Source organism: Epinephelus moara, chromosome 8 (genome assembly GCF_006386435.1).
Source record: "Epinephelus moara isolate mb chromosome 8, YSFRI_EMoa_1.0, whole genome shotgun sequence".
Taxonomy (NCBI): Eukaryota; Metazoa; Chordata; class Actinopteri; order Perciformes; family Serranidae; genus Epinephelus; species Epinephelus moara.
The window spans coordinates 12,649,966-12,721,657 of record NC_065513.1 but is presented as its reverse complement, the minus strand read 5'-3'; the positions used below and the strand labels follow the sequence as shown (position 1 = coordinate 12,721,657).

The window sequence follows — 71,692 nt, the reverse complement described above, 5'->3', positions numbered from 1 at the left end:
TTACTTTTGTTCATCCATATTACCAAACATTAATTTTATAAACCATGGATAGTGACTTGTTATTAAAGGTGTGTGTGTGTGTGTGTGTGTGTGTGTGTGTGTGTGTGTGTGTGTGTGTGTGTGTGTGTGTGTGTGTTAAAGCCTCTAAGATGACCTGAATCCATACACTGCAAAAATTCCTCTCTAGGTTTAATGTGCAAATTTAACTGTATTACTATATCAGGACACTCAGGTTTCATGTTTGCCATTGTATTCAAAAGCATAACTGCCTACAGTCTGTGCCTCTGGTACATCGATGTGAGTCTCCTTGGCAGGTTGAAAATTACATAAGACTACAAGTCTCCCTGACTTTGCCCCAAACCACACGAGGTGTGGTGTCACCCCTGGAATAAACAAAGAGTAACACTGCCTTCATTTCAGGGCTGCTTCGAACACAGTGTCTGACACTGACATTTATATACCACTACAGACAAGTGATTAAAATAAATTTTATTTTGAGAAACATATTTGGTTGAACTCACTTAGGGTAGGCTTCTGAGTCATCACAGGTATGTTGCAGTGAGACTAAATATACTTATTGATTAAATCATTTGGCATAATATTCTCTTTACTTTCAGTTTCACATTTACAGTTGAAAAGGCCACTTAATACACTTTACAGGACTGTTCATCAATTAACACACACTACAAACAACAAATATACTTGTTTACACTCTTGTCAAAAAATACCAAAAAAATTAAGAGCTTTCCTGGCAGCATACCAAAGAGCATATTTAACTGTGAAAATGTTCACTTTGACTTGAGATCCTTCAGATCCTCATGGCAGGGCAGATCTAAAAGCTTTCAAGTTAAAAATCAAAATAATTTACAAAAGAAAAAGAAATATTTTAAAATCCTTTTTGGCATGCCTCCATGGAAAAGGCATTTTTATTTTTTTTTTATTAATGAAAGTGCCTTGTTTTTATCCTGATATTGATTTTACAACTTTTACAATTATGATTTAGCGATTGCTAATATAGTTGTTCTGTACTTTAATTTACTTGTATGAACTCTGGCTCAAAGAAATGTTGAAGAGATAGTTTGATATGTTGATGCAGAGCTTCAAACTTGCCATGTTTTCCCATTATTGTGCAGGCTCTAATCTCTTGGCTGGCGAAGTCATTTTCTTCTGTTGAAAGCCTGAACAGAGAGGTGACCATATGTTACTTCAATACATTTATATTACAATCCAATGGAGAAAAAAAAAGACATCAAAAAGTGCAAACCTGAATCTGTAAGGGTTAACTGATTTAACTCGTCCTCCAGCTGCTCAGTGCTAATATCCAAGTGGCGGTAAGGTACTGCAGGCAGAGTACTGAGCAGGTCAGTACCTGGACGGCTCGGCTCCTCGGAGGGGCGCAGACGGTTTGTTGGAACTTGAGGTAAACCTGAGGGGAAATCTGGCTTTGACTCGTCCAACAAACATTTCAGTTCCTCCTCCAGCTCATTGATGTCTTCATCTACAAAAAAAAAGCACGACAAAGTTAGATCTCCTCGATATTCATATACGCAATGTATTAAAGATGTGGCACTAACAGTACAGCATACCTGCGCCAGTCACACCACTGGATATAGTTTGGTTCACCTCATCTTGAGTGTCACATAACTGGTTAAAACATAGAAAAGATATATCAAGATGCTTACATGTAAGATTCAGTTAAAATAATACAATATACAATTTGTTGTCTGACAATGAACAGTCACTGTACCTCCTGGATTTGATCCACAAGGCTCTCAGCACGTTCCACAGTCACATCCTTCAGAGAGAGCCTCAGGGCTGAAACTCCGGCCTGATATGCTTGCACAACCTACAAACATGTTCAGCACACATGTATAAGACTGGCAACAAAATTCGTTACAGACACCTGCACGGAAAGAGTGTTGAGGATCATTCTGCCACTTACCATCTTATCAGTCTGTGACTGGGCTATTCTGTCCAGGATTGCTCTGATGGACTCCAGTTTGGCAAACAAGCTGTCTACTCTCTTTTCGACCCTTTTGCGGCCTCTTAAACACCTCAGAGCCTGCGGGACAGACAGTGAAAATGACCACTGAGCACAGCACTGAGACATTTGGTTGTGCAAGGCAGAATAAAATGTTTTTTATTCCCTTCAGTTAAAGGTCCAGTGTGTGGGATTTAGGAGGATATACTGGCAGAAATGGAATATATAATATAATATGTATGTTTTATTTAGTGTATAATCACCTGAGGCCATTGGCTGCTGTAGTAAGCAGGCCCTCAGTGACGAAAGTGTTGGAAAAACACTGATTTTTTTTAATGTGTAACTGCTTTATTCAGTGTTTTTAAATGGTTTAAATTACCTGGTCTGTTTGTTTTGAAGAGAAAGAGACCTCTATGTTTGATTTTGAGGTAAAAACCTCTTTAACAATGAATACTGAAGGAATCCTGACCAGGAGAAGTTTCAGATGGTTGCAATCTGCAATTCTCATCACCACATGCCACTACCCTACCCCTAAATCTTACAAACTGTTCCTTTAAATATTATTAGTACCTGTGATTTCTTGCCTTCCCGGAGCAACACCCTTGCTTCCTCTTTGCACCTGCAGTTAGATTATGCAAAGTTATACCAATAATCACAACAAAGTCTGACTTTCAGAACCATTTAAGTGCAGTGCAGATAATCTGACTATTAGTCCAATCCCTGGAGAAAAAGATGGCTAAAGCATCAAGCTCCACACATAGTACTGGTTATTTCACGACTGGAACGAAAGTCACATACCAGTACACTTCTTTGTCAGCAATCAATCAAAAATAATACTACTTCTACTTTAAAATCATATTTGAGTTACTGTACATGTCAGCCTCAAGACTTAGTTTCTCCATCCGCTCTCCCAGCAGCTTCTCACTGCGCTGCAGCTGATAGATGCCCATATCCACATCGCTGACTGGTGAAACGTGATCTTGCCCATCTTGACAAAACTTGACAATCTGTGAACAAGACACATGAAGACAAATGAAAGATAGAAAGACAGGTGAAAGGTAATTTGCAAAAGATGCCTCTCAGGATTGTGAATGAGCTCTTTGTTTACCTTCTCGCCCTCGTGCAATGAAACCGTTACTTGCTTGTCCCTCTGCAGCTGCAGGAGAGCCATGCACAGGGTGCTCTCATCAGCACAGACATCAGAAGAAAGAGTAAGGAGTTCTTGAAATGACATTATGGAGCGGCTTGCAAATTCACTGCTCCGGTACACCCTGAGTAATTCTGCTGCTTTCTCCTGGAAACGAAAAGATAACCAACTTTATATCTAGCATCTGCCATGGTAACCTTCATGGCACAATTTTACAACCACAGATAGGGAAAGTGAAACCATCCAGCATGGTTGCAATTTGACCTGTGTCTAAAGTAACCATGGCAGTACAGAATGTTCCAGTTCTTATTCAGATGCATACTATGCTCAATTTAGGTCATTATATCAAAGAGTTGTACTGGACGTATGTAACAAACCTGCATGGAGATTACATACAGAAAAATTCAGATAAATGTGATGCACAGCATATTACTGAAATAAGTATAACAAAAAAAATGCAAAATCATGGTGTCTCACGCATTGTAACAATATTGTGTTGCAGTGTCTCTGAATCACATCGGAAGCAAACCTTCACTAGTTCAATGACAACAAAGGACTCCTCCAAAGGCACCCGGCTGCTTCCCAGAAGAGTGGAAAAGGTCCATTTCAGAGGTTTAACCAGCAGCAGGCCAACACCCCAGGACAGCCAGCCACAGTCCACATTGGCTGCAAACTCTGACTCCCTCTGGATCTTCCCACATCTGGCAGAAGTCAAAATAAAGACAATAACTATACTGAGCCAGAGAGACAATGACAGTCAGCGGTGACTGACACAGTAATAAGAGTTACCTGGCCATGGACTGGATGACAGTCGCCAAACCCAGCGGTGATTTTTCTTTCCTCCTAAAGGCTTTATTCAGCTCCTGCAGACTGACACACACGGTGCCTCGGTCCCTGCAGACTTTTAAAATCAGAGCCGTCCAGAAGTCCATCTTACTGTCCCAGTCTGTCGTGTTGACATCTCGGTTCTCACTGAAGTCCGAGAACATGAAATTCATCCGTTCATCGTCGTCCCACTCGGGTGGCAGAGTCATTTCTGTGCTGTTAGACATTTGCTATAACCAAGTCCAAACTTTAGCTCAACCCTTTTAACGACTTTCTTGTTAGACCAAGCCCACAGCTCGAGCAGCTAACGTTAGCTTAAGTTAACGTTAGGTTAGCTAGCAACACCCACTAACGTTACCTGCCCTCACTCTCACCATAAACAAATATCGACACGTAGCGTTAAGGTCATAAAAGCTAAAATATCGTCTGTTGAGGGAAAATTCAGAGCCGTGGCTCACATGTCGCTGCCAGCTGTCAGAGCGAACCCTCACTTCACCATGATGCATTGAAATTTGGCTAACACGAGCTAGCGTTTCACATATCAACAACAATGTATGGTGGCGCGCGTTTTATTGTTCACAACCGTGCGAAAAGGCGGTGACATCTGTACTACAAGCAAATACATTAACTCCACCCATGCAGACACCCTGAAAATCAAAGCAAGCGCACACATACTTCTCCTCATGCACATTTAGTTTGCGCCCTTAATACGCATCCTTGCAACAGAGCTGAGATTTTCCCATACAGTATATGGATTTTCCTCCCAGGATATATGTGTAAAGTATTTTTTATTTGAATTTCAGCCTATTTTTCGACGATGTCAGTAAGTACAAACTGTTTAACGTGTGAATGGCTTAATTTCATTATTCTTTTTAAGTGCTATACAAGGTTACACCATCATCCACCATACAGACTGATGTGGTATCAAGTCTTTAGGACTCATTTGTGCTGTAATACAAGAGAAACTATTAATAGCTGCAGAAGTTGTGTTTGGAGTTGTTTTTGAAAAGATGTTCTAACCACATAAGACAGGACACAGGACTTTTTAGGGGCCATAAACTGGATTTAATCGTACCCCTTTCCCACCCACTCTATTCAATGTGCAAATGCACACAGCAACAATACAGTTTGTGACTGTACATAAAAACATAGCAAAGGGTTCTAAGTTTTTATAACTTTAATAATTCATTCTCTGATCTTGTTATAGCTCCCAGAAATCCCCACATTTTTTTACAACACCTTTCAGTTTTGTTTTTAATTTAATCCCCGAGTTGCCGCCAAATGTTCCCTCATTTCTTGTCCCCAAAAGACCCCACTGTCGTCAACTGCTGGGACGTTTTGGGATTTGGAAAACAAAACCAAGGATATCATCTTTAAAAACTTCACATTTTCCGTTCATTTTGAAGCCTTAGTTTGCTCATGCCTCAGGCCGACTCTGATACCATGTTATTATTGCAAAATGACCATTATATCCAAAACAAATTCAAGGGCATCTCATATATAAAGATAAACACAACAAAGGATTCAAAATATTGCGCAGGTAAGTATTGCTTATTTTACATAGTTATATCATGTGTACCGTGTCATGCAAAATGCCACACAGATAAACTACACTGTGTAACTTACAAAACCTTTATAGTTTTACAATATCCCATCTCATCCAGTCTCATCCAGTGAGTAATTCAGTAGATGCACATGCACATCATTTTCACATTAGTAAAGTACAGTATACAATATAATACGTTTGAAAAATAATTGGCCTAAATATATGGTTGGCAGAACAGAAGCAGTAATGCGGCAGTAATGTTGGCGTGTTACTGATGCTGTGTGTTATCACATTATTTCATTCAGATGTTAAGGGATAGTGCATAAAAATAGATCATCATTTTAATAGTTGCCTCGCTTAAAACATCAGGTGAAATAGCAGACCTTTAGTTACATGGCTTAAACATTTTGCAGTCTTTCATTTATTTGGCACATGTTGATAAATGCTCAGGAACACCTCCTTGCGCTCTGACTGTAGCATGTCTACTTGGCACTGAGGTCCACCACCAGGTGCTGGTAAGCCAGGGTGTTGCCTTTGAAGCTGGCAGCCAGCAGTATGTCCTTGTTGTCAACAGATACCAAGCTGAACGCTCGCGGGGCTCTCATGTTGAGCTCCTGGAAGGGCTGAAAGCGCTGAGTGAGGTCATCCCACAGGTATACTCTGGAGAAGGAGAAATCACTTCCAAGGATGAGATACTGGCGGAGGCCCACTGTGAAAGGATACACTGCCATTGAGCCCCGAGAGGGAAGAGTCTGGATCTCTATGAAACGTTGCCCTTCCCAGCGGAGGATCTTGGAGTCACCTATGAACCGTGTGAGGCAAAGGTAAAGAACTTTCCTCACCCAAAAGTGCTTGACCATCTGCACATCCGCTACCTCTGTGATTTGGGAGAAGAAAGAGAACTGCTTCTGGCCTCGGTTCCACTGGTAAACCACTGGTGGCTGAGAGGCGCTGGAGAGGATGAGGTGAGGCTTTCCCCCAACATCAAGGAACTCCACATGTGTGTCCCGATGCCAGGGATGGAGGGACTGATGGGTGTAGAAACCATTGCTGTTCCAGCGATAAATGCTGGTGGAGCCTGCCTTGGAGCTGTCTGCCACTACAAAGTACCACTCTCCATCCAGCTGGAAGGTCTCCACGAAGTTGGGCTTCCTTACTCGAGTGGTGTCAATGTCTTGGATCTTCACGAAGCGCTGCGGGTCCTCTTCCCACCTGTGATAATGAAAAGGTTGTCATAGTATTCCGAAAGCTTTTCCTAACTAAAGGAATAGTTTGACATTTTGGGATATGCTTATTAGCTTTTATGGCAAGAGTTAGATGAGAAGATTGACACCACTCTGTAGCCGGCTGACTTAGCTTAGCATAAAAACTGAGGATGGGGAAAACATCCTATCATCACACTAAAGTGCACAAGTTAACACGTGCTATTTCATTTGTTTAACCCATACAAAAATGGAAGCATAAAAACAACAATCTGCCATTTTACAAGGGGTTATGTGCAGGACTATAGACTGAATCACTGTGACGTCACGCAGCAACAACAATCACATCTGGGTAGTCAACTGGCAATTGAGTTGAATATTGGAGATATGTGAAATCAGCACCCTGGATTATTTCTGTTGTCATTTTCAGCGGTCACTATAACATTTGAAGATTCAACTTAAACACGATGGTCAAACCTACCTGACATTTCTGTTGTGCTTATTTTATGTAGCCTACTATGTTGCTTTGCTACTGTCTAAATCTACTGGCACAGAAGCAACACAATGTACAGCTGTGGATAGAGGCTGCAGCAAAACGGATTTTAGACACCTAAAAAATCAATATTGGTGTAAGTATACACTATATTTGGAATACTTTCACCACTTTAACTTACATACTAACTGATGGAGGCAGTGTTAAATCAGCAACTCCCATGTTCTGCAAAGTAAAACGACTGTTTTTGTCAGTGGAGTTTGGTGGCTTTGAGATAACAGCCAGAGTGCCCTGTTGAAAAAGGCTGTCTGACAGCAAGGTAAATCCATGAAATTTTTCTAAATATAGCATATAGGCGCTGGTAGGTAGATTTACTGCATTTAGACAGAGCCAGGCTAGCTGCTTCCCCATTTACAGTCTTTGTGCTAAGCTATGCTACTCATCTGCTGGCACCAGTGATAAATTTACCGCAGAGATGTGAGAGTGATGTTGATCTTCTCATCTCCTCTTGACAAAAAGGCAAATGAGCATATTTCCCAAAATGTCAAGCTATTCTTTTAAGGTTATGGCTTCTTAATACACTGGAGAAATTTAACACGTCACTAACTGCAAGATATGATTTGTAGCCGTACTTGTAAATATGAGATCCTCCAAAAAGTTGAGCAACAACCATGTAAATACTGTTGTTTATCACCACTGGTTTGCAGTACACAGCAGAGCGAGCTGTAAGAGATACACACAGAAGCAGAAAAGCCATTAGGACTCATTTTTTAAAACACAGAATGCTACAATATTTATGCTTTCACAGCCGGCAACTTACAGGTAATGTTGTGAAACTTTCTGAAGACCATCTCAACATGATCCCATACATACAAGGTGCAGAACCCTGTGTCAGGCTGAGCAAAGGCCACAAACTGATCCTCATTGAACTCATAGGACTCCACGGACACAGAGTGGAAAGGGAAGGTTTCATAAACAGCAAAATCTGTGGGAAGACAACACAGAATTACTTATTATCCAAAAACTTATTCCATGGCACCACCAAAGTGCTAAGAGACAAGGAGAAACCTGCGCTGATGCAGTTGAAGTCTCGCGGTGTGAGGTCATGGATTCTGCGTCCCTGGAATTCAAAGGGGCTGGCACAGTAGATAGCAGGAACAGAAGTATTGGTTTTCTCCATCCAGTCTACCAACCACTTGATTTTACAGTCGCAGCGGAAAGAGTTCCCCCGCAGGTCTCTGAGTAACAGATAGGGAAGAGAGAATATGTCATTTTTTACCTCAGATTGCTCAAACATCATCCAAACCTAACAGGAAGAAGAAATGTGTTTTTGTGCACCAGTATGGTTTGACTCAGACACAAACCACACACACGAGCCAGACAGCTTTGCAGATGAGTGTGGTAGTCCACTAAACCCTCAGGGAATACCAGCAAACCAGTGTTTTTATAGTGACAGATTGTGGGGTCAAAGCTCGTGGGTTGTCAACACAGTGTTTTTATTTCAGTGAAGGCACGCTTACAGATCAGTGAGGATGTCTAGATGTTTGAAGAGATCTCTCGGCAGCTGCTGCAGGTTGTTGTTTGAGAGAGATCTGAAAACAAAACATGAAAAGACAGTTATCATTCTATCATTATCCAAGTCCAATTTCCTGGTTTTAAAATATACATATTTTAGTTTCATTAGATGTGGGTTTCTTCATAGCATTAGCTCGACTATGTACTCACAGATGAGTCAGGGATTTGAGTCCTCTGAAGGTGTACTTTGAGAGAGCCTGGATGTCATTATTCTCAATGAACCTGAGGACAGAACAAAGCACTCACATGTCACACAGTGAGGACAGCCTCTGAAATTCAGCCAGTATTACAGGATGGCATGCTTGTTTGGAGAGGAGGTTGTGTTGTCAGTGCAGGGCACAATAGGAGTGTGACTGTAAGCAGCAATTATTTCAGTAATAACACAGTCTGCATCTGGTGGATTTGATCAAAAGGTTATGACTTGCCTATCTTAGGGTTGACAACAAAGATGTCATAAAAATATTTTATGATTTTTATTTAGCATGTTATTGAGCCTGCCAACTAATACAATCAGTGTTAACTGCAGCAGAAAAAGAAAAAAAAAGAAATATGAGATAATGCTAAAAGCTCATTTCATGCATTTCATTAAAGTGATAAAAATAAGACACTGACTGCAGCAGTATTACAAAGGTCTGCGTGTCAGCATCATTTGATCCTGTCTACGGTTTGTCTTTTGATAGTCGAGGACATGCAGCATGTGCAGACTCTCTGGAGGTGGCTGGATATGAAAGTACGACTTTATTAGCATTCACAGCGGGTAGCGACGATGGTAGTGGCAGTGATGCAGAGAGGCCTGATGGCTGGGCTGCGGCCAAAAGCCACACAGCCAGCAGCCAAAGAGAGGCATGGCCATCACAGAGAGCTGCGTGCGCCAAGCCATCAGCTAACTACTTTCTAAAGCCCATCAATTCACAGAATGGCATATTCAGCTTTACCACAGCACAGAGGCAGTGTGCTCGCTGTCGTAGGAGGATTTATTTTCAGTTTTACTTTTGGCATTCTTTGCCATACTGCAGAGGCCAATCCTGGAGTGCAGCCTTAAGGCTTGTTCTATTCAGTTTTCAATAATAAGCCTCATAAACCTACCTAGAGCTACTGTTATAAATCATTTCCATAAGTAAACAATACATGACAGATCAGAAAGGAGTGCAAAACTGAAAATCTGCTGAAGACTTTGCTTTAAACTGAGCAAATTCAACTTTTATTAAACAATTACAGCATAATCGCATAAGCAAAAAAATAGTACAAGTCAAGTAGAGAGAGTCAAAGTCAGTAAGCTGACTTCGCAGTTTTTATTCAAAGTTTGCTAACAGTAGCTAACGTTAGCCACCATTTCCTATTGGTTATACTAGACCAAGTAAGGCCATGGATGCTAAACCCGCGAGTGTATCAAACTGAGCAAGGGTGCATTTGACAGCTTATAATTTAACATTCCATTTGTAATATAAAGAAGGCTATGTGCTTTGTCTTTTAATGAAATGGTAGTCTGACTTAAAAACTGTTAACTAAGCAAAATGTTTTGTCAGTCCATATACAGTAGTACACTTGATAAATATTTAAAATAAGGTGGTTCTTCAAAACACAGCAAGTTAGCTCATATTTGAGGCGCACACATGTAGTGAGACACTTACAAGTACTGCAGGTGAGACAGTCCAGCAAAGGCATCATCAGCAACGGTGGTGAATGTGTTGGAGTTCAATAGCCTGCACAAAGGAAGCGATGATGACCAAGTTGTATAGATAATGTAGTACATGTTCAACTGAAACTATGGGGCTAAACAACCAGCTGCCATTGTAATATCTAAAAAGAACTATTTGTCTCTGGGTAAATTTAGAGATGCTTTGTAAAGTAGCTGATAAAATCCATTCATGTACTCTCAATCACATAAATCATAAACACATAAATACATTTGGAGTCTACAAAAACACACTAAGACCTACACTAAAACAGACACACACGGTCGTGACCACACACACTCATGATTGCATCTAAGTAGATAAATGGCCCTTTGTCTGGCAGAGCAGGACTGAAGGGAGTCAGTGATTGGCAATGACACTGATACAGAGCCACTTTACTCTTATTACTGCTATGTCACCCACTGTTTCAATAACCATTCATTTTCTAGGAGCTGAAGTCACTTCCATTGTCAGTGCAAAACAAAAGCTGTCTGCTTGCACCACGATATCGGCAGGGTGAAAACTTAAGCGTGGTGTTAAGTGTTTTGACTGTAGTTTAAACAGGGGAGACTTTGGACTGGTCACTGGTTGTGGGAGAATTAAGAGTTTTTGATGTTTTGAAAGTTGTGAAAAAGCTCTGTTGTGGGTCGGGACACTCACAGGAACTGCAAGAGGTGAAGGTGAGAGAAGGCTCCCTCTGGGATCGTAGTAAAGGCTGCATTCACCATCGTTCTGTTCAGAAAGACAACATCAGTTATCATGGGATGTGTGAAAGAGTGACTGTTTCATGATGGAAATGTCTTATTTATAACCCTGACTGTATTTGTTTTAAGTCTTCTCTCAGGTTAGGCCGTCTTTGCAGATTAAATATCAAGCAGGGCTAAATCTTTTAAAAACTAGGACACACAAGTTCCTTCTCCACTTCTTTACTTCTTCTCTATTGAAAAATGAGGGCAACCTCCACCAGCTTGCGCTCTGGAATTCCCTTGACTCAATATTCAATTCACGGGCGATGGGGGTCAATATCACATCAAAGAGGGCACCGTTTAACCTTCTCAGCAATACATAACCTTCCCCCATCAAGTGTCAAGCTTTCCATTTCATTACATGTGCTCCATTTATTGAACGAATCCCTGAACTCTCTTCAATCTTAGATCTCTCAGAGGACAAGCAGGTCTCCTGCAGTGAGATAGGGAATCTATTGTTAGTATTCCTCCCTGGAGCTCGGCAGGATTTTTACTGCTGTGCTCCTTTTGCGAAGTTCAGCATATGGCACAGTGAAGGGACATTTTTATTATGATGATGTAATGCTTTCTGGTATACATCTCTCTGTTAATGCAAAGACACGTTGCATCAAGAAAACATCAGTTGGCAACATACCAATATTCACTTTTAGGTAATTACAAGACAAGTAAGGATTCACGCTTCGTTACATAATGCAGGGTGACATCAGTGATGTAGCCATCTGTACCAGCCTGCACACAGGTTATGAAAAGCTGCTTTTGGTGAGTGAAAAGCACACACATGTAAATGTTGGACTCACAGAGAGATGATTCCAGGGGGGAAGCTCTTGGGGATAGCCTTAGTATCCACACAGAAGGCACTGTCTTTGGTGCAGGAGCAGGTAGCAGGACAGCGGGGTATCTTGGGGGCTCTCCTGGCGTTTGATTCCCCCAGCAGGCTGAGACACAGGCACAGAAGCGACAAGCAGATCAGCCTTGTCCATCCTTGTCTGAGCTTCAGCATCCTTGGGCAGGAGGAAAGGGAAGCTGATGAGCTTCTTGAAGTTTCTCCTCAAGTGGCTTGTTGAGAGGCGATGGTCAGCGTACCTACAGCCCCAACAGATCTGATAATGCTGAGTGCAGAGCTGAGCACGAGAAAGAGAGACAGAGTGAGAGAAAGAAAGGGAGGGAGGAGGGGGAGTCCTGTGTATCCTCGGTGGGTGTGGGTGCTCTGCAGCTTCCTTGGATCTATGCAATCTTTCTCTCTGTCTCTCTCAGGAGCTGCTGCCAGAGTGAACACTGCAGGAATGACGAGCAGGAGTGCTTTCTCCGCACTAGGACCTGTAGGTAGCGCCGCTGACAATAAATTATTTACTACAGCACAGGCAGAAAGCCTTAAACAACAGCAGCAGCGTGGAGGCAGAAAGAGGGGCGGGGAGGTTGGGTCAGTGCTGATGGAAGATTATTGTGGAGCTCTTATCATGTGTGAAGTCATGTCGAGCTGCTGCAGTCATGAGAGCAGACGAGGAGGCATCAGGGATGCAGGGAGAAAATGTGTGTGCTTGCATCCATGTGTCAGTGGCTGAGTGTGTGGGCGGGGGTCTATGTTCTGGCAGTTTCTAAACAGCAACCAGTGCTGAGAGTTTCTCAAAGCATGAAGCATGAAAGTGCACACAGAGAAACACTGATGAAGCCAATCTGAATACAAATGCTGATCAAAAGACATGAGCTATAGGTAGATCTGGGAGTTTCATACAATCTGTATTGTAAATACACTCTCCTAGATGACAGAGAAAATGAACAACATCTTTAAAGGGGTACTCCAGTGATTAAGTATTGCACCATTAGGTTGGGGACTTGCAAGATTAAAAATGAAGGGTCACATGCTGCATTCAAGTGCTCCTCGGATGGTATTAATTCCTGAGTCGTTCTTCTGACTTCAGTGTGTTAATGAGCTTTTGAGTCATAATGTGGAAAAAACATGAACGCTACAAAAAAGGATGTGTTGTATTTTATTGTTCAGAGAATTTAATGTCCCAGTGAAGATTCATTTTGCTATCCACGTTTGGTGAAACAGTTTGAGGCTTTAAGTGACTTTGTCCAAGACTTGCTGCTGCCACAGGACATTCCCGAAAACCAACTATTGTCTTACCTGACTTGTTATCAGGGTTAATTCTAATAAATAACTTTCATCAGTAAACTAGGTCATTCTACTTGGACAGCAACTAACAGCTTCAGCCTAGTGCCATATTACAAATTACATGTGAGCAAAAAATTTATATGCAATAAATGAATTAATAAAATGTTTCTTAACATCAACCAAACATTTACTTACTCCTGCACAATATAACATCAACGCACGTCATGTACCAAAATTTTCCAAGCTGTGGTTCTGACTTGAGGGGCCATTCGTGGATTTTTCCTGTGGGAAACTTGTATTTCTGATTGTGCCAACACCACATGAACGCAGGGACAATCAAAGCAGCACAAGCCAAGATATCCTGACTTTTTGGTTTGTAGTTTGGGTCGAACTCTGTTGGGTCCTACAATTCCGATAATGCAACTCAGTAGCATCTTGACCTTCCTTGCGGGTACATCCACAATATCTCTGACGTCACCCTCCAGTTTGTAACATGAGCTTTCAATTCAAAATTAGAGGCTCAGTCTGAGATCACCCTGATGATGTAATGTGGGTTATTTTCTAAAACTTTAAAGGGGAACACCACCTAAATTAAGAATCCCAGTGTTATTTCCACGATCTTGGAGGTTCAATCACTACTTGTGAACATGAGCTCAAAGATAGAAACCAGAGAAATAAATCTCAAACTTGTGATGTCATTGGGTATAACGTTTGGAGCTGCTCCATAGGCAATGAATGGGATGCTTTAAAAAGAAAAGAAAATCAATTCTATGGCCTCGCACCCTTTGCTATAAAATTTGCACCTAAATAGCAATGGTTTGCCTTAGGTTTTAGAGGAAAATAGAGAATTTAATAGCGTGTGGACAGATTTGTTTGCTTTCACCACTAATGCTGCAAGGTTAAAGTACCAAACTATTATAAACAGGCCACTGCTGAGTAGCCATCTTGTTGTAAAACAGGCAAATGTAGACCTGATAGGCTGTGTTACTTACATCATAAGGCTGAAAAATGTTTTGCAGCTCCAGACATTTTTTAATTTTTTATTTTTTTTTGGACAAAAATGGCTCTTTTGATTGTAAAGGTTGCCGATCCCTGCCCTGGGTGCTCCGAGGGTCATCTAGAACATCTTTCCCAATTCATTATCAAAGGAGCAGCTTCAGACTTTGTGCCCTATGACATAATAAATTTAGGTTTTAACGCTCTAGTTTTTGGATTTGGGAGAGAGTTTTTAATGTTAATGTTAAAACTATGTGCATGAATCAACTTGTGCTTTCTTGGAATTAATTATTTCATGCACAAACAGCAGATAAGAAACAGATACATGACATGACACTTAAAAAAAAACAAAAAACAAAAAAAAAACAATTCTACACCGTGACACCAGAGGGCGCTGTTGTCCACAAAGTAAAACCCACCCAGGGCAGGCAACTGTGCAGAGAGTGGCTGAATGGTCACTGACAGCATTGGCAGTGCTGCAGCCTCAGTGCCAGGCATTACCAGCCTTCCCTCACAACGACTCTGTTGTCACAAGCAGAGACCCTGCGACACACTGTCTGTCCAGGTCTCAACACATTGTTCACAGCTCAGACAGGCAGCAGGGGCACAGCATGGGCTTGTTTACATCTTATCTCATTTTTAAAGGAGATGGTAACTGTTCAGATAGTATATAATCTAATCATTATTTTCATTTCTTTCTTTCTTTCTTTCTTTCTTTCTTTCTTTCTTTCTTTCTTTCTTCCTGTCATAGTACCTACTGTAAGCTTTGAAATCAAATAAAAAGCATTATCTTGACAAAGGAAAGAGGAAAAGCTCAGAATGTCTTCAGGGGCCTGGTTTGAAATCTGTTAGATATTTTCTTTGCCTTGTGACACTTTGATGGTTATCAGTGGAAAGACTCTCGTGTTTCTTCTGAAATCTGTCCATCCCTGAAGCCTGTGAAGCCTCACTGTAACAGACATTTTTAGAGAGAGTGATTTCACATGTGAATCATTTACAAAATTATGGGTGGCGTCTCTCTGTGCCTTATCCAGTTAGCCTAAGGAATGCCATTTCCTGTACAGCAGCTATTTTTATGGTTTATTTTCTTTTGTGCTTTGCTGCCGTGTGTTTGCGTGCATCTTAGCTTTTTTTGTTCCAACTGTATTTGTGGATTCATGTAAGTTATGCTCAGTGAGGAGCAGTTAATGCCTGAGCTTACTCCTTGCTGAGCTCCACCCAATCCAAACCTCCGGTGGGAACTAGCATAATTGCATGGCATAGAGAACGGAGCATGAAACAGCAGCTGGAAACCCTGTGTGAGGCAGAGGAATCTGAAATGCTGCTGAGATTAATCCAGAAAATTCTCCCTATGCAGGCATACTTAACTAAATCACAGGTCTCAGTGCAAAATATTGTTTTGGGAAATGTGCTGTATGGAATAAATGTTATGCATGCTTTTGTCTTCAGAAGTTACTGCTTTATATTTTGAATGAGACTTTAGTAGCAACTCTTAAAGGAATAGTGTATATTTTGAGATATGCTTGTACAGTGTGGGAGGGATGACTTTTTTGTAGGCCGACTCAAAGCTATTGATGTGGTTCCCTCAACAAAAAGCTAATGGTATTTATCCACTGGACTTTGGATTATTGCCAATATTTACCAAATTGTCCAGCTATTCCTTTAATGTACTTTATTTTCATTTTTTAATGACAGTACATTTTATGGAATTCTTATTTAAGCCTGTAGTAATTTACTTTGTTGCCAACTTGGAGGCATGTTTGTGGCCCCCTTGTGAAAGCAAGTCCTATATTCAATCCTTTTATCTCTGTTTCTGGTCTCTAACAACTGTTATTTGGTGCTAAGTAAGCCCTTAAAAAGTCTTAATGTCTTAAATAAAAAAATTGTCTTTATTGCGACAAACATTTAATCTTGAATTCCATTCATTCAAATTTTAATTTACTTTTGTCAAAATGAGTCAAGCTCACCTGCGTGAAAGTCCACACTTTTGATGTAACAGATCTTAAATTTCTGGTGTGTAGGATTTAGTGGGATATATCAGCAGAAATGGAACATAATATAATGAATATGTTTTCTTTAGTATATAATCACCAGACAATAAGAATCTTTGTGTTTTTGTTACCTCAGAATGAGCTGTTTATATCTACATAGGGAGTGGATCCTTGTTCAAAGAGTCACACCTTCATGTTTCTACAGTAACCCAAAATGGACAAACCAAACACAGTCTCTATATAGACATTCACGTTTTCGTGCGGGCCACCATAGTTGGCAGGCGCTCTGTGAAACTGACTTATTCAGTGTTTTGACAGTTTAAATCACTGAGTCTTTTAATAATTCCTCTTTACAAACCTCCTGAACAATGAACACTGACGGAGAAGTTTCAGTTTCAGCTTGTTGCAACCTGCAGTTCTCACTGTGAGATGCATCCAAATCCCCCTAAATCTTACAAACCTGTCATTAAACCTAAACTGTCTTTTACTTTATACTCGCACTTACCTGTTGGCAAAATATAGCTTAACCTAACCCACTGTGATAATCATTTTCCAACATAAAAACCTACCTCTGCATGGGACCACATATGTGCTACTTACATTTGTACTTGAATAAGAAAAAAGATGATTTGTCCAAAAATCAGTATTAAATTTGGGGGAAAAAATATTATGTTTAAAAGGTCTTAACCCTTTCAGGTATAGTGGACACTACAGTGGACAGCTAGTTAAAAGCCATGGTCTCATATATGTATGAGTTTTGATGCTATAGTTGCAAGTTACCTACTACAACGGACCCTAGTGCGTCATTCCATACACTGCCACCCACTGGCCAGGTGTTGTTAGTGTAACACAAATCTCTTCAGACCAAGATGGCCGACAGAATGAAAGCAAAGTCATGCAGCGCAGGAATTTATCGCCAGTTGGTCTCTGTAATATAAAACCCTGCAGGTTAATAAAACTTGGTAACATCAATTAACATCTAAAGAGTAATGCAGTTGTTAAAATTTAGAGTTATTGATTTGATGCTGGGAGGAAATTACAGTTAACGATCTGTCCACTAAACCGGACATCTTTCATCGCTGGCTATATTTCAGCTACAATTAATACTCAGACCTTGTTATCCTTAAAAATACTTAATCTGCAGTGACTTTTTTGGTTTTGGTTACATTCATGTTGAATGTAACTTTAAGTTTTTGTAGCAAAATCAGTATTTTGGAATTCTGTAGAAAGTGTTCACTGAAAAAATATATATAGTTCAATAGTGGGAGGTGTGTGGGGGGTTAAGGAGTCGAGAGGAAGAAGCTGAATTAGGGAGGAAGGAAGGGAGGTACAGGAGGGAGGTGTAAAGAGAGAGTGGAGAGACTGACGAGTCAAGGCTCAATGCTTTTGCATTGCAAGGAACAGTACGAGAATATGTTTAAGTATGTGAACACACTAGTTTAAAAGCATTTCAAATATATTCATAGGGTTTTACATAATATATCAATTTTTCATTGGGTATATGTCTTTAGTAAAAAAAAATGTATACTGTCCACCACAGCAAAATTATTGCTTTAAAAAAATGTTTGAAGAGAAAAAATAAACACTGTGAAAAAAAAAACTGTGACTGAGGTAGTCATAATTCATGCATGGAAGGGTTAAAAGGCATTACATTTAAGTGTCTGATACCTGAAGACACCCTGGTACAATGAATTTTTACAGCTTCTTTGCTGAAAATAGCTGCTGGCTGAATCTGAAAACAACACTTGTTGCGAGCCGGAAAGCTAAACAATGAGCTGAAACTCACTATAAAGTTCAGTAAAGCTGAGGGGAGCTGCACATTCAGATTCTGATTCTCTGTAGGTTCATCTCTATAAATGTCCCCTTTTACATTGTTTTCACATTGTCATGTATACTTTATTTAAAAAAAAAAAATCCATTATAGTTGCTTTAAGTTAAATAAATGCAGCAGTGAGCATGAACTCTGAGGATTTAATGTGTCTCTACAAGCAGTCAGTGTATAGCTTTAACAGCTGTGCTTCTATAGCCGCCTTGTTTCATATCAACTTTTCAAGTAATAAAAGAAGTTCAGCCAAGCTAACACTCACTCTGAGAGCTCAGCATTAGAGGGAAGGAACACTTGGCCATGCTGAGTTTGGCAAAAATTAGTCATCAAACATCACAAAGTGTTCTTGTCTCCGGTGCCAGACTCTCACCGTCTCATTATATCCTCTGCCGTCTGGCACGTATGCATTCTAAAATCAGCTCTTCATCAGCCAGCCCCACTTTACCTGGAATCAACTCTGTTTGGACAACTTTAACTCTACGTCACAACCACGTTTAACACTGACTTTGTTCAGTCCGGTTTCAAACCCACATCCCACCCTGATTATGGGCCAAGGAGCCTGAAAAGACCTCTCTGTCTGTCTGTTTCCATTTCTGTTTGGCTTTCACGGTTTAGCCTCCTGGCTGCACAGGAAGCAGGAAAAACAAAATAGGAGGGAAGACGAATGTGTTTCACCTCAGTTTTTTTTCGGGGAAAAAAACTGAGGTGCTCCAGGCAACGTCTTTTCATACAGGAGTCACAAAGGTGTTGAGACTTCAGTCAGACATGTATGCACACGTTGTGGTGTCTCTATACTGTAGATACTATACTGTTAGAGACATGAATGCAACATGTCTGCAGCTCCTCTGCAGTTCTTTACACAAAGTGATTAACAGAGGTGGACAAGGGCACAAATAAACAGGCAATTCTAAGGCGTTAAATCATTAACTTAATCTTCATGTGTCTTCATGAGGCCACTAGCTGATAGATGCCAGTAATTCAGCTGGCCGAGTCTGAGGACAAGTTGACGTCAGATGTACTCTTCGGCAAGGCAGGAGCAAATAATGCATTTACACGTGACCAAGAAATTTAATAAGGTAAGTGTTTGTCACTACACGCCTTGCTGAGCACAAATCTGTCACTTTTGATGAGTCTGTCTTTAATAAGCAATTGCCAGGCTGCAAACATGCCAATAAAATTCACAATTATTTCATACTAGACGATAAAGGTTGGTGCCTTGGGCATGTCTGTTAGGAGCTATGAAACCTGTGAAATGAAACTGCAGGCCGTAGGATACCTTTAGGATTGTATACCAAACTGTGCCAAGAAAACAACCATCCCAAATTGCTCTTATTCCTCGCCTCGCTCCCTAAGTGCGGCTCAGTCACTGGAAGGTATGTCAGCCAATCTCATCCTGGGCTCAATTCAATTAAAGAGAGTACAAAGACATATGGCTCAGGGGCGCGTGATATGATTAGAGTTCTGTGCACAACGACGCTGCCGCTTTGATTCATACCCTCTCTTATCTGGTCACTCACAGTGACAAGCTACAACAACTGAGCCAGGGAAGGCCCCCTCAGCTGGGCTGCAGTATCCTCAAGGGGCTATAAAGGCCTACTGAACTAATCTCCAGCAATCAACAGGTCATATTATCATTATCTGTGCAATGGAAACAGGCTGCAGTGACAAAACAAGCACAAAGACAAAAATCTGTTTTTTTTTCTAAGGGATTTTCTGTTGATCAGCATTTTGACATCCTGAGTCTCAGGGGACCAGGAAAATCCTCCAAACCGAAGGCCACGCTGCTATCTTAGTTTTCAATCAGGACAATACATAGGAGCAACTGTACCCCTGCCCTCCCCCTCTGTCATCCTCGAGCTGAGCTGCCATAAAAGACAGGTGATACGCCTCTTGGGACAGGGATGTGTCGAAGGAATGCGTGTGCAGGTATCCCTCTGCCTGTGGGGACTGCGGAGAAAGGCCCAGTGCACCAGTTGATCCTGTTTGATAAAGGCCCTGACAGGCCCAGATTATATGTCTCAGCCTGGAGGAGGTGTCTGTGTCTCATTCCTGCGCTGAAGAAAGTCGATCTGGTGGGAAAGAGGCGGGGCCATGCCTGTAGGCGTCAGTTTTTGTGTGGGCGCCAACACACCTTGTTGGGCAGACACCACTACCACTACCCGCCTCTCCACCCCCCTGCTAGTTCGACACCAAACAAACACCCTCACCCATCTCATTTACCTGACCACACCCGTGCCTCCAGACGCCATAAATACTCTTTCCACAAGTCATGCCAGATATATACTTTGCCACCAGACAATGTGCAGAAACTTTTGCCTCACAAATTCAGATTTTCAGTCTTGCCTGTGACATTTTTGCAGACTTTTTTTTTGGTAAAGTTTTAGATTAAAGTCTACAAATTAGTGACTGTTTTTTATTTACAGTTTTTTGTACATTTAGGTATCAACTCAGACACAAGCTACAAATTGAATGACTTTAATGAAGAGTCAACTTGACAAAACAAAAAAAGACTTGCAACTGGGCTTGGACTTTAACACCATGACTACACTTGTACTTGAGCCTTTTTACATGAAAATACTTAAAGCATTTCCCCAAGCTCAAAGATTAAATAGTATGTTATTTAATCAATTCATTTACCTTTATTTTCTGAATCAACCATCATTAACTCTATTCATTCTCAGCAAGTTGACACTTAAGTCCCCTGATCCACTTTATTTGAATCAATCCGACAGCATCCAATCAAGTACCAGGAGTGAACCATGGAGAGCTAACACCAATAACCAACATTATATCACTGCAGTTGGAAAAATGACATTGAAGATCATTTTGTTTGTGTACAAAAAATATGCAGAGGTCAACAAATTAAATGTAGTATGCAAAAAGTGCAGGGTGAAAATTACAGACAGAGACACAACTTAGAACTTTGAAGTTCTACATCTGAATTTGCACAAAGGACAATTAACATAGTTGGCAAGCTATCACTAAGCTAAGTCATTTTAAAAACACATTTTACAAAGTGTTTGTGATTTCTTTGTTAATTTAAGACATTATTTGTATGTTGTTAAATGGCATTACATTTGTTGAAGAGCGCATTATGACTTGTTTAGGACTTGAAACTCAAAGTTTAGGACTTGAGACTTGCCTGCCTTGACTTGGGTTGTGAGCACAAAGACTTTAGACTTATTTGTGACTTGCAAAATAGTGACCTGGTCCCGCCTCTGCAGGTAGAAACAGAGGTATTTATCTGAAAGAAGGAAAAACATAGAGGAAAAAGGGTTAAAAAAATGTCTTTAAGGGGAACTTCAAAATAAATAACACTAACTTTAAATAGTATTACCCAGTGCAATAAATAATTACAGGGTCTATACAAGGGACCAACATTTTAAGCCTACATATAATAAACCCAAACCAACTACACTATAATTACAGTGAAATAGGGATTAACTAGGGACCACTTCATTTTACAGCTCACACACTCCGGACATAAACTGGGATGTGGGCACTTTTAGTGGAAATAGATTCTCAATGATTTGTCCTGATCGTAGCATATTATGATTAAAAAGTTATGTCCGTTACCTTGGCTGGAATTCCTCATGCAAAATGTGATTAGTTAACAAAGATCATATCACGGTATTCTTTATGCTGTTTGTTGTCCAATCAAGTTTAATAAGGTTTGTAATAAGGGTATTAAGTACTCCATATTTGAGTCCTTTCTTTTTTATATAGGACAGCTTCACAATGACAAGAAAAAGAGCAGAGAGAAGGGGCATGACACGCAGGAGAGGGCTGCAGGTAGGCATCGAACCCATGCTGCTGCAAAGACTCTACATGGGACAAACACTCTACCAGTTGACCTAGAGTTCACTCCCATATCTGAGTAATTTCTAAGTAATTACACTGTAATTTGTGGATTGTAATCTTAAATGTTAGCCTATTTAAATCCAGCTGAGCTCAACACAAGGCTTGTAGTGCAGGGAGCAGATAGTTCCTCACAAACTTATCTGCTTATGGTTTTTATGATGTGGAGAAAAGAAGGAAAAAGGCAGCAACTCAAAGACAATAGTGAGACACGCAGTGAGTGACAGGCCGTGCCCCAGGCTCACCCCTTCTGTTATGTCTGTCCCACACAGCAGCCGGGGAGCTGGGGACCTGTCATATAGACAGCCATCTCACAAACAGGGGCCCGGGCCCTCTGTGGAGGCAGAAACATCAACAACCAAAGAGCATAGGCGAGGAGAGGACACCGACTGCCTCTATCTGTCATTTCTATTTCGGGAGGCCAACAGAGGGTTCAGCAATGAGACGTCGACATCCGGTGACAAAACATTCATAAAAAATTATTAAAAGTATTACATATTTTGTTCTTCAAAATCTGTCATCAAGAGTGAACTGCGCCCAAAACCACAGCGGCCACATTTAGACACAAAGCAGCTGCTCATCATCTTAACTAATGTTAACGAGGGCGGGGAATCTGTCAGAGTGAGCAAACAACAGAAAATTAAAATTCCTCCTCTGTTTTGAAATCAGCAATCTAGGGTGCATCAGAGCTGAGCTTGTCTGCTGCGGTCTCCCACATACACTTCATGTCTGAACTGTCTGTGGTCTCTTTTTTATGTACTCGGCATAGGGAGGAATGCAAGGACAAGAGACATGTCTCCTTCACCTTGCACATGGATGCTGGCCAGAATGATATTCATGAGTCCCAGTATTGCACTGCTGTAACCCTCCTTTCTGTCCGCTCATATGCATTGACGGCTCCCCTCCACTAAACTCCCCTCCCTCTCACCATAAATAATCAGTTCATTTGTGAGGAGACAGGGGCGCATGACAACAGGCTGATGTCACCACTCCTTGTTTCCTAGAGGCTAAAATAAGCAGAAACACACACAAATACACACCATCAACAGTGCCATCATCACCACTTGGCGTCACCCTCCCAGGACCCTCTTTCCTAACTGCGGCTGAGAATGATACTCTGATTGACGACATGTCTCCTCTGCAGGGTGGCATATAGTTGAAGGGCAGGTCATCTGCCACTGCTGACAGGAAACGCACAGGGTGGAGATTGATGGTGAGGCTTCGGCTTCTCTCTAGACATGGAGATGATAATCCCAAACTGGAATAAATCAAACTATCTGGGGTAAACAAGAACACAAAGCAATTCATCTAACAGGCCACCAAGGATACATGCATGAGTCTCATCTTGCGCTTATTAAGGGGAGATGTACAGTTTGCAGATGATGTGTTGATTTTTTAAGTAATTTATATCTTAAAATGTGATGATGCATTCATTCCTATGGAAGGCATGCAATTGAATAAAATAATGAAATCAACATCTTTAATAAAATCAAAAGATTAATTTACCTAAGAGGAGATGGCAGTGACACAAAAACCTAAACAAGAGTGACATTCTAATTAGAGATAGCAACATAGATTGTAAAATTAATCACAGTTATTTAATATCACACTTCAACACATCTCCATGCTAGCCCCTCTCTGAGGCCGTACTTTTGCATAGCAGTGCTTTGAGCTAAATGTTAGTGTTAGAATGCTAATATGGGTACAATGAGAATCAAATTCTCCTACAGGAACACCGTTCAACCTTGCTTCCAATTTTTCTCGGTGGCCACTCGCAGTACTGCAGCGAAGAAAATCCCATAGATCATTTTCCTCATAGACCACCATTGTAAATGACATCTGTGAAACGGTTGACAGAGCACCATGAACTGCAAGGTCAAGCTCCAGGCTCTCCAGACTTTTCGAAAAGCGACTTAAAAATCAATGACATCACCACAATGTACAGTCTATGAGCAGAGCAGGAACTCGCAGGCAGGGCCAGCAGGGGAACACTACTGTGCACATTCAAAGCGCCACTTACTGCAGAATTAAACCCGGAATGTAAAAACTTGAATGCAGGCCCCCAGGAAGTTTGCCGAGCTTTAAAGTAAATTTTCATAGTGGCCAAAAAATACAAATTACAACTCCCAAATCCGTCACATAATGCTGAAGAGTTTTTCCCATAGATTTACATGGTGAAAGAGACGTCTGTAAATCAGTGGATACATTGTTTTTAACATCATAATCCCCATCAGTTGACTCCTTTTACTATCAGGATTTAATCAAATTGGGCCGATGACATTTGGAAAGTCTCCAGATTGAATTGAATTAATTTTTATACCAATTCAAGTTAGCGGAGTGTTAAACCATTAGTAGCCAGCTCGGCCGGCAAAAGTCTCTAGTGTGCCTGGCTGCACAATGTGGAAGTAGTGCCCAATCATTCGGGTAATTTTAGATGCAGAGGTCGAACCATTTTGGCTTCATGCACCACTGAGCAACTTTCATAGAAATAAACAGGGTTCTGCCTCCTATGCTGTACCCAGGTCCCTTAATACATCCATGCCTGAATGTTCCAGGCGAGCAATTCCATACGACTGAAAAGGTGCCATTTTGGCGTTTGGTATGTAGTTATTACCATGTATCTATGTGGTTACCATGTTCACCATCCTATGTTAACAAGCTAAAATTTGCTAATTAGAACTAAACATAAAGTGCAGCTGAATGTCTGAGGAATTCCTCTAATACTTGTCAAGACTGTAGGCTACATAAAGATGGATGGCATGAAAGCTCGCCAGAACATCTTGATCTTCCCCTGGTGGCTGGCTGCAGTATAGGTTATAAACCCTGCCCCCTCCATGTTAGTGGACAAGGGCCAAACTAAAAAGTCAAAATACGGGATGTTATTACGTGGTTGTATGTTAAAGAATATTTTTCTTTTAAGTTAAATTAGTCAGGCGGGTGTATAGGAAGGGACCTTGATACAGCGGCTCCATATCCCCAATTGCTACTGTGCAGTCTCTGGCTCCAAATGACATCACTTGAGCAAGGCAGTGTTCATATCCAGAATGTTTTTTCTCTGTTTTTTTTTTTTTTTTTATTACAGTGGGAGGAAGTTGAGATTGCTCATTTAGTAGTTTAGTAATAATGACGAAAATTGTCTCACTGCTCAACTCTGCAGGTTTATACAATAAAGTCAACCAAGTTGTTTAGTTCCTATTCAGCTTAAAGGAAAAGTTTTATTTGGATTAATCATGCAGATATCCAAGAATACATGTTTAATAATGTATGCCTATTTTGCTTTAAGATGATTCCCACCATGGTTCTTTGACTTTGTTGCATCCCCACAGAAGTTATAATCATGAGCCTTCAGTAGCCCACAATTTGGACAATTTCATTTTTTGGAGGGTGCAACGGAAAGGATGTGTAGCATTTTTCCACACATCAGCCCACAAAATTTCACCCACTTTCACATCAAGAGCCCTGGTCCATTACAGGGCTAAGCTTTTGTTCATCAGTGTTTTCAGCCAGTGCTGGAAAGAACATTTTCTAAATGTGCATCCTGCAATTAAGGGCACGACGTCTTAAAAATAAGCTGGTATAATGGGACACATGATATTAGGCTGACCGCAATTGAGCAAGGGTGTTGCTGGAGCTTAACATACCAATTACTGGGTAAAGCTCGGATGGCTGAAATTCCATTACTCCCAAAACAATTTTCATTCCCCAATCAGTCATCAGATGGTAATTTCTCTGAGAAGACAAAAACAGGACATAGCAGTCCCTTCTTTCATCTCAGTGATTAGAAACCATTTAATTAGATGCTGTCACATTCCCCAATCCTGACAATAAACACCTTCCTCCATGCGTCCCCATCACAGCAAAATATATACACACTGGTAAGTTCATAATTTACAGCTACTATATCAGCTGAACACTATGCTGGACAATATCTGATGAACTTTGCTCTGTTGAACTCTTCCTGCGCCATCTGTCAGAAGTGATAACCCGCTCCATCTAATGGCACCTGCGCTCCTCGCTCTGCACCATTAGCAGGTTATAAAGCGAGGCCTCTCCTGTCCTCTCTATTCTTAAATAAAGCTCTTCATCATCACCTCAACCACAGCACAGATGATACTCTTTATTACCCCCCGTTTCCAGGAGTGGAGGATATTCCTCCCCAAAACAATAAGGTCATATATTTGTTTGATTCCTGGAAATGTGTGTGGAAATCTGGAGGTGGCCGTGACCTTGTACCCTGGAAGGCCATGACATGTGTTGTTGAGCGCACAGTATGTTGGTGGTAATTTACAAATCCCAGCAGCTTGAATTCATATAACAGTTGGGATAAAAGTAGCAAGGATCTGTTGTCTATTAACGAATAAACTGCACACCCCTTCCGCTGTAATACAGTATGCACAGAAGGCTAACTGCATTGACCCAAGCTGTAAGAGCTGGCTTTTAAAAAAGGTTGAGAGCCAGTCACGCTGTGCGGCTGATTTTAGCCTGTTGCGTGGAGACTGCAGTCCAGGTGATGCATCAGCCAATGGCAGGAAGCCAGAGCCAGACACAGGCATCAAGGTTGGTGTAGTTGATGGATGGAAGTGTAGCACCAGCACTTGCCAAGCCATTCCCACACCCATAAATTACATGTTTACTGCCGGCTGTGGCTTTCTGCGCTCGCCAACATTTCTTCTCATGTCAGCAGCACATTATCATATCTAATCAGGCCCCAGCAACCCGTGTTAAATGGGTGGGAGATTGAAGTGGCCGTTGTTCCATCTCTGTAAACATGATTTACATCACAAACATGAAGTTCTCGATATTTATTGACCCGTTTATGGAGTCGAGTTCAAACTCTGAAAGCTTCAGCGGTTTGTTTTTCGATACCATTTTATTTAATGTAATCCTTTTACGATGACATACGTGTTCTGCAACCCTTCATCAGAAGTTATAAGCAGCAAATGTAACTCCTGTTTAAGCATTTACAGTAGAAGATAAGTTCATCACATGGAAGGCATGCACAGTGGAAGTGCATGATGTTGTCTGAAGCAAATTACTCTGGATTTCAACAAGCATGGCGGACAACCAGGAATATTTACAGTTGTGACCATCCTTGCAGTAAATGAACAATCTTGAGTGAGACAAGATAAAATTTTCTACACACATACATCATACACACATGCACACTCACACACACAGACACACACACACAACAAATATTTTCATAAATCTATCTCTTCTGGTGGACAAAATCCCCAAACACTGAGTTACACTGTATTGCAGGTTGAGTCATGAAAAGCACTTACTGTTAAAAAATAGAAAACCTGATATATATTTTCCATCGATGATTATGCGGTAAATTTAGGGGAATCAAAGCTGTGATACAGCTAAAAAACTGGCCATGTAATCCTCAGCAATTTAAAGATCATGTAACAACTGCCCCTACAGACTATATTAAAAAAATGAATCAAACAAAAGCATCCTTGTACAAAAGAAAATAAATCAATTATGGTAATAAAAATAAGAGTACAATGTAAATATATATTCATATTTATAATTTTCTAACTGTATTTACAAGAAGATAGTGAATGATGCAGAGGACCACGGTGCTGCATGTCCCTTGGTCGTGTAATCTCTGGATTTGGTCTGAAAAGCAGAATGTTGTCCTTTACTACTGATGGAGGGACAAAAAACAACAAAACAAACAAACAGCTGACATGATCAGTCAGTCCTTTCGATTCTCCTGACCCGTGGAATGCCCAAAGTGGAAAGAAGAGAGGGAGTCTGCTCTTTTTTTCTGACACTGTGACAAACTGCCACTCCCGTTAATACAAAGTGCCCCATAAACATCATCGTCACCGAGAACTGGGAAACGGCTGCACTCCTCAGTCCATGTGATCCAACAAGTTCTACAAGGTGTCTCTCAAAGCTCCTTTCTCACAGAGCACCAGTGTTTTTTTAGCTTCATCTCTGGGAATGTGGGGAAGAGTCCAACCCCATGAGGCAGGGAGCAGAGGAAATGTCAATGTTTGTCTGAATGGAGATGAGGTATCAGCGTTTCTTAATGGCTGCCCCGTTGGAGTGGGGAGGGAACTTTGGCAGGCAGGGCTCCTCAGCTCCAGCGTCGTGGGAGAAGACCGAGTCCTCGCCCGAGGAACAGGTGGAGCTGCGGGTGTCCGGGTAGCTGGGGGAATATTGGTCCAGAGGCACTGACAGCTCCAAATACTCCTGTAGGCAACAAAGGGAGGGGGAAAAATATTCATTTCACTTTCAAAAAGACATTTCTGCTTCTTCTTATATGATGAGGAGAGAAGGACTGACCTGGTTGGATGTCATGGCCAGGCAGCGATCTAAGTCCTCTACCAGCTGTTTGAATGTGGGTCTCTGAGAGGGCACAGCATGCCAGCAGTCCCTCATCATCATATACCTGCAGAGATCAAGAGATTGCCTTTAACATCCTACAATCCTAAAAAAAAAATCTAACATTCAAGGTATACTATGCAGGAGTTTTACTTTCGTTAGGTATATTCTTCGCTGTGTCTAAAATTTTCGTAGCTTCCTCTCACAACATGTTGCTTACAGTCCGGCACCTTGTTGCTACCTTTTTATAAAGTTCCCAGGGTCTCTGCTAGGGATGTCAGCTCAGTTCATTTTGCTTTTGATAGCCTGACAGTCATTAACCAGTAACTAAGCTATAATTTTTTTTAGAAAACCAAACAACCAACCAAACAAAAAAAAAAGAAGATGTGAAATACAAGAGGCCTTTCAGTTTGGTGCTCCTTTGGCTTAATGGGTTTTGGCACTGTGTTTCAAAGTGTCATCCATTTAGAGCTTGTGAAATTTTAATGTTCTGTGATGCAAGTGTCTTGCCTTTTATTTTTGTGTTAACACGCAGAAACATAGTACCCACTACCCAACCCCCAGTCTCCACTGTTAAGCTAGCTTCGGACACTCTGCACTGTGCACCACCTGGGTTGGGTGGAAGCTAGCTTGCAATGCCGCTCATTTATGATTACCACTGGTAACACCATCCCCGTGATGGGATTGGTTGCTGGGGAAACATAGGAGCCACCCTCCTGCCTCCCCGGTGAGTAAGCAGCCTTATTTTGAGCTGCAAAACCCCTTTGGCATTGTTAATGTTAGCACCACTAGCCATGCTAATACTGCTAACAGTGCTAACAGAGCTAATGCTAAATGGCGTTACACTCACTAGAGAGACCTGTGGGGAGACCTGTGGGGAGACCAGAGACTGAGCACAATGTTTCCACAGCAACGCTGTTAGGTCAGTTACGTGTAATCATAGCCAAATGAACAGAACCAATAGCGAACTCCAACCAGATCCAGTTGGTGCACAGTGCAGTAAACTGAGGATGTGCAAAATTAACCTACAGACAGACATGCGTAACCGGTCAAAAGTAGTCTCAGCAGTTAACCAATTACCAGTTAAAGCGCAACGTGATTTTATCAAGTAGGACATGCTCCTGGATCAACATCCCACATCGCATTCCAGGACCAACAATGCAATCAAACAATCAGTCCTCTGACATCATCAGTGTGCTGCTTCTGTGCTTATTTCAAAATTCCTTTGTGGTTTTTCAGAGCTAAGATAGTTTTCCAAATTGAGGTTAATACAATTAAACAAAATCCTCAATAACACAGAACAGAATCCATGTAAGCTACTACATGTTAGCGAGTTAGCTTGCTAACTAGGAAGGCTATGCTAATGCGTAAACTTGCCGATATGCCAGATTATTAGCAAATTAGCTTGTTTACTAGGTAGGCTATGCTAACAAGTACGCTTACCAATAGGCTAAATTATTGTTCAGTAACATTAAGAGTAAGGATAATGTCATTCTCTAGTTGCAAAGACCGGTGAGGGACACATTTGACACATTGAACAATATTGTAGCCTGTTGGCAAGCATACTTGCTAACCCTGCAGTAGCTTACATTGTATTAACTCCAATTTGGAAAACTAGCTTAGTTCTGAAGAAGCACAAAGGAATTTTGAAAGAAGCGCAGCAGTAAACTGATGATGTCAGAGGGCTGTGATCTACTGTGTGGTAAGTGATAAGCGGGAGTCTACACATTGTGTTTTAGGGAAAATCTTGCATAGTATACCTTTAAAATTTAAATGTTAAATTATTGTGAGGAGTGGTCAGAAACCTGACATACAGCTGTAGCTGGAAGGTGACAGTCTAAAAGACAGTGATGAACAATATGTTCCATTTGGAGCTCACTAAACCTGTGAGCATTTCATTTTATTGGTCGTCATACAAACAATGGTCGGTTTCATTATTACGTTGCTAAGCACCTGGAATTTTTCTGATATACAACAACATGGGTAATGTAAATATTAATACCAACTGTTTGGGCCAAGCATGAGACACAGCAGCGACTGGGCTTTTTACGAGCGTTGCAGATTGTTGGTCATTTTCAAAATTACTTTCTTTTTGAAATGCCATATACTTGGCTCACTCAATGGCAGGTCAAATTGGAAAAAGATTGTTTCAATCCTGACACACATCCCCTCAAAAGTTACACTATTGATGTAGGCAACATCTGGTTCAGAGTGAGCTTCGTTGTGACCAGGCAGGCTCAAAAACAGAAAACCACAGACAAGACTTATTCAGTTCATCTGCCAGAATGAGAAAGTGGGACACATATTTGGACTCTGTCAGCAATATATTTGCAACTCTGTAACCATCACTCACTGGAAACTGATCCTCATGACTTCTCCACTGTGATTTCAACAACCAACAACGCAGCTGTGTCAGAATTACAGAGTTGTTTTGATCATGTAGTGACCACAGGCTCATTTAGCAGTGTCAAGTGTACTTAAAAACTTATTATTTCACAATAAAATATCTTTTTAAGGATAATTACAATGCATCTGATCATGCTGTGCCATTTAATATTCCCCTATTAGCTTTACCTTACCAAATAAGGAAATGTTGGAAAAGAGATATTAAAAGCTCAAGCAGTAACAAAAGAGTCTGAGGAACATGTTTGATTTTGTTAGTGTAATGTTTCCTTACAGCTCATGAGTGCATGTTGAGGGTTTGTCCATACGGTGACCTTCCTTCAGCAGCTTGAACAGCTCTTCCACTGGGACTCCGGGATACGGAGAGCCCCCCAGGGTGAATATCTCCCAAAGCAGCACCCCAAATGACCAGCTGCAGACAGAAACAGACAGGAGCGTCTACATTTTCTGCACGACTAAGTGTTTTCTCACATTCCACTGAGAGTGAGATGGAAAAGTGAAGGCACGTGATACTCACACATCACTTTGGTGTGTGTATATCCGGTCAAACAGAGCCTCGGGAGCCATCCACTTGACTGGTAAACGACCCTACGGAAAAGATATGTATGTTATGGCTTTCTACAGTATTAAGAGTTGTTTCATGGGCCCATTGTTTAACAAATGATAACAAATACTCACATTGGTGGTCTTCTTATAGTAATCAATGTGATGGATATCTCTTGCCAAGCCGAAGTCGGCTATTTTCATCACGTTGTCCTCTGTTACCAAAACATTGCGAGCAGCAAGATCTCTGTGGATGCACTGCACAAATAAAAACAGACATTACTAAAACTGAGCCAAAGTCCTCAGAATCAGTGTTTTAAAGACAAAGCCTAAAGCATTGAGAATATTTTCTGTTCAAAGTCATATACATTTTCATAGAAAGGTGTTTCTCCAACTGATTCTGTAAATTTAATGTGGAAGGCTGAGAATGGCTTGTTATACTGTGTGGTTACCTTTTTGGAGGCCAAATACTCCATTCCTCGGGCCACTTGGTAAGCACAGGACACCAAGTCTTTGATGGACATGTTCTCCACGGGAACCTGGTCTGGGTTGTAGCAGTACTCCATGCCCGGTGGGCGCCGAGCTCGCAAGTACTCCCGCAAGTTCCCCTTGGATGCATACTCTACTATCACATACAGAGGACCTAAAACAATTGGAAGAAAAGCAACAATAAATCACCACGAAATGAGGCCATGTAACATTTTAGAATAGAGATGATAGCAGCAGTAAAGAAATGATCATACAGGGAAGCTAAGTAATCTCTCCAGTGGGAGTGGCAGTATTCACAGCACATCATAAAATACTTCAAACTGAAATCTGTGGCTGATGGTAAGGCAAAAGTAAAGCCCACAAAGTCATCAAGATCATTTGGCTTTCTACCCTTTGTGAGTGAAAATGTGTAAGATCGAATAGTTTCAGATCCCAGAGTTCTAGGTACGTAAATGAATATAACTGCAGTTATTGGCAGATGTCATAAATGCTTTGAGATCAAGAGATTGATGCAATTTAGTTACTCAATATACAAGCCAGTGTTTAAAACAGTTAATTAAGTGAACAAAGAGCTTTGTGGTTCAGAGTGGAAGCAACAGAGCTTTGAGCACTGCAGGGTCATTCAAGGTTAGTCTACTTTAGCTTTTCGTCAGGGATGATTGGAGGGAAATGGCAGCAGCCGTGGTTGATTCAAACTGCGAGCTCGGAAGCTGGTGTCAGAATCATTTACTCATGCTGTTCTACACATCTCTTAAAGTAAGGTTCATGGTTATCTGAGGGACAATGATGTGTGTGTGTGTGTGTGTGTGTGTGTGTGTGTGTGTGTGTGTGTGTGTGTGTGTTGGCCTGAGCAGGCCAGGGCAGGGCAGGTCAGTAGCAGACCCCTGACTGTCTGGTCCTACCATCCTGTGTGCAGGCTCCCAGCAGATTAATGATGTTCTTGTGCTTCCCAATGATCTTCATCATCTCCATCTCCGAAATCAGGTCTGACAGGTCTTTCTCTGTGGCGTCAGCTGGAGGGGAAGAGAAATAAATCATATTAGGGCAATTAGTAGATGTTCTGTTAGGGGAACGGGCCCAAAAATGCCTCACAATAATCACCCTGCAAGGTATATACATCAACATTGCTGTTCTTATGGAGTTAGGCTGGAGTTTGTCTTGGTAAATGCTCCCTGGGGAAGGCACTTAAAGTAGGAGACAATAAATGCTACTTTCCCTACATCCTCACTCCTCGGTGCAGTTTAATGAACAGTTTTATATGGGATGTCAAGGGCTCTCATAAATTTTTACTCTACTCTCCCATTTGCACAGTGGCTGGGATCCAAAGGCAGATGTCTCTTAGTATCCGTTCACAGTTTTGGTGTTTTTCTCCTCCCTGGAGTTTCTGTAAAATCTCCTACACTGAAGAGCCATCCACTCTTCAAATCCATGACATATTCCAGCAGATCTCATCAATTCAGTACCAATCTGTCCAAGTCTACAATATACCCACACAACTGAGAACAGCTGACTTACATTTCAACATTTTGACTGCAACTTTGGTCACACGGTTTGGCTTCTCTTTGTCGAGACCAAGCGCCTCTCCCATCACCACCTGACCGAAACAGCCTTCACCCAGCGGCTTCCCAAGAACGAGTCTGTGAGGAGGTAAAGACACACGAGACAGTCATTAACAGTCAGTGAGGTTCAACTCCAAATCTGTATTATTTGTGTGAAGTTTGGCCCTTCATTTTTTAAGCTTTTAGATGCTCTGCTTTTGAGGTTTAGTAAGTTTTACACAGATTGCTGCAGTTTCAGTGTCTTGCACAAGGGCAGCACAACATATTTTTTGAGAAGAGTGAGAAAAACTTTCCCCTTCCTCCTTGTGCAGCTGGTTCCTGTCCCAGCTGACTGTTTTAAACCAATAACTTTCCTCTCAGAAGGTCATTTTTCTAGCCTTGAGGCTGTCTGAGTGTTTAATCCACAACATACCTGTCCCGGGGAAGCTCCCAGCGGGGATCCTGGGGCAGTTCATATTCTGACACCCCTGACAGCATTGGAGAACCGCTGGAAGAGAGGCGGGACGGACGAACCAGCATCACTCCAGAGTGGATGGAGGAGCTAGAGTCCACAGACACCTGAGGAAAAGAACACTGACATTACTCCCCTCATAGTGGAACAGACACCAGTAGCAAGAAATAATTTAGTCAACAGTGACCGAAAGAATATGAAAAATAGAGTAGTTTATAAATTCCACCATGTAGAAACCATGCAAACCACTCAGATGTACCATACCCATGGAGGAGAAATACTCCTCAAATACTCATATGCCACATTTCCACAGCATGGTACAGAACAGCTCTACTCAACTCAACTCAACTAACTCTTTTTTGCTTTTCCATCAGCAAAAGTTGTGCATAGTACCTGGTACTGTTTTTTGCCACCACCTTCATTGAGGTTCCAAGTGAGCCGAGGGGATACTAGAAGCTGGAATTAAAACACTGCAGACCACTGATTGGTCAGACAGAACCGTCATTTAAACAACACAGGACATCCTGCACAAACCTGCCATTTTATATAGCCAACCTACCATCAATAGCAACTGCAATATTTTTATTCACTCCACCAAGTTTTTAAAATAAGGCATACAGCTGGCAAAACTATGACGTACACAATGCTGTACAATTGAGAGAGTGCAGACGTAATGTCATGGCAATCGGCTGAGAATCCTGTCTACCAACAGTGAGTTGAGTCGAGCCATACCATGCAGTGGAAATGCAGCAATACTTACCTGATGTACAGGATCTCAAGGAGCTACAATGAACCTGAAAGCTCTTTGAATGCATGCTTTTAGGTTTCTGTTAGCATAAACAAACTCTGTAAATGTACAGATGAGCCAAAGAGTTTTAAAATTATGACTTAACAAATGGAATGTGGAAAGAGAGAGAGAGGAGATAAAGAAGGTATAAATTTTCCAAACCCCCTATCTACTTTCTGTTACCTGTCTGCGCAGCGGGATGCTTTTGGCCAGCTTGTGGACAGCCAGTTGACTATTGAAGTCACTCTTCTTTGAGGAGGTGCGAATCTTGACAATAATCGCAATGGCAATCATGACAGCGATGAAGAAGAAGCCCACACAGTAGATGACCACCTCCAGGTAGGTGTGGCTGGCTGGAGGGTAGTGCGGGACAGCTACAAAGTGGGGAGGAACGCAGGGTGATAGGGAGCAGGGAGGGGTGGTCAGCTGTCATCCATGAAACCAAACTACCACAGATCTGACTTTATATTCCCAATCACACCAAACATACTCATGCTTTCAAGTACACAGATGACACACATAAAGCAAACTCACCACCCAAGCACACACACACACACACACACAAACACACAGCTGCACTGTCTAAAAATCAGAACCTTTGACAGAGACAGGACAAAAACTTGTAGCACAAATATCACTTTGTTGAAGCATTGTGTTTCACACTACATATTTTTCTAATATGAGAAGTGGGCATAGTCTCATGAGTCACTGAGAAACAATTTGGACAACCCAAGTGAATCAAATTCACTGTAACAAAAGCTAAGACATCGTTTGATCCAGTTAATCCATTTTTTCTTAACATAAACACAAATATGTTTGTTAACGGACTGTAACTGATGTATAAGAGTGTAACAGTGTGCAAAGGATCTGACTTTTATACAGCATATCAACACTTCACACACAATGTTTCAACACATCATTTCCACTTCATCAAATAGCCTAACTTATATTTCATGTCTACTTGTAGGTCTAAAAGCAGCATACCACAAAGCATGAGCTCAATACAGTAGTTTAACTGCTTGACTTGATAAATTAAATATCCAATTCTGACTCTATTTGTGATGCAATTTTAAACGAGTTGTGTGTTGGTGCTGGTAATACAATGTTTTATTTCTTTTTTCTTTTAAGAAAATAACAATAATGTGTTTTATTGGGAAAAAAATGCAAGCACTTGAAAAGAAACTGTCCAATTCAGATCTTGTTTTTTTCCTCCCATTCAGTGAAATCACCAACGTTTATTCATACCAGATCTAGGGGTGTAATGGATTCCATACTCAGTGAATAAGAGCTCGGTGCATACCTTGGCTTGGGATGTGGCTTTGTGTGCAGGAGCTAGATCTCACAAATCAGTTTCAAATACTTTCCTTGTTCATACATAAGTCTACCTACAGCATTAAATCCTGTTGAGGTCATTAATGATAAAGTTAACTGTTTTGTCTTTGTTCCATTGAAGTTTATCCAAAGTCTTTAAAATAGATACAACTGCTGTCATTCCTGTCTGGTGCATTGCTAAAAACACCTCTGAATGAATGAACATCTTATGAAGATCTTAATCTCACTTTTTTTTCAATGTACAATTTTATTTATTTTAAAGATATACTATGCAGGATTTGTCGAAGAAACAATGTACAGACTCATACATCCCTTTCAATCATCACTCTGCCCTCTGCCTGTATTTTCTTATTTCTCTCTTATTTTGCTGTGTTTGTGATGTTACTGGCGGCCCCCCCAGCCAATAACAAGTCGCAGGTAAGGCGGAGACTTTATGGTAGTGATCAGGTAGTAGCAGCACGCATCCAAAAGGAAGCTACAAAAACTGCAAAGACAACACAGAACAAACTCAAAAATAGCGAGGCGAAACACCAAACGGACAAAGCTCATTCCAAAATTAGAGTGAATCTGTGGCTGACTTTCACTTTTGCCTGTGAGCACTAAAGAAGAGGATGGAGATCGACGCGAGTTGGCCAACTTTCTATTAGACAAGTAGGTACCGGCCGTTATCTTAGCTATCTTGCTAAAGTATCCGTTTTTCCATGACAACAAATGTAATGTTCCTACAACACTACAGTAACTTGCAGTGTATGTACAACCAATTTAGGTGGGGCCAAGTTTGAATGTTGTGTTTACAAATAGTAAGTAACATTTCCCACATAGTATATCTTTAACAACATCTTTACTTACTTAGCCAGGAATAGACGTAAATTCTAGATTTATTCTAGCTGTTGCTTTTTCAGAGCTTTTGAATTTAAATCTCAGACGCACATTTGCAATCATAATACATCTCCAACCACAGGAAATATTTCCACTGAAAAATACAAGATATAGGATTGTGTTGCCTTTTGTCAGTGGGACATTATCCTATGCAACTAAGTTGTGCTGAGAGCACGACATAACTACAAAATACATCCCAAACCAAGGGTGCCATACCGACTGAAGTGTACCGTTACACCCCTAACCAACACCAGCAACACAAGTGAGCTGCACTTGTGTGAAGAGGCTGACTGACAAGCAGCTTGATAATTGGACATATGCCCATTCCAACCCTCAGGAATGAGACACATCCACTACAGCGAGCCAATTATCAAAGCCAGCTGCTGTGCTCACAGCAGGAAATGACATCAGGAATACATGTCATTTGTAGCGCTTGTCAGAGAAAATCAGCTTTACACCAAATCAAATGCAAACACCAGTTAAAGAGCAGAACGGTAGAGACAGTTCAAAGTGAAATCTGATCAAAGCTGCCAAACAACCCCTCTAGAAATGTGAAGTTCTACCTGGCAGAGACCATTAAGTATACTTCTATTTGGTCTTGTTTTTTAAAATACTACTGGCCCGTTTCTATATGTTGATTTCTTTTTCATGGTAGAACAAGTAGCAGTTGTTTGGCATTCGCAGATTTCATTTAAGAAACTGAGCATGGCACATGCTCTCCCATCTAGAGAGTTTAGATGGAGCAGGAGCCATGCTGAGGACAGAGAGAGGAGGAGTTTTAGTACTTGTAACTCGCCCTGGCTTCCTCTCACATTTTTCTACAGAACTAGAGTCACACAAGACCCTTTTCTGGCAAATGTGAGGGTGGATAGCCAGGCTGGAGTTGGAAATAGGAAAAAATGGAAATACAGGAGAGAGACAGAACCACTGATACCTTCAAAAACGGTCAACCATGCAGAGTGATGAGAGAACCCGATAGAATTGCCCGCCAAGCAGGTGTACTCCCCAGCGTCATCAAAAGACACATTTCTCAGTTGGAGGACTTCCATTTCCTTGTCCGTGGTGTTAAGGCCAGCGGTCTAGAAAATAACAAAGGAAGCAGACCCAACAAGAGGCCCAAGAGGGGAAAGGGAACCATGAGTAAAGGATTCTGAAAGAGAAAAGGGATGGAGGAGTGTTCTCCCCCTCGATCCAACACCATCTGCCCAAAAAGTACCACCAAGAGCCCCCGCAGAGGACTCCAGTATCTGTTAGTGGAGGAGCTGGTTAGGTTGACTCTGAGCTGCTGAACCCCACAATGGGCCACCCCATCACCACGTCAAATACCTCAGCCTCATCTCCACATGCAAGAGATGGGCAACATGGAAAACTCCACAGCAGAACAGGGCACACTCAGACTCACACTTCTGCTAACTATGTGAGCATGAGACAAACAACAGGAGGTCTGTGAAACATAGGTGAGCAGAGGAGGACAGCTGGAAAAAAACAAAGGGGAGAGAGAGCCCATGAGCCGTACACAGAGGACTTTGAAGGGCAAGGGAGCGAGAGTAATAGAAGAAGATGGCAAGAGAGGCCCTTATTAGGAGGGCACAGCACAGGCATGGGGCAGGAATGAGAACGGGTCCAACATAAACCTGAGACTAAACACTTTCAACTGTTCTGCTGGGAATTTTCCATAGCGTCATTTACAGTCAGGAGCACTGAGGCAGGAGAGAGGGAGGGAGAGACGGAGGGAGGGAGGAGAGAAACAGCTGAGGTTGTCTCGAGTTATACGGCCCTAGTTTTTCCAGGTGGTCCTAGAAGCGCCTCCACTGTGTCGTCCCTGTACTGCTGCGTGGTGGTTACCTGTGGGCTCATATCTGGTGACAGTCAGCCAGGCCGACTGATTGGCCTCTCCTATATAATTGGACACTTTACATATATACTCTCCGCTCTCCTCCTCAGTCACATTGTAGAGGGTCAGCACCTGAGCGTCCGAGCTATTGACCCCAGAATGCTGGAAATAAAGACATGTCATGTGCAGCATAGACAAAAAGTAGCAGACACAAAATCAAATTTAGGTACAGCTGTTTTGGATTTGTTTAGGTTATGTTCAAGTTAGCCAGATAAAATTCATAAACTGCAAAGGATGCACACTTTTACAGACAGTACCAGTATCTAAGAAGATAATATCTAACATAAATTCCTTCATTTTCATATTTAGCGTTAGAAAAACATAGTTTAACTGGCTTGTTGCTGCAGGATTGGTCAGAGAGAGCTCCTACCTTGAGGACACGGACATACGGTAAACCATCAGGACCAACTCGACTCCCGTTGAGCTCAATGTGCTTCAGCCACTGGATATGAGGCTGAGGGTCGCTGAACACCTTGCACTCAAATTCCACGTCGCTTCCCACCACTGCGGTGCGGTTAGCTGGAAGGCCAGCCTGCAAGATTGGCCTGTGGGGAGAGCGCTCTGCAACACAAGCGAAACACACACAGACGTTAGTTTTGAAGAAGTTTGGTGAGCAGTGAAGCAACCAGGCATTATTAAAGACAAACACGTGCAATAATTCAAAAGTACACACGGCTGACTGATTTTCAGACACAAGCCAAATAAAACCTCCGTCACGTCAAGGCTTTGTTACTGGAAATGGCCAGGGCAGTTGGCAAACAAGGTCGACTGTATAATTTGATCTGATAGTGTGTAAATTACAGACTATAAATTGTTACATGGAGAATGGAAGCAGCTATTTCCTCAGCTGTGTGCTGCTTGTGTAATTATTACGAGCTGGCCACAATAAGTGGGCAAGCAAGTATCTGATCTGGAGCCGTTACTGAGAAATGAAATGTTCTTACGGCTGCATTTTGTAAGTAATAACTCTCCAAAGTAAACTAACATGCCAAGAATCTGGCACAGTGTCAACTGTCCAGTCTTTTCTGACCAAGACATTCCAGGGCACTTGTGACAAAACTCTCCCTTCACTGAAGCGATACCACTGCTCACCAGGGTCTAGACCTCAACTGAGGTCAGGCGAAGCCCAGGGGACAACAGTGACAGAGGAAGTGGGACTGTGATTTATAGAAGCAGTGGTGTAAGAGCGAGTCACAGGGCAGGTCCCGGAGGAGTAATCACTTTTCTCCTCAACATGGATCCATCACAAGTAAACAGGCTTTATTTATCAAATGGCTGACAAAATGACCCAGTTCACCCTACACGAAGGCCCCAACACTGTGTCCCTGTGCTTTTGTGTTAATGATCACATTTGATTGGTTTATCAGGTGCAGTGGTGTGAGATATTTGTGAAATTGATCCAACATGACTTAAGAGACTCATGAATATATATATATATATATATATATATGAAATGTGATTAAACCATCAACATGAACACAGTAAACACTTACCGACTACATCGAGCTGGTAGGTGTGATTGATGCTGCCATACTGGTTTTCTACCACGCAGGTATAGTTTCCCTTGTCAGAGGGTACTACAGATTCCATGATGATGGTCCAAACATGGTCACGGACCTAAACATTTGGGGGAAAAAACAAAGTTATAGTGGGTGGCATATACAACAGAGCTTGATCATTAAAAATAAAAACCAAACAGTCCAGATAAAACACTCATGGTGAAATATGTAGTATTTGTTAAGCTCAGTTTAGATCAAAGACTCGAAACAAGATGATACCATTTTAGAATGTTGCAGCGGTGTGAACTGGCCCATCTAAGCTTGAATCAAGCCAGCTGATGGTGTCACCTGTTACCCAGCTTATCAAGTCACCAGTGACTGGTTGGCGTAAAGCACATCACCTAATTCGACAGCCAATCAACGTGTAGCAAAGTCAGCTGGTCAAGTCAGTTACAAACTGCCAGCAGACAGCGTGTTCGCTTGCTGTGTTATTCTGTGAAAATGGCCCTCTGTTGCCACCTAGTCCCGGTCTGTCTTATTATTCATCATTCATGCATCCCTGCGGCTGTTGACATGTATGTTGGTTTCTGTCCTTACGATGTGTTGGTGTCGGATGGTGGGTCACTGCTGCTGGCTGCACATGTCACAGACAAATACACATACTCAAAAGCAAACTTACCATCATCACTTCTACCTGAAAAGCTGGAATTTAGAATGGAAATACAGAGTCGCTGCTATGGAGACCATGCACTGTCTCATCTAGCCACTGGGTGTAAACTGGAGTGTTTTCAGAGCTTTGCAGGTGCACTGCAAGTGGTTGCAAGTTTCAACTCGTCTCATAGCTCTTCTTCGGTCTGAACAGGGCTTTAAGCTAATGGCCCAGCTAAATGGCTATGGATTTCTTTACGTACAAAAAAATCTCTCACTGCTGGTCATTGTAGTTCCTGTCCAAGGCACAAATGGTAAGAATAAGCACTTAGTAGCTCTTAATAATTGTGCCACTAGTTCTTAAATTAACAGCTAAAAAGTTTTCCATCAAATTTAACTAACAAAGATGAGGCCAGTAAAGACCTAATCATGGTAACAGAGATGGAGCTTGACTATAATTCTGTGTTTAGCAGCAAAACCTTGACAGAACTCTTGAACATTTCTCCATCTGCTTTCTCCCAATATGAATTGCCATAAATCATTTTCTTTTTAATTTCAAAGCCATGGCTAACAAGGTCAATGATGTGCAATGTGATGATAACAAGATAACACACTACTCCCTCTTCCTGTGACACCACCCAATGTTATAAACACCGGATCTTTATCCTACCTAACAAAGAGCAAAGGAAAACGGGTTCATGTTTTATATACATCTGCCCCAACCTGTCTTATTAGCGCTAACTGATGTCTGGCTCTTTTTTGTCCAAGACATGTTATAGTTTTTCTTCCATAAATCTGCCGAGACCGGCAGTGTGTGATTAACCAATGGACCTCTAAGGCAATGGCAACATCAAACATCCATATACACAGACTGAGCCATACGGTTTCCCTCATTTAGCTAAAAACGTGATGAGGGAGTCCAGCTGCCTGCTGCCAGATGTGTTGTGCTTGGCTTCATATACATGTGGTCTACATTATTCCCTCCCTCCTGCATGTCTCCATGCAGACGATATGAACAATAGAAGCCTGGCCATAAAAGCAAGAGTGTGGGAGGGATGAGAGACGTCCCCGACCGCTGATGCAGACCTTTGCACCTTGACTGAAAAAACAGCAGCCAGATGGTTAAGTGTGCAGCTCGGCTGGGTGGGGGTCTTGGAGGGGGGGGGGCAAAGGGAGCTGGCAGCTGAGAGGAAACTCCTAAATGTGTCCCAGTTGGGGAGGGAGATGGGCTGGGGAAGCACGAGACAAGGCTGGACTGGCCTACACCTTGATGGGAAGAGCAGATGCAAGGAGGGAGGAGGGTTGTTTCTTACTCTGTGAACATGCACTTACATCCCACACCTGTGAGCCAACTGCCACTGAATGTAACTATTCACAGACAAGTCAATGTAAAGGTACATAAAGCACAATATTTACAGCCATCTAATACATAATAACTACGTTACATGTTGGTTGATTAGGTTGTGGATTAATACAATGACACATGGAAAAAAATAGATGGCATTAAAGCCAGAGCAAATCTCAAAAACAGATAAATTATGGTCTCTAAGGGGTCAGGATGCCATTTAGAGTAGATCTGGCCCACACCCTCACCTGCCACACCTCGGTTAAGTAAATCCAAACGCTGGAGTAAACTGTGGAATCAGCTATTATAACCTTGCAGTTTATCAGCAGTTAGCGTCACATTTAAATACAGCTTGCCCGCAATGGGAAGATGTTGACAAAAGGAGTTATCACAGCACACATCATATATCAAAGATACAGTAAGTATCATGATAGATTTACTGCTGCCTGGATGTAATTACAGAAACGACCATGCACTGATACCCATAATGAGGACATTATGGATATCCACCCGTTGATCCAAACGAGTGGCTAGGGTTGCCCACCTGGAGGTATTATTGATATGGCACAGCGTTCCTTTTTGTGGCATAGGGTTTCATCTTGCATTGTTTCTCGGGTCAAATGTGAAAGTTGCCTCTGCTTTTCACTCGCAGGAAGTGTTTCTTACTCCGGGGGGGGGGGGGGGGGGGATCTAATGTGGAGATGAGATCACCGACACATCTCCACTTGTAGTGATTGAGCTTGGAGTTATTCAATAAGAAATGCTATAGTGTAGTGTAGCGTCACTAAGAAGAAGCTGAGGGGGACTAATTTACCCAAAATATTTTTTAATTGTTTACCTTGAAGCCTCCAATGCGATGGTCTCTCTTGAACTCCTTGCCGTTCTTGTACCATTTCAGAGTTGGAGTTGGGTTGCCACTGGCCTGGCATCGAAACTTCACTGTCTTACTGGCTGGAACAGCGTGAAGCTTTTTCTCCATTTTTTCTGGATGAGCCCATTGTGGAGCCATTGCTAAAATGGACAGAAAAAAGCAGATGAGTGACAAATTTTATGTTTGATATAGATGCTAAAACTTCATGTGCATTTTCTAAAACTTAAACTCTTAAACTCTATAACAAATAAAACTAAAGCCCAAAACTTATTTCAAGTGCCCTAAACTCAAGCTCCTTTTTATAGAAGACATTACATAACAACCCCTCTGAGAATCACCACCTTATCTTGGTGGAGGGGTATGCGTGTCCCAGTGACCCTGTGAGCGGTGCTGTTCGGGGCAATAGCTCCTAGAAGGCTCACCCAAAACAAATTGGTCCCACAGGAGGGACCAGACCAAGAGCGGCTCACAGACCCAAGATGAATCTGCCAAGCAGCATCTGATGCACTTCGCCCAGAACAGGGAATTTGGGACCCTCTCCTGGAGCCAGAACCTGGTTGAGCACAGCCCAAAAAAATCTACCTAGACCTATCATTCTGTGGACCCACTACTTGAAGGTATCCCAGGCATCACTTAGTGGCAGGGGTCTGGCAGGGGAGGGACCAGTGCTAGTGTGGGAGGTGGACTGGTACCATCTAGGCATAACTGGCCTAGGGCTAGGGCTGGGCAATATGGAGAGAATTAAGTATCACATTATTTTATAACCAAATACCTTGATAACGATATTGCAACGATATGGTAGGGCTGACTTTTGGTGCTTTCACAAAATATTTAAAAATTAGATTTTTAATAAGTAATCATCAGTAATGTGTATATAATGACTAATGGGGTAATAATAGCACAGCTACAACAGTCTGGTAATTTTAGAAAATTACATCACTTTATGCAGCCTTTAAAAACAGGAAAAGACAACATTAACGATATAATATCCAAAATCTAAGACGATATCTTGTCTTATATCATGACATTAATAAAATTTGATTTATTGTCCAGCCCCCTGCCGGGCCAACCTCTTCGCATAGCACTGTACAAAAGAAATGGATGTAGCCACTGTGACATCACCTATTGGTTTGTAGACTACAGTTTTGAGACCCTGAGTCTGCATTTTGACCGACACCATATTGTTTTATTTTGAGCCAGAAGTGACCATATTTGGATAAGTTAAACTTAAACTTAACTTAAACTTATAAGAGGGTGGCGCTGTGGAGGAGCGAGTAGTGCATCTGACTGAGAACCAACTGACACCATCATGGTAGAGACTTGTGGATCAGAGGGTAGCCAAACCCTACAGTGCACCCTGCTTTATTGTCTATTTTACCCTAGATAGGACCCTAACTTACAAAATGAAACTCATGCTGTATTGAAGAAGACTTGAAACTCGTAACTGAGACCATAAACTCATTGGGAAAATATTTACTGAAGTAATAAATCAAGTGGGAAGTAGGGTCATTTTTGCATAGACTTCTTTTGCCACCAGTGGAGTCGCCCCCTGCCAGCCATTAGAAGAAATGCAGACTTAAGGTATTTCCTCATCAGCTTCACTTTTCAGACCCAGAGACTATGTTTACTTTTTGTCTATGGTCTAGAACCCAACTCCTGAAGAGGGGCTCGACTCGCTCCATCGCTTGAGTTGCCCTAGGTAAGAGGAGCTGGATGGGTGCGGGAGTTCATACAAGCCCGGCTAAGAACCACTGACTTTGTGGTCATATCATCAGCCTGCCTTGGACACTTGGCTAGTGACTGAAGGAATGAAACTGCAGATGTGGCCAAAATGGGTTTCAAACCTAGGGTGGCTAGGCTTCTCCTTTGAGATAGGGTAAGGGGTAAGGAGCAATGAGCAATGTCTGGACTACCTTGCTAACATGCAATTTATGGTTCTGCGTTGAATTGACGCATAGGTTACAAATGTACGTAACCTACAACGTAGCCTGAAGTGCACCTCCCCAGAATTGTAACTACACGTTGCAGTGATGCAGACCTCCGCTCTGTCGCTGTATAGGCACACCATTTCCCTGACAGTAAAGCCTCTACTAAAATAGCATTTCAAGGCTTGTGTGTGACTTATCCTTCAGGGATTTATACTTCGGGATTTATCCAGGTTTCATATGAGAAGAGGGAAAGATCGCCGGCCGCTAGGCTAATCAATACAATGTAAAATGCCATAGGCTTATGCTAATAGTATGTTGTATTTGTTTAAAAAACGTGTGTAGTACAGGACAGTTGTTTTGTCTGTGAACCTTGTAAGTTGTTCTGGAGCCAAACTTTGTGCCGTTACCTTTGTTAAATGTTGCTGTTGTCCCTGGTTTTATATGAGAAGAAGAAAAGGTTGCTAGCTGCTAGGCTAATTTATACAATGTAAAATGCCATAGGCTTGCGCTAATAACGTTAGCATGTTGTATTTGTGGGGAAAATGTGTCCAGAGTAACACAAGTGTTTGTCTGTGAATGCTGCGAGTTGTAGTGAAGCCAATTTGTGTACTTGTGTTTGAAATCATCTCTATTAAGCCATGTTCAATGTGTGTTTTGGGTGTGTTTTGAATCAACTAAACTTAATAGCACTTCACAGAAACCTCTGCCACCGACTAGTGTTTTGGAGGTGTAACTGCAGAGTGACACAGACACACCACCGCAGAAGTAAAAAATGCTCACAACAGCATAGGCGACGTGCGTAGGCTACGTGCATAGGGTCACACATGACCATAAATCCCTTTTTAGCCTGCTGCCACCACTACGCAGCCTTGTTTAAGCAGCAGAAAATGGCTGGCTGGATGGATTACATAATGTATGCTCTCCCAAAAACAAGGTCTCTAAATTATAGTCACAGAGCTTGGCAGTGCTGGATGGGTAAGGACCTTAAGTTTTTTCTTTAATAAAAGGAAAATCGCTGCTTCAAAACTGCCTCAGTTAAGTCAAGTCATGTTGTGTACTTTTCAGGGAGAAATAAAGCTCTGGGAGTCAGAGTACAGACTCAAGGTCAGCATGCTTGGCAGTTGCTGGATTCTTTGTGGGCACAGTGGGCAGTAGAAGCCAGATGATGAAGCCTGAGTGTCTTAATTACTCTATAGACAAATTGAAAAACATCTAACGTTAACCACAGTTAGTCACCGCAGGGACATTCTTCATGTAAAAGCTGTCACTGAGGTGGTGAAAACCCTCTGATTCAGAGTGAAATCACTCACCCAAGTGTGACCCACATACACACGGCAGACCCATAATTGAATCATAAAGCTTTCAAATCACTGGCCATTCATGACAATTACTCATAGCCCTGTGACTCTGGGCAAGCGGGTAATGACCATTTGTTACAGTAGCATTAGTAACTTAAAGGGATCAGCACACTTACGCAGCAGTTTTTGACTGCCCAACAGTTTGGCTTCCTCTGACGACGACTCCTCATCCTCATCATCATCCTCAGAGGAGGCCAGAGTATCAACTAATGAAACAGAAAGAACAGAATGGAAAATTGTGAAGCCAAAGACAAATCCATTTATGCTGTTCTACACAGTATTTTGACAGTTATACAAAATGTAGGAAAGAAATTAAAAACAGCACATCTCAGTGTCTTTTTCTTCAAGTGTGGGCACAATCTTTGAGAATGTACAGACACAATGAAGACAAAGTCCAGTACATGCAGTATGTACATTAATTGATGAACAGACTGTAGTACTGGATACACATTTCCATGCCTCTCCTCCAGCAACTTTGTTTTTGTGACAGAAACATTTTGATGCCATTTCATGACCACTGTCTCAAATATTTACTTTTACAGTCAAAGAATGCGGCTATTCAGTGACAAAAAACCCCCAAAGAATAAAACCACTAAGGCTGCTCTAATTCATCTGCACGGTTTCTGTAAGTTTACCTGTGACATTGAAGTAATCGCTGTGGTTGCCAAAGGTGGTGCAGGCGTACAGACCAGAGTCTGTCAGCTCCACAGTCTCGATCTCCAGCTGGCCGTTGCGGATGTGTGTGTGTTCTCCATCCACCACTGCCACATGGTCTTTGGTCCAGTTAACAGCATGGAGGGAGTCTTTTGCAGAGCAACTCAGATCCAGACGATCCCCAAGATAGAGTGTGAACAGCTCTGCTTGCGTTTCTACAGAGACTAACAAGGAAAAGTGGGTTACTTAAGTTTAAGTTTAAGTTTATTTACTTTATTAATCCCCCTGAGGAGAAATTCGTAACACTTTATTTAGCTTTAGGTAATTATAAACACAATAATGGCTTCATAAGCTCACAGAAAAGCTTATATTTATGGCACAAACTAACTATAAGATAATTATGTCATTCCCAATAGGATAACCAGTTGACTGAATAAATAGTAGCTGACAAGGTACAGCGTGTCTAAAATATTCAATGAGCTCTCACAGAAAATGGGGCCGTATATGTACTGTAGACACAGCAAAAGTACTTCAATCATAAAACAGGGTCCAAGAGACAGCAGAAAAGTCCTTCCTTGATTTTCTCCCGGCAAACCGGCTGCCTCACCTCACCCTCAAATTAAATCATATCCCAAATTAGTTAAGGCCCTTTCGTCAGGCAGGAGAGGAGCTACTTGGGAAAGGAAGGTGAAATTCAATTAGAGGATTGAAGAGAAGGGAGGCGTCACGGAGCGAGACACCTGAGCCCCCCTGTTCTAAATGACTACATAGTCCGCAAGGGGGAGGGGGTAACCCAATTATGCTGACACGTTGTCCATCACAATAGTGTTGTTTGTCTAGTTACAAAAGGTAAAGATCGTCACTAGCCAACTTGCTTGACATTCTTGCTCTTGGATCACACATCCATGCCAAAAAGGCACACGAGGTACAATATTCCAATTAAGTAGATCGCTGATTTTGTGGCCATTAGGGCTGCAACTAACTATAATTTTCAGTATCTACTCATGTGCTGATTTTTTTTCTCAAATTAGTTAACTATAAAATATTAGTAAAACTTTGTGAAAAAACAACAATTTCCCAGAGCCCAAAATTACCTCTTCATATGTCTTGCATTGTCCAAACAACACTCAGAGATTGCAATGATAAAGTAGTAGAGAACATTTGAGATGCAAGACACAAATAATGTTAAAAGTTAAAGTTAAAATAAAGTTTTACATTTGAAAAATTACTCGAATAATTAATAAATTGTCAAAATAGCTGCAGATTAATTATTGTTGACTTTCTGATAAATCTTGATAAATCGACTTATTGTATCAGTTCTATTTGACATAGTTTTGTTGTTTTAGTCAAGCAGCACCTCATAGCAGTCCCCTGTGGCAGCACTCTAATGTGAGTCATTTCACTCATCCTCCTTTCCCATTTCCTACACAGTCCCTTCAGCATCGTATCAAGAAAAATTGAACTAGATAATCAAATGCCATAGCGGTTAGTGATCCCTCAACATGAGATTATTCGGAGCTGTTTTCAAAGCGCCCTGTGTTTGTAAACGCACTTCCTTGCAACAGGAAGCACATCTATATAGCATAACCTCAGGACAACATCAGCGATCCTGACTAATCCCTCCCACCATCACAACAAAGGCCTCCAAACAATAAAGGGGAAGAGGGAGCAGGGAGAGCGAGCCAGTGAGCATGTGCACAGGAGCGAGCGAGAGAGGGCCTGCAGCGGTAGGTTCTAGTGCCAGTTGCTATGGTGACCCCACTTGGGCCTAGTAAAGGTATTTCCTGGATCACATATGTCTGACAGGCCCTTAATCCCAGCAGGAAAAGGGGCCAGGGGGTAGGATCAACTTTCTCCTCAAAAACAAAACCAAAGGGGGGAAAGCAGAAGAGGCATTTCGTGATGGACTACAGCTATCCAACAACTACACAGCCTTTAAACACAGTGTCTCTGCGCTGTGTGTGGGGGCCAGTATGTTTCTGTCCCTGCCCTCCAAATGCAGATGCCACTGATAAGACTGTGTCAACATCCCAGCTGTTAATCTGGCTGCAGACATCATAAAACGCCCATAAAAGCTGTAAAATTTGCTTGTTGCTTTATTGTAGGCCACAGTCGGGACCATTTGTGCTTCTGTGACAACCTACTTAAAACTGGAGTAAGATATAACACAATGTAGTCAAACTAACCCTACAACAGTCCAAGAAAAACTATAGTTACTATTTTTCTGATTAACTCAGAGTAGAAATATGATGCCAACAAATAGCAACACGCTTGTATCACTCACAGTAAATTTATTTTCAACTCTTCACACTGAGGTAAGTGCCAAGTTTCCAGCATTTCCTTTGAATTTGAGTATGTTTCATCTCAGTTAATCTCCCTGCCGCTATGATTGGATTAAAATGGATTAAGGACCATATTTTCAGAAAGCAACCCATCTGGAACGTGTTCTAACAACCATTTGGAAAAATTGATTGACATCGCTTAAAATCAGCCTAATGACATAAATCATGAAAGGAATTTTCAAGAAGAAATCATTGAGAGGTTTTAAAATGAGGCTGGGGGTGGGGGGGGGGCCTCACTAGTCTGTAAATTTAGAACTGACTAACTAAAAGGAAGAGTTGGCGCCAGTCTATGGAACCTTCTCTGGCTACAAGATAGGAAGCAATATGCTGCGTGAATGACTTCTGGGATTTCCTGCTCTCACTGGAGTGATGGTTGAATGCAGTAAAATCAGGTTGGTTGAGGCTCTGCGGTGGCACATGGAGAAAAATGGCTGTGGCAAGTTCCCTCTGCTGATTTGACTGCACCAGAGTGAAGGGGTGGGTGACACATAGAGGGGACTGATAAGAGACAAAAGGCAGGACTGACAGGAAGCGAAAGAATAGGACAATGCCCATTAGCAAGCCCAAAAAAATTCACTGAGCGAGTGTCCCTCCTGAAAGCACTCCAGTGGAGGACCTTTTCATTCCTAAATGAGCCGCTGACAATCAGCATGGATTAACACTTGGTAACTACAAGGATTACTGTGCAGTGTAAAGTTGTTCCAGTGTCATTCAAATGAGTTCAGCTACATTTTGCCTTACATGATGGCTTTAATGGACAAACACAGGAAAACCAGGACGTCATCATGCTGATCTATTTCTTTCCATACTGTTAATAGTACTGTCTGCTAGAGCTGTAACATTTAGTAATTTATCGATCAGTCGCTCGACACAAAATTAATCGCCAACTATTTTAATAACCAATTCACTGTTTCAGTTTTTTCGAGCAAAAATGTCAAACATTTGTTGGTTCTAGCCTCCTAAATGTGAGAATTTACTGCTTTTCTTTGACAGTTGTGACAGTATGTGAAGAGTCTTTGGGTTTTGGACTGCTGGTTGAACAAAGAAGCATTTTAAAGACATCACTTTGGGCTCTGGGAAATTGTAATGAGCATGTTCGCCATTTCTTGACATAGACTAAATAATTAATCATGAAAATAATCAGCAGATTAATCGATAATGAAAATAATCATCACATGTTTCGCTGTCCTTACTGACCTGATTTTTCCCCATAGGTAATTATCATTATAAGCGATAAGCTATTGTATTGTTTCTAAGTTGTTATTTGTTGCTCAACCATTTGGAACATGAAACTGCATCACAAAGCCTCCTGTCAAAAGCAACATTCAACATTTCAATTGCTTTACAAATTCTGCTCATTCTTTACAGATTTAGCTTTGACATCATGTTCACCGCTCAGCCTCTATCCATATATAGCTTCGGGGAAACATGTTCTCCATATTTGCATGCATTCCCCTCCTTTAACACGTTTACACTATTTTTTAAACAATAAAGCAAAGAAGTTCATCCGTGACACTAAAGTGCTCCATTACAGTATAATTCCACTGACAGATAATGACCAGTTGATCATCCTTGATTAGAAATTAATGCTCATGGGGGAAAAGTAAAAAAAAAATCTTATCCTTAAAGTCAGTTCATATGTTTTGTCTACTTTCAGAGAGTCAGCAGAGCCCTGCTCCCCTGAGGCCCCATCGCTGTCTGAAAAGTCTTTCTCAGGATGGTGGCAGCTCCAGACTTTGAGAGCCCTCCACTGAAGGGTCAGTGGCTCATCTACTCTGATTGACAGCAAAGCATTGAGTCAAAAGAATCCTCTGGGAATGCCATATAAATAACATCCTGATATTTCACTGTCACAACCAAAAAGATGTACAGACATTGAAATGATTAAGACAAAAGCACGGGTTAAGTTGCTCTGAATGATCTCACTAAGAAAAACTTTAAGGGGCCGTAACTGTATGAATAGCTGTCCATGGGGCCCCTGAAGAAATTTAAAGAAATTAATTTGTTCAGGGAATATTCTTTTCTTATGTGAACAACACAAAAGCAAAAGCCAGAAGATAAACAAAGAAGCACGCATAAAACATCACCATTTCCATACAACTATTTTGTTTCCCAAAGCAAGACAAAAGGAATGCAACCAAATGCGTCTGCCGTGATTGTCTGTCGACAGCTGAAGTCATCCGTCACCCAGCAGGGGAGCGGGGGGGAAAGTGAAGCATTCCCAGGCAAAAGTCAGTGGGGGAGCAGGAGGAAAAGCACAGAGGCGCATAGATAGTACCTGGCCATTTGATGATTAAGAACTGGGTGGAGTGTAAATGCATCAGACTTCCCCCCACCCTGGAGGAAATTTATGGCTCACCTTAGAAGACAAACATTCTCCTCAGAAACCCTATCCTCGAGGATAAGGGAGGGCTCAAAGTAGCATCTTCTTTCCTTTTTTTTCAAAAAAACAGGCTAATTTATGGTTTCACTGGCAGTTAACTCCTCTCTCAGTGACAACAAATACCTTTTCATTACAAAGGAGGAGAGGAGCAGGGACTGTGAGGTAGTGGGGCTGCCCTGAGGCTACAGATGGGAGTCATTTACTCCTCCCTGTCCCACTGTTGGCTTAAACACAGCCACGCCAAGTTTATTTTAGGGCTTACAGCCCAAGAGAGACCCTCTTGCTTAATTACTCTAATTATAATGCTGAGCTTTATCATATTCTTTTGCTGCTCTCCACTTCCGACTGCAGAGTGTAAACATCCAAAGCCATCTACCCAAAAGTCCAGGCAGCTATTAAACTGTTGGACTGTATCCAAGAGACACATTTTTAAGGATTCGATTTCAGTGCCTCTTTCCCCTTTTCAGAACTTAACTTGTGTAACAGCCAGACCGGGATAAATTCTTTATAGGGAATCTTAAAGTTGTACTGTCCAGTTTAAGAACACAATAAAATAATCACACCAAAATTTCAGTCCTTAAGAGCTGTTGAAAACCCATTTCTAACAAGCTCAGAGTATGAATTGGTTTAGGCCCCGTTTATACGACAACGATTTCAACTGAAAACGGTAAACTTTAGTTGCGTTTTGGCCGATCGTTTACATGACATCTTGAAAACGGGTTCCAGAGTGCAACTTTTTGGAAACGGCAGCGTCTCCGTTATCATGTAAACTTGCAATATGCAGTAGGGATGGGTCACGATTTTCGAATTTCGAATAGTCGTTTTATTTTTGAAAAAATCAATTTTTTAATGCGACTATTACTATTCGCCGTCTTACTTCCCCCCTTTATTTGACATGCAATTCAGCTCCTAACCGCACGAAGGCAGTATAGGATTGCTACAGCGGTGTGAGATGGGCTACCAGCTAGTCTGATGCTCTTCTACAAACAGGAGAAACATGCAGAGACTACTACTCCGCGAGGAATGTCCGCAGTCATTCGGGCTTTCATAGTCGAGCGCACTTCCGCATTGTAGTTTCCTGTAAAAATGTCCGTGAAACATCCCCGTGATGTGAAAAATACATGCAGAGCAGTCACTGGTGCGCGGAGCTTTGCGCACACAGGGCTTGTGGACGTCCGCTTTGAGTCCTCGCGGACCTCCGTGGAGTCCGTTCCGCATACGTTCCGCCCGAGTATGTTCGGGCATTTAATGACGAATGGATCTCTGTGTGCGTGGCTCTGGGGGCGGGGGATTATTCGAAAAATTGTCAAATAGTTGCCACGATTTTCGAATAGTGTTTTTGCTTGTGCTGCCCATCCCTAATATGCAGTTCCTCTGAAGACGGAGACTTTTCGCACATGCGCATTACGGTTCCAATCACTAGGCATGCCGACCGTCACAACAACAATGCCGAGGTCTGTTTGTGCTGCTCACCCTGTTGATTTGGAGTGAAGTGTAGATCTGTTACTGTAGCAACTCCACCTCGTCGTCCATCCGGACAAAGTTATCTGTGCATGCTTTTGCAATTGTGTCTTTGTTTTGGTTTGTAATCACCGCGTTGTTGAGGAAGGCGCTTCAGCGCAGGCGCATGGCGTCATGCCATGGTGTAGCTTTGCAAATTTACACTGCCACCCATTGGCCTGGCATGCATACTACGGCGTTTCCAGTAGATTTTGCGGCTCCATGTGAATGGGCATCATTTCAATAATGTCGTCATATAAACGCAGAAGTTTTTTAAAACGCAAAGGACAGACTTTTCCGTTTTTAGAGAAACCGTTGTCGTCTAAACAGGGCCTTAGTTAGCCAGAAAAAAGGTGTTACTAATTGTGAGAAACAGAGAAACACAGTTGTGCTACATCTGACGCAGTAAAGCACACTCAAACATCAGACTCAGGCAAATGGGGGTGGTGGAGGAAACACTGACACTACAAAGGACAGACTTCACCAAAGCCTGGAGTGTGTTAGGGTTACATTCCTGTACAAAGAACAAAGCTCTGATTATCAGTGGACTGTTTCTCAAGGCAAGAGTCAAGATAAGTCAGACTTAATAAGTTTATAGGTTCAAACAGGTATGTGATATTGGATAATTCTACAACCAGAACTGGGGGAAAAACGCAGTGTGCAAATTAGGTCTGAATAGCTTTAAATTATCAAGCCGTCCTACCTTCATCTGTGGTTGCAGGCCGGCACTGGGTCCTTAAAACTTGGGTGAATAAAACCAGACACAGAAGTATACTTGGCCTCATCAGCATCCTGCTGAGGGAGCTACAACTGTTGGCTTTTCTGCGACTGGAACTCCATTCAGACCGTTGGGGCATCAGCAGCGGGTCATTCACAGTGCTGAACTGAAAACAAACATAAATAATAAAAACAAGTTAATGCATGACCACATGAGCAAGCCTCATGTCTTCAAAGGGTTTTCGTGAGTGAGAAAAAAAATTAGTCATAATCAATTCAGGGTGGCAGAGATGTTCCAATAGCACTTTTTCCTTCCAGATATTGAATCCATTTCCTGAACTTGTGTATGGTCTGATACCAAGTACTGATACCATACCAGTGTGTTAAAAAAAATGAACAGCTATGTACTACTGACCCTGTATACATGTGAAATGATTGCTGTCATTGATGTATGGCTTGGCTCAAGTTAAACCCTTTATAAAACATGAGCAAATAAATATAGAGAATGGTCACCATAGAACTTTTGTTTAAATCATCAAGCTTTCATTAAACTTTCATTTAAATGATCTTGTTTGACATTTGGTAAGGGTTGATGTTACGCTTTTTACTGGAAAATCAATTCTTCACTGTTTTTAAACAGTAGTTGCAGTAGTAGTTTTATCCGTGGGGGAAACTACTTTAAAGTTTGTCAATAGATTGCGTGGTATCGGATTGATGCACAGGCTTGTGTATAGGGCTGCAACTAATGATTATTTTTCATTGTCGACTAATCTGACGATTATTTCTTGGATTAATCAACTAATCATTTTATTGAAAAATATGTTAAAATGTTGAAAAATGTCAGTCTGTCTCTCCAAAACCCCCAAATTATGTCATCTAATGTCTTGTTTCGTACTCATGCCAAAGGGTTTTAGTTCACAGTCATGGGAGAGTGTATAAAGCTGCCAATATTTGAACATAAGAAGCTGGAATAAGAGTATTTTGGGGTACTTTTAGAGTACTTTTCTATGAAAAACTACTCAAATAGATTAGTCGACTACTAAAATAGTCAGATTATTTTAATAGTCGATTAGTCATCGTTTAGTCGGCTAATCGTTGCAGCCCTACTTGTGTACTAACGATATCCGATGTAGCATTTAAAGCAGTATCAGAGGCATTTCCCAAATTAACATGGGTATCAGAACACCTCTTAGGTACTAGTTTGTAAGAAAAACAGATTTGCTGGGACTATGCGTGAGGAAAATAAACAAAGGTATGCAGGAATGAAAAATCTTATAACTGCTGTTGGTGGCTCCTAAAAACTGAAACAATTAGTACATTAAATAACAGCCGTTTGTTGAAATGGCAATCTGTATTTTTGCTGACAAGGGAATTCCTCACTCATCAAAAAAAGAAGAGAATATTCTGTCTATCCACAAGGTTCAAGGTAGGCACTTGAGCATTAAGGGCTCCGTGTACAAGAACACTGATAAGACGCTGCAGAGCACCAGGCTTGCTGTGATAGCTCAAGCAAACAAACATTGGATACATCTTGCTCAGTTCTTAGGAATTAAATGTTTTTGTTTTAAAGCCTTCAAAGAAACTACTGACCTCGTAAAGACGGTCATAACACTCAGGCAATGTTCAGGTTTTTGCTGCTAGACCATTGCTGGGGTTCAATGATGTACAGTACCCTCCAGACACAGTGAAGTGGGTGACCCTCACATGCACATCTGCTTGCATCATCACCTCTGCAGCATCTGGCCACAGAGATTAACACTTGCCCCGAACCCCCACAACCCCCCTTGAGGAATTTGTTTAAGACCAAAAAAAAACTACAGCCCGTTATGTGACACCCTTGTATAGAGAGACCGCCGGGCCATCATTTCCATGCTGAGAGATCTATCACCTAACAGTTGGTTTTTGGTCCCAGAGCCCAAACTGACCCCCCCTGAAAACCATTTGCTCCCACAAGTTGTCAGGGAGGGTAAAACAAATGCTGGCTTTTACTCCAGTCAAGTCACACCAAAGAAGATAGGCCTCATCACTGAAGACTCTATCAAATCAGTAGAGTCATAAATTAATCCAAAATATCAAAGTCTGTTCTGTAAAACAACAGAAGCAGCATCACCACATCTGGCCCAAAGAAACCCCGACTTGGTTTACGTTTTCACACAAAGTCACGTTCAGATGCAGCTGTGGTTTCCTTTAAGAGGTAATCGCTTGTGTGAGTGTTCATCACAGAAACAGTCATTGTGCTCTCCTCAAAACCAATTCAATTTCACTTTCCAAGAATGGTCTAGTGTTCCAGCAGCTGAGCTGGGTCAGGGGGGTCCGAGGGGGATAAAGAAGCTTGGTCATCGCGGCTCCGTAAGCTGTGAGTCAGTGTTTGGGAAAGCTCCAAGAAAGTGCTTCTGCTGCCAGACAGAAGGAACCGCAGAGAGCAGCCGACCACGTTCCCTTGGCCCTCGTCACTACGACAACCGTCAATAATTGAGCGAGGAGGAAGTAGCTTCTTCAAAGAATGACACAACACTTTGTCATTTTCCGCTCCCGTGGGAGCAAGAGTTACACATACAGTATGTCTTACTATCCACACACAGGGCACACTCATCTTCAACTTGTGAGTAGCTCTGGACAGGGACTGACCAACACATTGGCAGGCTGATATTCTTGGCTTATCATAAATATTAGTATCAGCACAGGAAACTACAGTACACAAGTTTAAGCAGCATTTTTGTATATATCTGACCCCCATCTGGTCGAAGTTCTTTATTTTAAGTGTATTTCTTCTTTACAGTTACTATGACACCTTGTTCCCACACAGTTTTGATTTGTGTCCAAATATCCATATAGTATACGGAGTAAGCCCCTCGTGTTTAATGTAAGGAAATGAATCTTTTTACGGATGGCTAAAAATGCCAACACAGAAATGTGAGAAAAATTCATTTTGAATGTTTTCCCCTGTCTAATCTTGTGGAATATACACATGGAGCTGTACAGAGGAAAAACAGGACCAATAATGCATGATGATACATAAGTGAGCAGATTGGCCGGCTGGGTGTGTAGCCAGTTTTGTAGTCACGTATCGCACCTGTGAGCTTTCCAAAACTACAGCCCACTATTTTGGCCACCAAACAGCTGAAATTATCCACTGGTTCTGGTAGATTGCAATAGGCAGGTCTAAATCCTTAAACAGTGGTGGACTTAAACTGAAATACCAATACCAAACTACCTCAATCAACCCTCTTGTCTCCCACTTTCTAAACCTTTTTATTTTAAGATATTTTATTGTTACCAACACTTGTTGATATAGTTGTTGGTAAGGCATCAAAATACACTCTGAGTTTTGTTACTCACGTTTTTGCTTGTGAAACAAAATTGATTTAAGAGTCCAGGAAAAACCCAGAATGATCTGCAGCTAATGAACAGTAAATACTTATAAAATAAAAGAAGACATGCATTTAAAAGGATTAAGACCTTTCGCTGCGTAACGAAAGCCATACAAAATCACATGTCTTGTAAAATTCCGCTTGTTTTTGTAAGCTCTTAAGAGATGGTAACACTTCACTGAAAATCTGGCAAATAAAAAGGGGCTAAACTAAACAGATTAGAACATGCAAGACACATTTAGCTTCTCTCATTATACAAAGACAAAGGTTACTGGTCTAACCCATAACATGCCCAGCACCATAATTACTGTTCACTGCCATCCATGCATAAAATTCCTCAGCTCCCAAATTCTGGAGCCCCCTTCCCAGTTAACTCTGCATTCCCAACCAGCCAGCAACAGGCCAGTCTGCACACGGCTGCAGTTCAGCGGACATAAGAGCATCAGACCATCTCCCTGAGGCTACTGTTTTCACAAAAACAGACACTTCTGTTTTTTTCTCTGCAGCCTCACAATCTGAATCAGTAGTTCGCCACCAGCGTGCCACGGAGGGAGATCAGGTGTCACAAGTTTACACTCAAATGAAAAGACAATCAGTGTCAAGCCATCCGACACTGTGCCATTTGGCTGACACTTAAATCCAAAGTGCTTCTCAGTACATTCAGTCCCTTTTCAGTATGCATGAATGTGTATGTTTTCCCAAGGGAGGCTGAGTTAAAAACACAACACTTACTCACATGCACAGAATGCTGTATCTGAATTTAATCTGCCTTACACCTCACAAAATCAAATGAAACCCTAAACCTCTTGAAAAACGTAAGTATCAATCTGAAGGATGACTACAATCTACTTACTAGTAACATTTTCACTCACTTAAAGCTTGCAATGAAACATTTAATTCTACACCACATATCTTTATGGATTTACTTATAATAAATACAATCACACACCTCATACAGACAAAAATTGTGTGCCAAGGGAGCAGCTTAGTAAATTAAAGGGCAGGACTATTCCTCACTTCCCATTATATGGCTCCGAAGAAAACTTTTTTTTTTCCCCGGTGAACTCCCTGTGGACATGCTGCTTTCCTAAACCATCCATCTTCTCCCTCTCCCTGTACATCATAACATTTAAAGCTTTACATAACATCAGACTGGCCCCTCCAGACCCAGACTTCATGACAGATGTAGTACTGATGGCCGGCCTCTGAGAATTTAGAGATGTTACTTTGCAGCTTTTCTGATTAAGTAATTTGCCACATGATATGAAAAAAATACAGAACTTCCCTTTTTATGTTGGGCTATTTTGTCCTAACCTGTGGCATAAACAGGACAAGGATGAAGACATATCTAAGGTGATAAGGACCAGCATCACTGCAGCAGAGATAAAACACAGCTGAACACAGTGCTGCAAACATATATCAAGACAACAAAGAAATTGAGAGAAGTGCTACGGATCCATTAAGCTTAACTCCACTGCTTACAAGGAATAATGTGCAGTTTAAAACATCTGCTTTCTAGGCCTTACCCTTGGTGTGGGGACTATTTATTCAAGTGAATTTTCTAATCTGATTAAAGGCGCCTGCTGTGACTTAAGACAGAAAGGAGGGAGTTGGTAGCAGGACTGCAGGCAACATTTGGGCCTTGTGCTGGTTTGTGCCCTTTCATTTTCAGGCATGGAGGAGACTGAGGTGTTACTACGCATCAAACAGACTCTTAGAGTCCCTCAAGAAAGCAAAATACATACGTAAACAGACATTTTTTCTTATCTTACCAATTTCCAAAGCACAAAACATATTTTGTTAAGTAAAACAGGTGATTGTTTGACAGAAATAAAATAACTGCTAGTCAATTTAGGAGCCAAATTTCTTGAATTAGCTACTTTGAAGTACAGTGGGTTTATCAATTGAATAAAATCATACAAAAAAAGAACAATATCTAACCAAGTAGTATGTAAACATCCTGTAAAGTGAAGCTAAATCAAAGAGGGATTGACACCAACTCACCTTACAGGCGGGGGGCTGTGAAACAGCCAGTGTTGGTCAGATATGAAGACTCCGGAGCTGAGATTGGATGCAGAAAATCTTCCCGAAAAAACAGTATATCCAAACTTCAATGTGGGGTCCGTTAACGAAGCTCACTAACTCGAAGCTATCGACGTTTGGCTAACAAGTTTACGCATATTTTAGCAAAACTTGTGCGACAGAGAAAAGACTGTGCGTTCCCCCACTCCGAAAAACCCAAATAATCAACGGAGCAGAAAAAAACTTGCTAACTATTTCGTTTTTTAACGTTTCCCTGTTTTACTTCGCGACAAGCTTCTTTTTTCTCGCCTAGCTAAAGATACCTCAAACAGGTCCGAGGAAACTACGGTGAGTGCAGCCTATGCGGTAGTTCTTGGTAGTCCCTTTATCCCAAAACGTTTCGCTCTCGATGAAATGAAGTCCCCCTCACCTCCGAAAACTGTGTCCTAAAGTTGTTCAACTCACTCTAACGAAGTATCCACAAACAAAATGTCGCTTGGTGTTGTACTTCGACAAAAGGTTGGCACTTGAATGAATCCTAGAAAGTATTTTAACGATTCCTGGCGGAGAAATGCTGTTTAACAACGAGAGTCCGAGCTGCTCCAAACCTCCCCCCTTAACTCTGAGAATATGCGCATCCTCCGGACCACCGTCAAGACAGCGGAAGTAACTCACACGACGTCCGGTATCTAACTATAAAATGAAAGTCGACATAAACAACACAAGAAGCAGCAGTTGGCTGGATAATATTACTGGACTGAAGTTGGCCCACAGAGTTAATCAAATATAATATATTTATATATATATTATATATAACTCACAGTTCTGCTTTGTGAAACAGGCCCAGATTTTCTTTGGCTCCCACTCCACAGTACTATAATAAACCTACGTGTGCCATCTCTAAAGGTAAAAACTTTTAAACATTTACATTTCACCAGATTAAAGCGAAAATGGTCAAGGAAGGTTAATGTAGGAAGAATGCATTTGCTAAAGATATGATTTAATTGGTGGTTGTTCTTTAGAGTCAAAAGAGAAAAGCACCATTACATCAAAATGAAGAGCAAACATTACCTCTGTTCCACACTAAGTGCTTCAAAATAAAATGTTTTGTTTATGTTTCTTACTTTTTGTTGAGTTTACCTTAGAATTAATTTGTCATTCTTCGTAGCTGTTTTATTGTGGGTTTCCATTAAAGAATTCTTACTCCAAGTCAGCTACATTGTACATATTTTTATTGTAATGTTACTTTTTCTATATAGATATTCTCAAGTGTTGCAGTGCTTTGCCTTTATTTTAATTACCTCTTCATGTGTTTATTGTATTTTTAATGTATGCCCCAAAAACCAAAGCAAATTCCTTATAAGTGAAGGCCTACTGACAAATCTTATTCTGATTGATATTTAATGGGAAAAAAAGGTTTGTTTTTTAACCTCATCTCTAATAGGTGGGCAATTCATCTGGAAATATTGCGAACCATATTGCAATATGAATCATTTTCACACAACATAATCACTCCATATTCAATGCACTGTCTGTGTCAATATGTTTCAATGTTATATTTGCGTTTTCCCCTTCTTTTATTTTGAAAGCCATACAACCGGAATTACGACACTACTCATGTAGTTACTTTCCAACTTGATACAGGTCTGCCCGGGGTGGTAGAAACCTGGCTCCCCCTGCCATCCACAGCACCTCTCCGGCAGAGCTCCACAACTCTCCACACCGCGCTCTTTGCATTGTGGGATTGGAAACTACACAACACACAGGCTAATACTGTGACTATAAATAATTATAGTGCTCCTGTGTTACACTGCAACCACCATGATGGATTTGTACTACATGAACCCACTCCATACTACAGACACATTTCTGATCACAACAAAAACACTAAACAAAATATACATAATATTACATAGGATATATCAAATAAGTGTAAACTACTGAGTTCAACATCAGACAATATGAGACAGGCCTCATTCTTATTGGACACCACTTTTACTTTGGAAGGACACTTTAGGATCACTGAGAAACGTTCCATGTAGACACAAAATAACAAGTTTATGTTTGTTGCGTTTTAGAAAGAACTTGAGCTCACAATAAAAACTTTTACAACTACACTTTCCAAATTAAAAGTGTATTATGCTTTAAAAAGATGTGTTAATGCCAAGAACAGAAAGATATTTCAGTGAAAACAGATGTGTAAAGAGATGTTTACTGACTGAATCAGTGGGCAACAATAGGAATGTGTATCAGAGAATGGAAATTTGTTTTCTTTGCAGGAATTCAGAAAACCAACATGAATACTAATTCCCTGACAGAAAGTGAGCACTTTCATCAATTTCCCGTTCAAGGCAACTATAAAATAGCTTTATTGTGCTGGCGTAAAGATCATATGCTTTGGCAGCAAATCAAAGAGCATCAGAATTTCAAATGTATCTGCAGACTCAGCACAAACATGAGTTTGCACTGCCTGATCAAACACATAGTTCATATCCTAAGAGCTCATATGGCCTTTGATTCCATGTCACAATTGACAAATGATTGACGACTGAAGCTGCAGAGACACATGAGGCCCAGCTTGGTAGATAGATTAAAGAAGGGGATGACAAAGAAACAGATTTGTGTTTCAACATGTGTTAGCTTTTCATCTTCCATGCAAGTCTTATGTGATGTTACGGACATTCACCAAATGAGGTGACATTATTATTTGCTTTACTTTATTAAAAATACAAATTCATTATTTTCAGTAGCCTACTAAGGAGTCACAGAAAACTGAGCCTCATACACATATATTTCTGCACTGTTCTACCTGTCCTCTACTGAGAACACAAACCATCCTATCACTGTTGTATTGGCTGTAACTTCAGCCCCAAACTGATCCTATATCAGCAACGACAGGAGGATCTTGGCATGATGGTACAAGATGTATGAATCCTTTGACTGGTCCAGATCAGATTAAGTATCGATGCTGTAATCGGTCCAACTAAAATTCAAATTTTAGGTTGTAAACTAAAAGTGCAAGAGGAAATCAAAACAGAGCATATACTTTATGAACAAAAACTTCAAAAAAGGAAATGTATCAAGACACAAGGGGCATAACTGAATACACATCACATGTATGTGCAAGTTTTGAATGTTACATACTCATGTGTCCAGTGTTGTTTAATAACTTTTCTTAAAGGGAAACTCAGACTTTATAAAAGAAGGACTACGTTCACCTCTTTTATAAAATCTGAGTGGGAACCCCACCGATTTTCACACATCAAAGTCCGTTTACAGGACTTGTGGAGTAGTACTGCATATGTGAAATAGTTCTATAAACCTTTTGTAGCTCCAGAGGAAGATAATTTGCCTCAAGGGCATCACTTAATGCAATTTATCAGACTACAGTGTTGGTTGGTGCTGAAGACTACAAGTTTGAAAATCCGGTGATGTGACATTGGAAAGAAATGAGGTTACCAGACTTATGTGGCCCTCTTTTCATTCAAGCTTGAAGCTAGCAGCACAAGGCTATAGCCGTTAGCATAACACACTCAAATCTCTGATTAATCCGTCATTGGTCGAGTTGCATTTTGGGTAATGTAGGAGCCAGGTTTTAACAAAAAAGCCATATAGGCAGGATTTTAAAAAAACTAATATTTCTGGCTCTGTTGTTCTGATTTTTAAACTTTTTTCTGTCCGTTGTGAGTCAGTTACAGTAGTGTAATGTTAGTGGTGCAATACTCTTTTAAATAAGTAGCTCAACATTTTTGGAAGTAACACTTCTTTGTTTACCTGCCAAGTGTTAGTTGAGAAGAATGATACCACTCTCATGTCTGTATGCTGTATGTATGATATGAAGCTATCACTAGCAGCAAGTTGGCTTATGGTGCATTGACACCAGGATAGTCAGAGGGACTCGGTTCGATTGGGCGGGGAATGCCGAAAAAATTTCACAGCTTCATTTGGTTCGGTTCACTTTCACACTGCACTTTTTAAAGTGGACTACACCGCCTGGACAACATCACGCAATTACAACAGCTGCTTGTTTGGGGGCGGTATTGCCCGAAACAACCACTGATCAAGAGGGAAAAAAAGCATGAGGAAGACGAAAACCTGGCTCATCAATTGGCCAGGACCCAAAACGGAAATCGATCCCCTTCAGCCGGCTTGGTCACCACAAAATCAATGGAGCAATAGTCCTCTGACAATATATCAATAAGCGCCTGCGCCTCCTCACTCCCCCATGTCTGCCGATGAGACATTTTCAAATTTTTCTTTTTTTACCTCTGCTTCTACCGGTTCGCGCTGTTGGCTTTGTTTTGTTTTTTTTCTACCCAAAATGTACTTTGCTCTACGTCACTTCCTCTCTTTGGTTTGCTGGATAGTCCGTTTGCATTTCCCACTGTAAGCGAACCGCACCAGGGTTCACTTGCAAGTGAACTGAGACCCCCAGTTTTCAAGCGGACCAGGGTTCGCTCGTTTGGTCCACACCAGAGTTCAAATGAGCAGTCACACCACTCCAAACGAACCGAACTATCCATGGAAGCGGACCATGGTTCATTTAAAGTGGACCAAATAGCACCAGTGTGAATGCGTCCTTAGCTTAGCACAAACAATGAAAACAGGGTTGGTGGTTGTGTCTGTACAATCTGACCAACTATTTTTGGCTGGTTGCAGTGACGACCTGAGTCTTGTCATCACTGTGCCAGGTAACTAGCTAAGACAGAGTGACTGAAATAAAAAATAAGACAAAGAGTAGTCTGGCATATAACAAAATGTCATTTTTACACTTCAGTTTTTGCATTAAAAAGGAAAAGATAGAAAGAGTCAATTAGTGAGCATTAGAGGTGCTAGTAGGGAGATATTAGGCATATTTCTACTGCATGGTACTGCATGGCTTTACTCGACTCGCTCTTTTTTGGTTTTTCATCAGCAAAAGTTGTGGATAGTAGGCTAGCTGGTACTTTTTTGACACCACTTTGCTTAAGATTCCAAGTGAACTGAGCCGATACTAGAAGGCTGAGTTAAAACACAGCAGACCACTGATTGGTTAGAGAATTGTTACGCAGCGTGACATTGGACATCTGCACAAACCCGCTGTTTTCACAAAACCAAGCTACTCAACCCAGATATTAAAAAATAGCACGCAGCCCACAAAACTACACCGTATGCTTTGTACACCACGTTTGGTCTTCGGTTTGTTTATAGCAGCAAAGGGGAGACATACTGTCTATATCTCTATAGTGGTTCACTAACACACATACGAGAATGAAAGCAGAACTTGTATTATGTGGGGGTAATTTAAAAAAGCAAAATCACATAGGAAAGAAGCAAGCACTCTCAAAATAAATCCACTCAACAGGTGCACGGCCGTATGCTTTGTACACCACGTCACACAATTGCAGAAGTGCAGACATCATTGCTGCTGAAAGGATCCGGCAAGTGTAGCGTTACAGATGATGTGACTTAACAGAAGCAGCATCGGTGATCAGCTGAGAATCCCGCTTATGCTGAGGTGGTATTATCTGCAGTAGAAAATGAAATAGAGTAAAGCAATTGGTACCAAAAGTGAGTCGAGTCGAGCAGAACTATTCCGCTGAAATGAGGCATTTGTCTCCTTAGTTAAGCGCCTGCTGGCTGTAGCTACACATTTCACACAAAGACATGAGAGTGTTACGAATTTTCCAATCAAACTCTTGGCAAGAAAGCAAACACACATATGTCCCAAAATTTAGACTGTTCCTTACAGTTATAGTGATACTATAGTGATGCTAAAGGGCATGTACTCTCTTTGTTACATGTTTAAATCGGTGTGTTTCAATCAGATACTGCTACTTTTAACATTTATAAAAAGCCTTTTTTGGTCAAATGCACTTTGAGCTCAAATTAGCTCATAACTTCAAAGCCAGCTGCTGACTACGTAGCAGATGGAGTGTGAATCTGACAACCGCACACATACCAGGGAAAAACCAAGCATGTTTATTAGAGTAACTAATAGTGAGAGTTAAACGCGCATGTGCTGCCATCGGCCACATCTTACGATTTCAGAGCATCAAAACACGACCGAGAGGATCTTTGATGCAACAGCAGTTTGAAACCAGATATTTTATAGACATTTCTTTCTCTTTTTGTATCACAGATAAAGAACTCTCCTGGGATGTTCAACAAGCTGTTAATGATTTCAAAAAGCTCTACAGAGGACAAGAAAGCTTTGGCAGAGTTTATGACATATGGGAATTGTTTATTTCTTCAGTTGCCTATTGTTTTCCTCTGATGAGGAGGTGAGTGATGTATCTGAAACTCTGGAAATCTCCCCCCCCAGTCTAAACAGTGACAGCTTTATGTGGTAAAAGTTGTGCAAAACAGATGAGAGAAAATAAAATAAAGCAATTGCAGACCAATAAAAGATGGTCTTCGGTTTGTTTATAGCAGCAAAGGGGAGACATACTGTCTATATCTCTATAGTGGTTCACTAACACACATACGAGAATGAAAGCAGAACTTGTATTATGTGGGGGTAATTTAAAAAAGCAAAATCACATAGGAAAGAAGCAAGCACTCTCAAAATAAATCCACTCAACAGGTGCACGGCCAAAAGCAGCAGAAAAATGAAACACAGACGTTTCAACAGAAAGTCTTCTTCAGTCTTCCCACACTGAAGAAGACTTTCTGTCGAAACATCTGTGTTTCTGGTAACGCCACCCAAGTCGATTTATTAAATTTACCAAAAGGACATTTGTGAGTGCTGGCTTTTTTTCTTTTTTCTGGTAATTTAAAAAAGACCTCAACCATTAATTATTAACCAGCCCCTGTGATGTGTACATGCCATGGTAGCTAAAGAAATATAAAGGCAAGCTTACAGACAGGGCTTGACTGAAAGGCTATAAAATGACGGCATAAAGTTTATGATTTTTTATTAATTATTACACAGTGTAGTTCATTTCACCTTAAAGGTAATGCTACAAATGTTCAATGATTTTCTATAAAGGATAGAGTTAGTGCCAGGACTATGTCGGCTCTAGAGTCAGTTGAATTTTCACTTAGATGCATCTGACAAAAGCTCAGCCTTAAACACAGTCTGTTTTAAGATGAGGTGGGGCATTTCTGATCACTCCTCACTTCCTTTCAGTGTAAGGAAATGTGCCGGACACTGTTAAAGCCAGGAATACCTTATGCAAAAGCAAACTGAAGGCAGGCTAAGCCACACATCACCAGGAGAACAAACAGAGAGTCATGCAACCCTCACAGTGAACAATATCTGCCCCTGGGATGCTTTGCATGATGATTTCCCTAGCAGCTTCTTCATTGCCCCAAAGTGGTGTTTTATTGTCCTCGCTTATCGTGTTTGCATTCCATTGTTACTGGGCAAGTACAAATATCCTCCTTTTATGCAGAAAAACCTCAGACAGGCCTTCCACTATACGTTGTTTGAGCCCAGCCCTCATCCGTCCATCAGCAGTGCCCCTGTCCTACACAGGGCCCCCCAAACTCTGCTCACCACCCCCAGCCTGCTCTTTGACATAACGCTGTTGTGGCTTTCCGGGCCTTTATGCTGGCTGTTGTCTGAGGCAGATTGAAGACCCTTTGTGTGCGTCAGCCCCTGTCCTGAGTGGCCGGGAGGAACCTGCTGGGCCGCGAGTGGAGAGACAGGAATGCGCATATGAATGGGCCAGTGTGTGCCGGGCACCTGCTGACAGAGGGACGGCGTGCCTCTATGAGTCTTAGTTCATCAGCGTAACCATCTTGTTCAATTACACGTGCAGCGCGGTGTTGCATTCCCTGGTCATTCACACTGAATGGGAGTATTGTCACTGCAGTTGTGAATATTTTGCTGTTTGGTATTGAAGGGGAGTTCTTAATAAATGTGGTGTCGGCTGGATTGTTTTAGTTGTGAATAATCATCACCAAATGCAGCTACTTCTGCCCTTCTGTTATACTCAAACTATATTTTCCATCATGTCTCAAAGCTATGAAGAATCTGATTTATCTGATCTAATTTATACAAAATGAGAGCTTGCAGGATCTTGTGTTTGAATAAACTCTGCCTTTTATGCTCCATTTGTGACAATGACTCAGTAAGACCAGGCCCTAAGGATGCCAGTATTAGATATAAATCATTTTTAGTTCCCCACAATCTTTTTTTATTAACATTTAAAAGCATTTTAAAGCTATTTTTCATTGATCCTTGTCTTTTACTTCATTAGTGGTGGGGAAAGTATTCAGATCCTTTACTTTAGCAAAAACAGCAATACCACTCTGTACAAATTCTCCATTTCAAGTTCTGCATTCAAATGTTATTTAAGGAAATGTTAAGTATTACCAGCAGCATGTACTTAAACTAATTAATAACTAAATGTACCGGTAATGCAGAATATGGCCCCTGTGTAAGTGTCATACTATTAAATATTATCATATTGTATTTCCATTGCTAACACAGTGATGTGTGAGCATTTTAATGTTTTAATTAGGTAAGACAGAGCTCATTACCTTTATATACCCTTGGTTAGTTTAATCTATAAGAAAGCAAAATTTTTAAAAGTTCAAGTTGTGTGAAAAAGCTGTAAAGTAACTACTAACTGTAAATCTTAGTTAAAGGCAGAATATTTGCTTCTGAATTGTGGTGGAGTATTAGTATAAAATCTGATAAAATGGAAACACTACAGAAAAGTATTATAAAATACAAAATAAATATTCAACATCAACATTTAAATTTCATGTTAGTCTATGGTGTCAAATAACAGGAAAATTAGGTTGAACAAATGTGTTGAACTGTTGCTCAGTTTTATGTGATTTATACAGTATGTTTGGATTGTCACTTTTAAAGGTCTGGTGTGTAGGATTTAGTGCCATCTAGGGGTGAGGTTGCAAACTGCAACCAACTCTGAAACTTCTCTGTTGTGCCAAGCGTGTAGGAAAGCTCCAGTGGCTGACACAAAACCGCAAATGGCCCTATCTAGAGCCAGTTTTTGATTTGTCCGTTCAGGACTACTGTAGAAACAACATGGAGAACTGGAGGACCTGTCCTACTCTGCTTCTGATTGGCTAACCTTAACTATTACTCCAAGCCTCACTCCTCATGCCTAAACCCAACGAAGCACTAACCAATCATAGGGAGAGCACCGGGGGGTCATGCAAGTTGTAAACACAACACTGACATATTATCATATATTTTTAAGTTGATAAGGCAAAGTGGTTAGCAAACAGTTGCCAAGTCTAATATTCACTCTCTCTTTTTAGGAGTTTTTTGGCTCCACTCCCGAGGAATATATCTAACTGGCTGCTAAATACGAAATACTGCTAAATACTCCACTATGTTCAACTGGTAGTCATTAACCGTGTCTATCTGTTGCTTGGTGTGCTTTTTTTTTTTGGAGCTTTTTTTTTTTTTACTATAAATGATGCAATGAGAAGTGAGAGTAAATCGTAACATTACGGGCTGGGGAAAAAAAACAGAACTGCAAAAGGCAGAGCAAAACTACAGTTTCAGGTGATGATTCTCTGTGGATTCTGCACTACAACGGACTTCTTTCACTACAGGGGGCAAACAGATCACATGGAGAAAAGACGCGAGCTAAAGCTCCATAGTGTGGACAACAACTAAAACCTGCGCACATGAACATGCTGGAAAAGCTCAATTTGCACTGAACAAGGAGCATATACAGTAGATAGCTCCTCTGCAGATTTGGCAGATGATGCATAATAATCTGATTTGTAACAACAGTCTGGTATGATGGGACCCTGATATATGATCCTAAAAGCTTCATTAATTGTCCTCTGCCTCATATGGTACAGCTTATGGGTTGTTTGTCTGGCCCTGCTTTTGAGAAGATTACATCTCCATAATCAATAAAACGAAACCATCCACCAGTCTGAACGAAAAAACATCTGGGAAAATAAACTTTCCCCCTCAAATAATGTACCCACAATAACACAGAAATCACAGCGTGTTCACTGAGCACAATTTCCGGGGGAAAACTTTTTCATGATTATGGTCGCCGGTAAGGACGTTGTGACATTGTCCAGATGTGTTGGTTGATGTTTAGTCCAAGTGTGGCTGCGGGAACCAAAATTCCACTGACATTGCTTCTATATCCAGTATTAAAATGACTGTAAGATCTGTAATGTGGCTGAAAAAATGTCTTTAAATTCAAAATATAAAGCTAACGACTATGTTGATTATATCTACAAAGGCATGTATCACATGGTCTCTATTTGTTTGGCTGGATCACCTGATAAGCACATTTCCCACAGTCAGAGTGCTGATTGCCTGGACGAGCTGAGCTGCGGCCTCTGGACTCATGGCTCTCATCACCCGCTGACCTGGAAAATGGGAGCGTAAGATCTGCAACATCACTTCAACCAGCAGACAACATGCTGCTTTGAAGTGGGAGTGGGCCTAAATTGGATTATGTAGCATCTCTGAGGAGCAGCTCCTGTAGATTTGATTACACACGACCCTTCACCCAACACCCTCACTGCTACTTTCCTGATTTCCCCGATGCAGATGAGACGAAGCGGGGCGGTCCTCCATGCCAGAGTCTGGTACTGCACTTCTTAATGTGTGCCCATCTGCCAGCCATTTACCTGATTACTTTGGGAAAGCTCAGACAGCTCGGGCTCTGCCAGGGCAGCTGGGAGGCTGGAGAATGGCATTAGTTTTGTACAGGTGGACACAGGAAAGATAAAGACCAGATGACCCTTTTATCTGTCAAAACAAGCATCCAGATATCACCAAAATGGAGATAATTGACATCCGGCACACTGGAATATAACGTTGAATTATATATTTCTTTAGTGCTGAATTACACTTTTTTGTAGCCACAAAAACTACTAATTTCACAGCTTAAACATACGAATCAAACTGGAGACATACATACAGAGGACAGGTTGTTCTCATCATCCACTCGCAGCCTAAAGTGCTGTTTAAAATAAAGTCCGAAGCACTGACTTCAAATCCTCCACGCAAGCATGGCACACAGACCACCTTCTATTTCTGAGGAAAATAACATCCAGCCCTGGTTTAACTTGGGCTCATTATGGTGGAAGTGGGTTCCAGGGCCAGGAAGTTTCATTGCTTTCCAAATAAATCTCACTAAACAGAGCTGTAATCCAAATTCCTCGTCTTGTGGAGTCCTCCCCGAGTCCTCATATTACAAGAAAGCTCTCAAAAGCTCACCGTATCCCTGTACATATTACTAGTTGTAACATTTGTACAGGAAAAACTGAGTTAAGCAGCAGTTAATTGAAAGAAACTTACTCAAAATGTGTGGAAAATGTCTTTGTCCCTAGAAAAAGCTGCTTATTCTCTCCCACCACAGACCAGTCTCTGATTGTTTCCACATAAAGGGGCAAAGCAGCTCTCAAATTGAAACCAGCTCATGAAAAATTATCAAAAAAGAATGAGGCCCTTTAATATTCCTCCGCTTTTACTGAGTGACACAGAGGGTTTTCATTACCTCGCTCACTGCTTGCAAATCTTAGACATCAACTTTGATTATGTTACATAGAACCTGGCAAGGCAACAATCAGAAGGTGCTGTGGGCGGGTGTGATAGTCTGTGTGCCAGTCAAAATTACTGGTCTGATTCAAATGGCAGAATGCACTTTGTTCTTCCTGCCATTGACAAAACAAGCGGGGATAACTTCTAACCAATCCCTCCAGTGAGCAGTAAAAAAAAAAAAAAGGCTGAGCAAACCCCTGCTATTACTGACATGTGGCACTCAAAACGGGAGATCCTTGTTACAGCTCCTCAGCTGTGTGGAAGGAGGAACTTGTCACTGAGCGTAAACAGCTCTCTCGGCTTAGTTCTGCGAGCTAAAATCCCAACATCCCACCCCATCTACCCCCCGACACCCCATCTCCTTGTGCTGTGTGGCGTCAGCTGCAATGAGCTCCAGATGTGGCCTGGCACCCCTCCAGTCACGGCACTGGATGTGGTTTGAAGGTAGTTTGGAAACACCACCCACCAGCGGACCCAATGAAAGTTCCTCAGACTGCAGCGTGAGGTTTCCGTCGCGGGGTTGTATATGTGCGGACTGCAGGAGCGCAGAAGAAGTGCAGTACGACCTGTGCATATCTGTGGAGGGCTGAGGGGGGAAAAGGTATCTGCCTCTTGTATGTGCATGTGTTACTTATTGAACATGCTTTGAATAAGTAAGTATATGAGACAATAGTTGAAAGTATTTCCATCTGTTTCAGTAGATATGGAAATATCAACATCCTTTATTCACCCCCAGGCTTCCATCCTTTGTTCCCTTTGCATATAAATACTGGTGTTAAAAAAAGCTCTCGATAATGTGTTCTGCCTGTAAAGAAAGGGCGAGTTACCTCAGTGAGAGTGGCAAAACAAAAGCTAATAACCACTAATCCTTTAAAAAAAATCCAAACCAGCAGTTCTCTAAACAAAGACATACTATAAA

The 71,692-nt window shown here is 41.4% G+C and overlaps 3 protein-coding genes across 6 annotated transcripts; all 3 read right to left on the bottom strand.

The window, feature by feature from the left end:
• Positions 1-474: 474 nt before the first annotated feature.
• chmp7 (charged multivesicular body protein 7) lies at positions 475-4,499 on the bottom strand. The gene is made up of 10 exons (XM_050050813.1): positions 3,918-4,499; positions 3,658-3,829; positions 3,090-3,275; positions 2,855-2,988; positions 2,552-2,600; positions 1,943-2,062; positions 1,748-1,846; positions 1,587-1,644; positions 1,265-1,498; positions 475-1,178 (listed from the first exon to the last, which is right to left on the bottom strand). The coding sequence occupies exons 1-10, from the start codon at positions 4,178-4,180 to the stop codon at positions 1,123-1,125; spliced, it is 1,371 nt and encodes a 456-aa protein (XP_049906770.1). The 5' UTR covers positions 4,181-4,499; the 3' UTR covers positions 475-1,122.
• A 528-nt stretch (positions 4,500-5,027) lies between these two features.
• On the bottom strand, positions 5,028-12,453 carry lgi3 (leucine-rich repeat LGI family, member 3). Its single transcript, XM_050051247.1, has 9 exons — positions 11,989-12,453; positions 11,106-11,177; positions 10,401-10,472; positions 8,920-8,991; positions 8,715-8,786; positions 8,263-8,432; positions 8,015-8,179; positions 7,827-7,917; positions 5,028-6,711 (listed from the first exon to the last, which is right to left on the bottom strand). The coding sequence occupies exons 1-9, from the start codon at positions 12,189-12,191 to the stop codon at positions 5,982-5,984; spliced, it is 1,647 nt and encodes a 548-aa protein (XP_049907204.1). The 5' UTR covers positions 12,192-12,453; the 3' UTR covers positions 5,028-5,981.
• Positions 12,454-26,828: 14,375 nt separating this feature from the next.
• fgfr1a (fibroblast growth factor receptor 1a) lies at positions 26,829-59,912 on the bottom strand. Of its 4 annotated transcripts, none has more exons than XM_050050776.1 (18): positions 59,274-59,912; positions 53,885-54,065; positions 46,938-47,180; positions 46,419-46,508; positions 42,984-43,156; positions 40,147-40,270; positions 39,024-39,214; positions 38,605-38,755; positions 34,726-34,922; positions 33,723-33,868; positions 33,267-33,388; positions 32,654-32,764; positions 31,715-31,905; positions 31,398-31,520; positions 31,237-31,307; positions 30,994-31,131; positions 28,278-28,383; positions 26,829-28,184 (listed from the first exon to the last, which is right to left on the bottom strand). In XM_050050776.1, the coding sequence occupies exons 2-18, from the start codon at positions 54,036-54,038 to the stop codon at positions 28,008-28,010; spliced, it is 2,508 nt and encodes an 835-aa protein (XP_049906733.1). In that variant the 5' UTR covers positions 54,039-54,065; positions 59,274-59,912; the 3' UTR covers positions 26,829-28,007. The 4 variants fall into 4 exon arrangements, with proteins under 4 accessions (XP_049906733.1, XP_049906734.1, XP_049906735.1 ...); XM_050050777.1 differs by having other exon boundaries at positions 34,732-34,922; XM_050050778.1 differs by lacking the exon at positions 38,605-38,755 and adding an exon at positions 37,694-37,838.
• Positions 59,913-71,692: the final 11,780 nt, after the last annotated feature.

What these genes read in the sequence shown, in the direction of transcription:
- lgi3 (XM_050051247.1), bottom strand. Translation starts at nt 12,191, where the DNA reads ATGCTGAAGCTCAGACAAGGATGGACAAGGCTGATCTGCTTGTCGCTT. An exon ending in CTCAAATCCCTGACTCATCT is followed by an intron (nt 8,787 to 8,919) that starts GTGAGTACATAG and finishes TTTTGTTTTCAG; the next exon opens with ATCTCTCTCAAACAACAACC. An exon ending in CTTCAACTGCATCAGCGCAG is followed by an intron (nt 8,180 to 8,262) that starts GTTTCTCCTTGT and finishes GTCTTCCCACAG; the next exon opens with ATTTTGCTGTTTATGAAACC.
- fgfr1a (XM_050050776.1), bottom strand. Translation starts at nt 54,038, where the DNA reads ATGCCCCAACGGTCTGAATGGAGTTCCAGTCGCAGAAAAGCCAACAGT. An exon ending in CGTATGTCCGTGTCCTCAAG is followed by an intron (nt 38,756 to 39,023) that starts GTAGGAGCTCTC and finishes CTTTATTTCCAG; the next exon opens with CATTCTGGGGTCAATAGCTC. An exon ending in TGCAGTCAAAATGTTGAAAT is followed by an intron (nt 32,765 to 33,266) that starts GTAAGTCAGCTG and finishes CTTCCCCTCCAG; the next exon opens with CTGACGCCACAGAGAAAGAC.
- chmp7 (XM_050050813.1), bottom strand. Translation starts at nt 4,180, where the DNA reads ATGTCTAACAGCACAGAAATGACTCTGCCACCCGAGTGGGACGACGAT. An exon ending in TTGTCATTGAACTAGTGAAG is followed by an intron (nt 3,276 to 3,657) that starts GTTTGCTTCCGA and finishes TTTCGTTTCCAG; the next exon opens with GAGAAAGCAGCAGAATTACT. An exon ending in CTAAGTCTTGAGGCTGACAT is followed by an intron (nt 2,601 to 2,854) that starts GTACAGTAACTC and finishes ATCTAACTGCAG; the next exon opens with GTGCAAAGAGGAAGCAAGGG.